This window comes from Lactuca sativa, chromosome 3, assembly GCF_002870075.4.
Source record: "Lactuca sativa cultivar Salinas chromosome 3, Lsat_Salinas_v11, whole genome shotgun sequence".
Lineage (NCBI taxonomy): Eukaryota > Viridiplantae > Streptophyta > Magnoliopsida > Asterales > Asteraceae > Lactuca > Lactuca sativa.
Genome location: NC_056625.2, coordinates 128,620,398 through 128,692,486, shown reverse-complemented (window position 1 = coordinate 128,692,486; position 72,089 = coordinate 128,620,398). Strand labels below are relative to the sequence as shown.

Here is a 72,089-nt window from a genome sequence, read left to right as displayed (position 1 = left end):
ATACTTTACCACCCCGGTAAAGCTAATGTTGTTGCTGATGCTCTCAGTCGGAAAGTCAATCTTGAAAGGAGAAGGCCAAGATCGTTGAGAATTGAAGTTGTCTCAACCATTGTGGAAAGTATAAAGAAAGCTCAAGAGGAAGCTTCTGAGAGAAATGACCGAAAGGAGGAACGTTTGGGTAAAACGTTGGTGTTTGGTACAAACGGTCATGGACTGAAGGTATTCCAAGATCGTATTTGGGTACCTAAGTCAGGAGGAATTAGGGATCTTCTGATGGAAGAAGCTCACAAAACCATGTACTCAATTCATCCTGGTAGCACTAAAATGTATAGGGACCTGAAACCCTACTACTGGTGGCCGACGATGAAGCTTGATGTTGCAAAGTATGTGGCTGAGTGTGTGACTTGTGCGAGAGTAAAGACACAACATCAGAAACCTTACGGGAGTTTAGAACCATTTCCTGTGCCTATGGGTAAGTGGGAAGACATTGCTATGGACTTTGTCACTAAACTGCCCAAAACAAAGAATGGTCACGACATGATTTGGGTGGTCGTTGATCGATTCACTAAGAGTGCGCATTTCATAGCGGCCAAGGAGAAATGGTCTATGGAAAAGCTTGCGAATTCTTACGTGAAGGAAATTGTGAGGCTTCACGGTGTTCCGTTAACGATTGTATCGGATCGTGATAGTCGTTTCACCTCAAGGTTTTGGAAAAGTCTACAAGAGGAAATGGGTACCAAGTTATGTTTAAGTACAGCTTACCATCCGCAGACTGATGGTCAGAGTGAAAGAACGATACAAACACTTGAAGATATGCTGAGAGCATGTACCTTGGAATTCCTAGGTAATTGGGATGAACATTTACCTTTGGTAGAATTTTCCTATAATAATAGTTTCCACTCAAGCATTAAGATGGCACCTTATCAAGCTTTGTATGGAAAAAAGTGTCGTACGCCGTCTTGTTGGCTTGACGCTGGGGAAAAGCAGTTTATGGGACCGGAGATGGTTCATCAAACTGCTGAAAAGTTGAAAATAATTAGAGAAAGAATGTTAGCAGCTCAAGATCGTCAAAAGAGCTATGCTGACAAGAAGCGAAGACCGATGACTTTTGAGGTTGGAGATTCGATTTTGCTTAAAGTCTCGCCATGGAAGGGACTTATAAGATTTGGTAAAAGGGGAAAGTTGAGTCGAAGGTTTATTGGACCGTTTAAAGTTCTTCAGAGGATTGGGAACCAGGCTTACAAGCTCGAATTACCCGAAGAACTGGATGGAATTCACAACACTTTTCATGTGTGTTATTTGAGGAAGTTCACGGGAGAAGTTCCCGATATAATTCCAATTTCTGAATTGAGAATTGATGAGAACAAAAGGTTGATTGAAGAACCAGAGGCAATTGTTGACCGAAAGACTAAGAAGTTGCGACGCAAAATGGTTGGGTTAGTGCTTGTCCGATGGAAACACACGAATGGGCCGAATCTCACCTGGGAGACGGAGAGTGACATGTTGAGTCGCTATCCGCATTTGTTTGTTGATATGTGATTCCGGGGACGGAATCATTCTAAGGTGGAGAGATTTGTAACGCCTGCGTTTCCGGGCATGCCATTTTTAGCAATGTAATAGTCTAGGTTAACCTCTGTAACCCGTTTTGAAATAATAAAGATTTTATTATTTGAGTATTATGTGTTTTATGCTTAATTGCTTAATTATGTGGTTTGATTAATTAAGAATGAAAATAAGCATCAAAATTTAAGTGTAAAATAAACTTAATATCTTTGAATAATGTTGTAGTAGTTGAAACGAGGTTTCCGAATATATATAGAACGCCCAAATCTGACTTCGTATGAGGAAGTTATGATTTATCGAAGTTTCGGCTTAGCGGTGTGCAGCCCGAAATACTCGATTTGAGATCGAGCGCTTTTTAGCCGAAGTAATCTAAACGAGGATCGAAGGTCTCGTTGTTGGTATCGAAGCGATAAAAAGTTAGGCGAGAACGGACGTCAAACGAAGAAGTTATGAATTTATAACGAAGTTTTTCTGTCGCGGCCTATTAAAAATAAATAATAAAAATAAAGTCGAAATTAGCCGACGGAGTCTAAACGAAAGTTGTAGAGCATAGTCTCACCTTCGCGTGGATATAAAGAACGTCGAAAACGGATTTCGTATGAGGAAGATATGAATTTCTGAAGTTTATTAAATAATTTGTATTTATTTTTAATCTTTAATTTGGAAGCATTATCCGAAGGAGTCACCGGTCTGATCCGAGGTACGCCCCGCGTACTCCGAAGGTGTCGACACTCACAGCAAGTGGCTCGGATGATGCATGCAATGACGATTTCGGAAGCAGTACGCGCCGCATACTGCAGTACGCCCCACGTACTCCGAGGCTCCAGCCTCCTATAAATAGGATCCGAAGGCAGCCGAGTCTTTTGTTCATTTTCTCTCTTCTCTCTCCCGTTTTGCATCGTTTTGCATGCCAGAAATATCCCGAAGCTCCGGTATCATACTCAAGCCCCGAGGCAAGTCCCGAGATCCCGAAGATCCCGAGAAGTGCGGTTCCCGAGCCGAAGCTCTGCCCGCGAGAAGTTCGATTTTTGTGAAGATCTTTCAGATCTGCTGTGGATTACTACTTTTGCAAGTCGTAGTGTTGTCCGATCATCTTCTGATCAAGTGAGTGTATACTACCTTTCATAAACACGATAATAATACAAATTTGGTTCGAGTGTATTAAGTATATTGTTGTTTATAAGTGTGAGTGTGTAGTTCCTTTCTTCCATCACATTATTATAAAGTATTTTATATAAAATACGTGCTATGTGTATATATTTTGTTGTTATATGTGTGAATGTATATTCACTCTCCTCTATCTCATAGATATGATTTATTCTCTATGAGATATGTGTTATGTGCGTGTGTGTGCCTCATCTGTTATGTGGATTATGTGTTGATTAAAGCATGCTATACAGGTTTTCAAAACTATGTATAAAAATGTATATTTTATCTACTAATATGTTGGGTAGAACATGGGTAGATAGTTGGTGTGTAATAAACAGATGATAGGCCTCGTTGTTGTTTGATTTAGTCATCTAGCGGAGTTTAGATGACGACCACTGGCTATTCTAGACAGTCTTGTTGAAACATTAGCAGGTTCGCCACCTGTAGGTGTTAATGAACTTGGGTGTTCATTCGCTGTACTCCATCCCCCTCATGGTTTCCCTATTTGACTTATATTGCTGAGGAACCCCCGAAGCATGTGTTGTCGCCCCGATGAAATATTCTTAGACTAGGTCCCTTATGTTAGTTGTTTTAGGGACATAAAGTGAGAATAACGGGAATGGGTAATTGGGTTATTGTTGGTTGGTGGAAGTTAAATATGATTATTTATTGTGGGTTGAAAACCCTATATGCTCACCAGGCTCCCAAGCCTGACCCACTCAGTTTTATTTGTACTACAGGAAGTGGCGCGAGGGCATGAGATGGATGATCCATCAAGTTGTTTTGTTTACAAGTCTGTATATGTATATATTTGTTGAATGACTTGTAATGTTATCGTTTATGCTTATTGGTCTGTATCGGAACATGACACCCCGAGTTTTGATTATATAATGAAAAATACATTTCTTTTATGAAATGCTTTGGTAAACATTGTTTTATCATGTTTTGTTTTTGGGAACAAATTCCGCAACTCTTTCAAATCAAAAGGATTTACTCTGAAAATATTTTAAAAGCATAAATGAAAATCGGTCTTTTCTGGCCGAGATTTTGGGGATGTCACAGTTGGTATCAGAGCATTAGTTGAAGCGAACTAGGAATTTGTAGGATTTCTAGACTTAAACATAGAATGCTAAGTGAAGTTTTGAGATGTGTGTCTGTTATGTTTTAGACACGAGCACTGGTTTATTTTAGGAAAGTTGCCTAAAATGCTTTATGTGCTAAATGTTATATGTTGCCATATATGATATTATTTGTTCGGATCTATGGTCTGTTGCCGACCGGATCTAGAAACCTTATGTGTGTAGGATTCTAAGCGTACGTCTACGATATTAGAACTAGCATGTAAACGTTTCGGAGTGATAAGGAAGATTTGAATATCTATCATGATTGAGGATCTAATTTCACCTTATTCGGTGTGTAGATCAAAATGGTGAGAACAAGAAGTGGAGTTGGAAATGCTGATGAAAACAGGAATCAACCACCAGTGATTGAGCATGTACCTGTCGTAGCAGCAGCACCTGAGCCAATAACCATGGCTGGTGTGCAAATGATGATTCAGACGATGTTGGATCGTCAAATGGATGAAACTAGACGGTTGCTTCAACAGAATCGTGAAGAAATGTCAATTCGTGTGGAAGAGCCTGAATTGAATGAAGGGCACTCGGAAGGGGGAAACTTCAGTGGGTCTATTGGTCAAGCGAACCCACCGATAGTTAGGCAAGATAACCATGATGGAAGGAATGATGGAATGGGATGCAAGTACAAAGACTTTCTAACTTGCAAACCATCGACCTTCAATGGAAAGGAGGATCCGATTGGAGTTATGGATTGGATCTCCGAAATGGAGTTAGCCTTCATGACTTGTGGCTGCAGAGGCAAGTTGCAAACTATCTATGCAGTGCGACAATTCCGAGGTGGAGCCGTTCGTTGGTGGAACACTCTAGGGAAGACGTTGAGCCCTAATGAGCCACTGCAATTGTCATGGGCAGAGTTCTTGGTGCAGTTCAAGCGCAAGTTCTGCTCGGCTCAAAATTTGTTGGAGTTGGAGAACAAGTTCCTGACATTGACGAAAGGCAGCATGTCAGTTGATGAATACACCAATAACTTCACCGATAAGATGGAGTTTGCTTTGCGCATCGTTCCAGATGAGCTGACAAAGGTGGACCGGTATGCGAAAGGACTCCCATGGGAGTACGAGGTGCCAGTACGTCATACACTTACTCTAGAGGCAGCTATCTGGGCTGCCAAGTCTGTTGAGAACATGATAAAGGGAAGAACCACCGTCAAGGTTGAGTTTGGTGAGAAAAGAAAGTTTGAGGGAACATCTGGTTCCGGTAAGAAGGGCAAATTTTCGAAATCTGATTCGAAAAAGTTTGGAGGAAAAGGAGGCGAAGTGAAGTGGTGTGATAAGTGTAAGAAAAAGCACTTTGGGAAATGTAGCGAGGATGTGACCTGCTACAAGTGTGGAAAGTTTGGACATTTTGCCAATGAATGTCCGAACAACAAAAGGATGTGTTTTGGTTGTAATGAAGAGGGGCATATTTTGAAAGACTGTCCGAAGAAGAAGGAGACAGCTAGGCCCAACATTCCACCAAAGCCGAAGGCGAGAGCCTTCCAGATGACACTTGAGGCTGTGAAAGATGAAGCTGATGTCGCTTCAGGTACCTTTCTCGTAAATGAATTACCTGCTCAATTTTTTTTTTGATTCTGGAGCCAACTACTCCTTTATTTCGCATGAGTTTGGTAGAAAGCTAGCTTTTCCTATTGATAGACTAGATGATGCTTTATTAGTCGAAGTAGCTAGTGGCAAGTTTGTACCTGTTAGCCATCGTATGAGAAGCATCTTAATTGATCTGAATGGGAATAAGTTTCACGAGGAATTATTGCCTATCGAGCTTAATGGTTTCGACATAGTGTTGGGAATGGATTGGCTTAGCGCCAATGATGCCGAAATTTTATGCAAGAAGAAGATAGTTAAAGTAAACCTGCTTGGGAAAGATTCATTTATGGTGTATGGGGACAAACGCAGAGTAAATTCTGGAATCATTTGTCTAATGAAAGCTAGAAAGTGTTTGACCAAGGGATGTACATCATATTTAGCATTCGTGATTGATGCTAAGAAAGAAAAGAAGGTGATGCAGGGCATTCCAGTGGTGTGTGATTATCCGAAAGTATTTCCCGAAGATCTTCCTGGATTACCACCTGATAGACAAGTGGAGTTCAGAATAGACTTGTTACCAGGAACCACGCCAATAGCAAAAGCACCTTATCGATTAGCACCGAAGGAGATGAAGGAGCTAATGATGCAACTTCAGGAATTATTGGACAAAGGTTTCATTAGACCTAGTTCATCGCCCTGGGGAGCTCCGGTGTTGTTCGTGAAGAAGAAAGATGGAAGTATGAGAATGTGCATCGATTACAGAGAGCTGAACAAGGCAACAATAAAGAATAGATATCCGTTGCCGAGGATTGATGACCTATTTGATCAATTGCAAGGTTCGAGCTATTTCTCGAAGATCGATCTAAGGTCAGGATATCATCAGCTAAAAGTAAGAGAGAAAGATATCGAGAAGACTGCATTCAGAACTAGATATGGACACTACGAGTTATTGGTTATGTTGTTTGGACTAACCAATGCTCCGGCAGCATTCATGGATTTGATGAATAGGGTTTGTAACCCGTTCCTTGATAAATCCGTGATAGTGTTCATAGACGACATTCTGATTTACTCGAAAAGCCAGGAGGAACATGGCAGAGACTTGCGAGAAGTGTTAGAAGTTTTGAAGAAGGAGAAGCTGTATGCGAAGTTCTCCAAATGTGATTTTTGGATTCGTGAAGTCCAATTCTTGGGTCACGTGGTCAACCAAGAAGGGATAATGGTTGATCCAGCGAAGATTGAAGCTGTGATGAAGTGTGAACAACCGAAAAGTCCCACGGAAATTCGAAGCTTTTTAGGATTAGCCGGATATTACCGCAGGTTTATCCAAGGCTTTTCTTCGATTGCTACTCCATTGACAGCTTTGACCCACAAAGGAGCTACTTATGCTTGGAGTGATAAGCATAAAGAAGCATTCGAGAAGTTAAAGAAGAAGCTATGCGAGGCACCGATACTTTCTCTACCCGATGGAGTTGAAGAATTCGTTGTTTATAGCGATGCGTCTGGGGTTGGATTTAGTTGTGTTTTGACCCAAAGAGAAAAGGTGATAGCATATGCGTCTCGACAGCTGAAAGAGCATGAAAAGAATTACCCGACTCATGATTTGGAGTTGGCAGCGGTAGTTTTCGCTCTGAAAATATGGAGGCATTACCTCTATGGCACGAAGTGCAAACTTTTCACTGATCATAAGAGTCTCCAATATCTCTTTAATCAGAAAGAATTGAATATGAGGCAACGATGCTGGCTAGAATTACTTAAAGACTACGACTGCGAGATACTTTACCACCCCGGTAAAGCTAATGTTGTTGCTGATGCTCTCAGTCGGAAAGTCAATCTTGAAAGGAGAAGGCCAAGATCGTTGAGAATTGAAGTTGTCTCAACCATTGTGGAAAGTATAAAGAAAGCTCAAGAGGAAGCTTCTGAGAGAAATGACCGAAAGGAGGAACGTTTGGGTAAAACGTTGGTGTTTGGTACAAACGGTCATGGACTGAAGGTATTCCAAGATCGTATTTGGGTACCTAAGTCAGGAGGAATTAGGGATCTTCTGATGGAAGAAGCTCACAAAACCATGTACTCAATTCATCCTGGTAGCACTAAAATGTATAGGGACCTGAAACCCTACTACTGGTGGCCGACGATGAAGCTTGATGTTGCAAAGTATGTGGCTGAGTGTGTGACTTGTGCGAGAGTAAAGACACAACATCAGAAACCTTACGGGAGTTTAGAACCATTTCCTGTGCCTATGGGTAAGTGGGAAGACATTGCTATGGACTTTGTCACTAAACTGCCCAAAACAAAGAATGGTCACGACATGATTTGGGTGGTCGTTGATCGATTCACTAAGAGTGCGCATTTCATAGCGGCCAAGGAGAAATGGTCTATGGAAAAGCTTGCGAATTCTTACGTGAAGGAAATTGTGAGGCTTCACGGTGTTCCGTTAACGATTGTATCGGATCGTGATAGCCGTTTCACCTCAAGGTTTTGGAAAAGTCTACAAGAGGAAATGGGTACCAAGTTATGTTTAAGTACAGCTTACCATCCGCAGACTGATGGTCAGAGTGAAAGAACGATACAAACACTTGAAGATATGCTGAGAGCATGTACCTTGGAATTCCTAGGTAATTGGGATGAACATTTACCTTTGGTAGAATTTTCCTATAATAATAGTTTCCACTCGAGCATTAAGATGGCACCTTATCAAGCTTTGTATGGAAAAAAGTGTCGTACGCCGTCTTGTTGGCTTGACGCTGGGGAAAAGCAGTTTATGGGACCGGAGATGGTTCATCAAACTGCTGAAAAGTTGAAAATAATTAGAGAAAGAATGTTAGCAGCTCAAGATCGTCAAAAGAGCTATGCTGACAAGAAGCGAAGACCGATGACTTTTGAGGTTGGAGATTCGGTTTTGCTTAAAGTCTCGCCATGGAAGGGACTTATAAGATTTGGTAAAAGGGGAAAGTTGAGTCGAAGGTTTATTGGACCGTTTAAAGTTCTTCAGAGGATTGGGAACCAGGCTTACAAGCTCGAATTACCCGAAGAACTGGATGGAATTCACAACACTTTTCATGTGTGTTATTTGAGGAAGTTCACGGGAGAAGTTCCCGATATAATTCCAATTTCTGAATTGAGAATTGATGAGAACAAAAGGTTGATTGAAGAACCAGAGGCAATTGTTGACCGAAAGACTAAGAAGTTGCGACGCAAAATGGTTGGGTTAGTGCTTGTCCGATGGAAACACACGAATGGGCCGAATCTCACCTGGGAGACGGAGAGTGACATGTTGAGTCGCTATCCGCATTTGTTTGTTGATATGTGATTCCGGGGACGGAATCATTCTAAGGTGGAGAGATTTGTAACGCCTGCGTTTCCGGGCATGCCATTTTTAGCAATGTAATAGTCTAGGTTAACCTCTGTAACCCGTTTTGAAATAATAAAGATTTTATTATTTGAGTATTATGTGTTTTATGCTTAATTGCTTAATTATGTGGTTTGATTAATTAAGAATGAAAATAAGCATCAAAATTTAAGTGTAAAATAAACTTAATATCTTTGAATAATGTTGTAGTAGTTGAAACGAGGTTTCCGAATATATATAGAACGCCCAAATCTGACTTCGTATGAGGAAGTTATGATTTATCGAAGTTTCGGCTTAGCGGTGTGCAGCCCGAAATACTCGATTTGAGATCGAGCGCTTTTTAGCCGAAGTAATCTAAACGAGGATCGAAGGTCTCGTTGTTGGTATCGAAGCGATAAAAAGTTAGGCGAGAACGGACGTCAAACGAAGAAGTTATGAATTTATAACGAAGTTTTTCTGTCGCGGCCTATTAAAAATAAATAATAAAAATAAAGTCGAAATTAGCCGACGGAGTCTAAACGAAAGTTGTAGAGCGTAGTCTCACCTTCGCGTGGATATAAAGAACGTCGAAAACGGAGTTCGTATGAGGAAGATATGAATTTCCGAAGTTTATTAAATAATTTGTATTTATTTTTAATCTTTAATTCGGAAGAATTATCCGAAGGAGTCACCGGTCTGATCCGAGGTACGCCCCGCGTACTCCGAAGGTGTCGACACTCGCAGCAAGTGGCTCGGATGACGCATGCAATGACGATTTCGGAAGCAGTACGCGCCGCGTACTGCAGTACGCCCCGCGTACTCCGAGGCTCCAGCCTCCTATAAATAGGATCCCAAGGCAGCCTAGTCATTTGTTCATTTTCTCTCTTCTCTCTCCCGTTTTGCATCGTTTTGCGTGCCAGAAATATCCCGAAGCCCCGGTATCATACTCAAGCCCCGAGGCAAGTCCCGAGATCCCGAAGATCCCGAGAAGTGCAGTTCCCGAGCAGAAGCTCTACCTGCGAGAAGTTCGATTTTTGTGAAGATCTTTCAGATCTGCTGTGGATTACTACTTTTGCAAGTCGTAGTGTTGTCCGATCATCTTCTGATCAAGTGAGTGTATACTACCTTTCATAAACACGATAATAATACAAATTTGGTTCGAGTGTATTATGTATATTGTTGTTTATAAGTGTGAGTGTGTAGTTCCCTTCTTCCATCACATTATTATAAAGTATTTTATATAAAATACGTGCTATGTGTATATATTTTGTTGTTATATGTGTGAATGTATATTCACTCTCTTCTATCTCATAGATATGATTTATTCTCTATGAGATATGTGTTATGTGTGTGTGTGTGTGCCTCATCTGTTATGTGGATTATGTGTTGATTAAAGCATGCTATACAGGTTTTCAAAACTATGTGTAAAAATGTATATTTTATCTACTAATATGTTGGGTAGAACATGGGTAGATAGTTGGAGTGTAATAAACAGATGAGAGGCCTCGTTGTTGTTTGATTTAGTCATCTAGCGGAGTTTAGATGACGACCACTGGCTATTCTAGACAGTCTTGTGGAAACATTAGCAGGTTCGCCACCTGTAGGTGTTAATGAACTTGGGTGTTCATTCGCTGTACTCCATCCCCCTCATGGTTGCCTTATTTGACTTATATTGCTGAGGAACCCCCGAAGCATGTATTGTCGCCCCGATGAAATATTCTTAGACTAGGTCCCTTATGTTAGTTGTTTTAGGGACATAAAGTGAGAATAACGGGAATGGGTAATTGGGTTATTGTTGGTTGGTGGAAGTTAAATATGATTATTTATTGTGGGTTGAAAACCCTATATGCTCACCAGGCTCCCAAGCCTGACCCACTCAGTTTTATTAGTATTACAGGAAGTGGCGCGAGGGCATGAGATGGATGATCCATCAAGTTGTTTTGTTTACAAGTTTGTATATGTATATATTTGTTGAATGACTTGTAATGTTATCGTTTATGCTTATTGGTCTGTATCGGAACATGACACCCCGAGTTTTGATTATATAATGAAAAATACATTTCTTTTATGAAATGCTTTGGTAAACATTGTTTTATCATGTTTTGTTTTTGGGAACAAATTCCGTAACTCTTTCAAATCAAAAGGATTTACTCTGAAAATATTTTAAAAGCATAAATGAAAATCGGTCTTTTCTGGCCGAGATTTTGGGGATGTCACATCTATAGAAACTTCAGAAGGATGAGCGTCAAGAGTGTCAACATTGTCATTTGATGTGTCATCGTGAGATTCAACGATCTAGGCCATGAGACACTAACCTTTTGTGCCTTCGTCATCTAAGAGGTTTTCCTTTTCAAAAGTAGACGATAATGTGATCATCATCTCTTGAGTAGTTGAGCAGTTTTGAACCAAACAATAGACTGAATAAGGAAGTAAGTTTCCAATAGCAACTCTTGCCTTTACATCGAGATTCAACACCCTTTTCTCTTCGTTGTTATATCTCGACAGAAATTTCCTTTTTAGCTTACTATCAGATGAACTATCATTGGATGATTGATGCATAATGAAGATGGGTCCTTTGTTGATAATGTCGAGCATGTCAAAGTCCATGATTTCGAGAGTATCCATGGTCTTTGACTTCTAGGAAATGAAGTTGAGTTCATCAAACAGAGGAATCTTGTTGCAAGCAGTTGGCTTTGGATTTTAGTAGGTCGACATAATTATTTGAGTGTATCAAAAACATGCTCTTATACCAATTGAAGGTTTATATCGATCAGTTACACTTCAAGTATGATAAACAAGAACAAACTAAACTAAGAAAATAAAGAACAGAAAAAGTAAAGAACACAAGGAATTCACCAAATTGTCTTTCACTAAGAAACGATTTGTTTTAACCAATAAAACTTGTTGCCAGAAAGACAGTCACCAAGAATTTCTACATTAGGGTTTCACCCTAATGTTTAATATATACTAATCTATACAAGTACATCCCTTGATTGAGGGATTTCTTCTAATCTATACTAAGAAACGATCTTCATCACATAGATACCGGATATGCTATCTATTTTATACATATATCTATCATTACCTAATATACAAAGATTACAAAAGATAACTATCTACACGCTGACGCTGATAAGGCTTGAGGCGTTGCTGATGCTTATAGTTAGCGTGTAGAGTGTTTGACTCATCATATCATAAGGTGTGACCTTACAAATATTAAAAATTTGGTTAGAAATGTTACTTACAATAAAAATCTATTTGGAGAGGTAAAAGTTACTGGGACTTGTTTTCGTTACCCTTTGCAAGATGAGAGAATCACTTTTTTCCCTTGATGTTGTGTATGACTTGAGATAATGTAGAAGACAAGCACTTCACTTTTCTTATTTTTGACTATATAGCCCATGAAGAAAGAACAAGAATAAGAAGAAAAATAAAGGATCAAGGATGTTGAGAAATCTTATGAAAAGTCTTATTATTTTGGAAAAATTAATGATTAAGTCATAAAATTATTTTTTAAATAGATAGCCCGGAAACTAATAAATTGCTTCACTTTAGCCCATTTTAACCTGTTCAGCATGTTATGTGATCAAATCGTTAGTTTTTTGAAAATAGTGAGACTTTTCTACAGACTTCCTCAAAATTTGTATATAATGTATAAACAAATTTTTTTATGTATTTTTTCATATTTTTATATATTTAGTTATATATATATATATATATATATATATATATATATATATATATATATATATATATATATATATAAGTTTTTAGAGTTTTTTAATATATTTTAAATGTATACACATATTTTTTTTACTTATTTATGTGAATCTTTAAGTATTTTTATGTAGTTTTTATGTATTTTGATATATTTTTACATATTTTAATTAGCCATTAATGCTAGAAGGGAATGGAATATGTGGTAAAAACTTGTTCTGGAACACATGTCTCATACTCTTAGATGTTTATAAATTGTGCTAAATGTTTTGGGTCATAAACCCACATGTAACGTGAGACATAAACAGAAAGGAATGTGGAAAAATGTCTTTTGAAATATGTTTTGCTTAATGAAATGTTTTCGAAAGAAATGTGATAAATATTAGGGTCACAAACTTGCATATCTCACGAGACATTATTGTCTTGCATATCTTTTTTTAATGTAATGTATCTCAGGTTACACTCAAGGAGAAAAGATGATAAACGAAAGTTCAAAATTAACAAATAGTAAATGGAATGGAGCTTGCTAAGTTCCTTTTTAATGGTATTAATAGAATTCGTATTTGCATACTATATTTTTGTATGATGATTAAGTATAACACCCAATGTTTTAATTGTAAATGTTTTTGTGGGACCAAGTGTAACATCATCTTTCCAGGTATTCATTTCTTATATTTAGCTATTTTGTTTTTATTATTTTAGCTAGGGCCCTAACATGGAACTCATTAATTGAGAAACACCCATTCGTGAAAGGCCTCAATGTGGCGTTATGTTTGCCACGACGTGGCAACTGTTTTTGGCCTAAAACCCTAATTTTGGGATTGGTTCCCTATTTAAGGGCACTAACTCCTAGGGTTGCTTCATTTGGCAGCCTTTACCCTCTGAGATCGAACCCCATCCAATCCTTAGCTTCCATTTGTGTGTTTTGAGTGCTTGAGCTCCAATATTGTGAAGGTTAAAGGAAGAAGGAGCCCTTGGTGTTGCTTGTGAGTGTGGTTTTATCTTAGATCCAACATCTTCATCTCATTTCCGACTTATTGGAGGTAAAAAGTCTCTACCTTGCTTATTATTTCTCTAGATCTACTTCTAGGTCATTTTATGAGATTTTGGTCCCAAATCTTCTTGTTCTTGGAGTTTGAGTGAAATCCAAAAACCTTAAGTGCATAGTAAGATACTTGACCATGGGATTGGCTAGAAAGATGGCTTGCATGGCTTATAGAGTGGGTCCATGCCTTGGTATTGTAATTAAGAACTTAGAAATTGAGATCTTGTATTAATGGGATGTCTTAATAGATAAAGTTGGAAACTTTATCCATCAAGACCTTGAGGGAAACTAGATTTGAGCTTTAGACCTTTTGGATTGAGGAATAACAGCTTAATCCATTAAGTTGTTAGTGCTCGGTGTCCACGACATGGGTGCCTATTTCCACGACATGGAGACTAGTGTTTTTGTGACCGTTTCGCTTGGACGTTGCCATGGTGTGGCCAATGAGAGGCCATGGAGTGGTCAAATTGGAGTGCCCGCAGCGTGGCCTATGGGTGGCCATGATGTGGAGACCTATAAAAGTTGACTTTGATCAATGATCGTTGACCATTAACTTTTTGACCGTGGTTGACTTTTAGTCAATTTGGGGATATAGAGTGTAGAATGAGTGAGTATCTCCTTATTGAAGAATAGATGTTTCATAGTACCAGTATTCTTCGTGTGAGAGTTGTTGTGTTTTAGATGTTATCATCGAGGTCAATAGCTCATTATACTATAGGACACTAAGTGTCATTTGTGCATATGGTGTCTAAGCCCATAACTATAAGTGGGATGTACTTGACCCGATTGCTGCATGGTCTTTTTGGGTTGCCTTCACTGGTGCAATTTGATAGGATGGACTAAAATAAGGTTATTTATGAGTTATTAATATATTACAAGTATAATATATTAATATGAAATCATATTAGTTAATTAGTATTGATCAAGAATTAATTTGGAATTAATTTTGTGGTCAAAAGAGACTAATTAAATATATGGGGATTGATTATGTAAATCAATCATCCTTATAGTGTGGGCCAATGACCCATGGTTATTTAGGATGGGCTAAACCAATGAGATAATCCATGGATAGTCCATGGAGGTTAAACCCATGGAGCATAAGAATGTGAAAGCTCATGGAGCATTAGGGTTTGCATGGATGTAACCGTATCTTAGCAACACTATAAAAGCATACCCCTAGTCCCAAAACCGGCACCCATTCATTCTAAGATAGTGAAGTTGATTGTGTGCTAAGTAACCTATTCTCTCAAGCCTCATCTTGCATATTGGTATTTGTAAACCATTAGAGGCATCACACTTGGGGTGCTCAAGCTTTCAAAGGTCAAGAACTACAAGTCCTTCAGAGAGGTAAGTTATCTAACTAGTTTTATTGTTCATTTGACAATTTGTATGCTATTTAGGGAGAATGCTTTGGAAAAGTTGAAAATGCATGTATAATTAGAGAAAACATAGATCCAAAGCATTTAGGGTTTCATGTGCACCATAGGAGTGTTATAGTGCTCAAAACCCAACAATTACTCCTCGGAATCCCAGGACATTCCGAAATCATTCAAAACCAAGATTGTTTGTCATAAATGTGGTCTTGGAAACCACTTTGCAAAAGATTGTTTGGCTGAGACTTCTCAAAAACCGATGGTAAAAGACTCTGCCTACTATGCTCGTAAAGCATAAGAACTTGCTGAAAGTGAAAAGGTGTTTGTTGCCACGATGTCGAGAAATCTTGATGGGTACTGGTCTTCTGGTGATGAGGGTGAAGAAACATCTAGAAGGAACATGTGTCTTATGGCAAGACAATCAATTGAGTGTGATGAATACTATTGGTCTTTGGCCTCAGAAGATGACGATGACGATGCTGAGCCAAAATTTTGTTACATGGCAACAAACAATCCAGTTGTGAGAAGCATCATCCAATAGGTAAAATCCATGATCACCAAAAATAGTTTTGATTATCTGCTTATGAACCCTATCTAACTCAAATTTAATCAGATATGACAGTTATTCATGAAGCCTATGAATCTGCCATAGAAGTTAGTGAGAAGCTAGATAGTAAATTGACTCGTCTTAGATTACGCTTTGAAGACTGCAAGCTTAAGATAGAATCACTAGAGAAAGAGCTTGTAAATACTACAGATGAACGTATCATTTTGAAAGACAAATGTGAAATCACTTTTTGTGAAAGGAATATCATACTTATTGATAATAAATGTATTAATACCAAAATTTATGCCTTGCATAATTCTATTGATATTCTTGAAGCAAATGAACAGATGACACATAATTTTCATCTCCCATGGTCCAAAGCACTAGGTCTCGGAAGCGAGTTTCCAAAGCTTATTGTTCGTCCCTTGAAGGAACTTCAGAATCTTACGTTTATGAGAGATATTTCGAACCATACTTGTTCAGATACCCCTGTCTCACATTTTTCGTCCCTTCCTGAGACTTTAGACAAGTTTCAATCCTTGATTCTTGAGTTCAAACCTATCATTGTTAAATGTCCTAATTCCATGCCTCTTCTGCCTCTGATATCCCTGGACCTGAGTCGGTCTTCGAAATCTTTTCCTGACATCAGTTGTACTAGAGTTCAATTTTCGAACTCTAGTCTACCGAACAATTATGTCATTGAGTAAATTATTCCTGAGAAAAATGAAAATCACTCTAACAAATCTGAATTTGTTTGGGTGAAACCTGATAGTGATGTAAACGAGGAAATTTTTTGTGACAAATCATCTAACTCTTGTATCTCTAACTATGTTGTGATATCGAAATCGAATTTAGTGCCAATTAATCCAAGTTTCAACAATCCAAAAACCAGACAAACTTCCAAGTCATCATCCGACTCTCGGAAGGAACCATGACTGAACAAGAAAGACATGGTTCATCCAATGACCGAAGCTAGAAATGCCCCTAAGAAAGAAACTAGGTTTAGGCAAGCCTCTAAATTCCTTGAGAAACTTGAGAGGAAATTATCTCAAAAAGTTAATGCAACTACTAGAAATCACAAAGCTCTCATGCCTATTAATATCCTTCAGAGGCCATATATTCCTGCGAGTTTGGATGTTCATAACAAATATGTTAATGCTTGTTTAAAAAGTCCACTGTTGAGACTTATTTGAAAATTGACTCTCCTCAGACAGTTCCTTTTTCAGTGTTTATTGCTAAATCGGATGGCACGATGTTAAATGTGACTCGAGCATTTGGATCATGTTCATGGAGCATTTGTAGAACTTGGAACTAAATGGATCACTTGGGGTTCATGGTGTTGGGTTTTGAGCATTCTAACACTTCCTAATTGTACATGCAACCCTAATAAACCTTGGATCCATGTTTGTCTATAATACATGCAAAATTGTTTTCCAAGGTTTATAACTTATCTAGCATGGCATGGGGAACTTTTAAACATAAAAGAACTAAATGAATTACATACCTTTTGATGAGTGTTGATTCCTTGGAGTTTGAGAGCAAGGCACCAATAATGTGAATGCCTCAAATGGAAATCAAAAATCACCACAAACTTGGAAAACATATCAAAGTGTATACTTTGCACTAGAAATCGGCCGCTACTTCTCACACACACTAGGGTGTCAATTCATGCACCATAGGCTTGTTTATATAGTGTAGATGATTAGGGTAAACCCTAATAACCCATGTCTTTTCCTCTTCCAAGGATCCATGGGTTAAAAGCTCCATGGATCATCCATGGACTTCCATATAAGCTAAGCCCCATTCCCAAATGAGTGTTAGCCCACACCATATAAATACAATAGCCCATGATTTAATTAGTCTTCATTTTAATCACTAAATCAATTCATAATTAATTTAAAGATTAAAACTTAATTAAATAACATGACTTTATATTAATATATTATAACTCATAATATATTAATAAAACATAAGTATACAATTCTCATAATATTATCCATAAATCGTTTGGGTGAAGTGCAACCCAAATGGACCATGCCGGGTTGGGTGAAGTATATACCAAATAAGTTATGGACTTAGACACCTTATCCAACAGACTCCCACTTGGATAATTCTAATAATTGTATTTGCCTATATTACTTCAGGAACCAACCGACAATTGTAGCTCTCGAAAACTCTGTTGAACTATGAAACGCCATTTTAGATAAGTGATCATATAATCCTCTGTTCTCATGATATCAGCCGGACAAATACATGGATCAATGTCTTACTTATTATCTGACAGTTGTTTCCCGATTTCCGATTTGTTTGACAAAGAACTTAACTGAACACATCAATTTAGTTCTGACCGGGCCCGGTACATGGGTCAACACAAAATCATCGAGGGGCCCAGATATCGCTTCTATTTCTAGAAGGAACAGATAAACTTCGACTCATATGCTTGTTCTACTACTTGTTGAATTGCACACAAAGGCATGTTTTATAACATCAAGTTACTGTTGCATTTTCGTGCAATCAATGCACAACCAACTCATAGGTAACAACTCATATCTCTAGGTTTGAAGACTTATATGATATTATCGTCTCACGATCACTCGAGATAAATTCCATGAAATGATACAAGTGAGCGTGGGTTTATTCCAATACTCATAACTTATGAGCACTCATGAATGTTGTAGCAACCATTGCTATGTCTAAACACCTTTAGCCATCTACAAACCCAATTCATGACAATCTTTATTCACACCTACTTCTGACGTATGACCGATTGTGGAGGTTTGAATAAATTAATTATTCTGGAAGTCAAAACATGCAAAACTGAAACAATAGTAAATAATTGACAATGATAGCAACACTTTACTCATAAATAAATCACAAATTTTATTCATCATCAAATGTCGATTATATTTTACAAGTTTCAGAAAAGGCTATCTAATCTTGTAAAACTAATATCGTCCCTCAACCCGATGCACCTCGCATGCTGCAAATGTTTAACCCTCGTCAGTCCCTTTATAAGGGGATCTGCAGGGTTCTCATCTGACGATACCCTCTTTGCCACGAGGAGTCCTTCTTCTATCTTGTGCCTTATGAAGTGATATTTTCTGTCAATGTGTCGGGATCTGCCATGATCTCTCGGTTCCTTGGCTAAGGCAACCGCACTATTGCTGTCACAGAAAATCTCTATAGGCTCCTTAATAGTTGGTACAAATTCAAGGTCTCCGATGAAGTTCTTCAGCCATATTGCCTCCTTCCCTGCTTCACTCGCTGCTATATACTCTGATTCACAAGTCGAATCATCCACCATTTCCTGCTTGGAACTCTTCAAAGAGACTGCACCTCTATTTAAGGTAAAGACCCAGCCCGACTGAGAGCGGAAGTTATCCCTATTAGTCTGAAAACTAGCATCACTATACCCTAATACTCTCAAGTCATCACTCCCATCAAAGGTAAGGATCCAATCCTTAGTCCTCCGCAGGCACTTGAGAATGTTCTTTACCGCGGTCCAATGAGCCTTGCTAGGGTTCCCCTGATATCTTCTGACCATGCTCAAAGCAAAGGCCACATTAGGGTGGGTACAAGTCATAGCATACATGATCGAGGCTACAGCGGAAGCATATGGTAATCGACTCATCTCTGCTATCTCAGCCCCTGTACTCAGACTCTGAGTCTTACTCAGCTTGGCATTGATTTAGATCGGTAAATCTCCTTTCTTGGAATTCTGCATGTTGAACCTTTTCAACACCTTATCCAAGTAGGTACTCTGACTAAGTCCAATTAATCTTTTACTCCTTTCTCTTAATATCCTTATCCATAGGATATAGGCAGCTTCCCCTAGGTCCTTCATAGCAAAGAACTTCCCAAGCCAATACTTAACCTCCTGCAAGGTTGGGATGTCATTTCCTATAAGTAGTATGTCGTCTACATACAGTACCAAGAAGCTAACTATACTCCCACTAGCTCTAACATACACGCAAGACTCATCTTCACTTCTCGAGAATCCAAACTCTTTGACCTTCTCATCGAAACAAAGATTCCAGCTACGGGATGCTTGTATTAATCCATAAATGGATTTCTCAAGCTTGCACACTCTATTAGGGTATTCTGCACTGACAAAACCCTCTAGCTGATTCATCTACACATCCTCAGCCAACTTTCCATTAAGAAAAGCGGTTTTGACATCCATTTGCCATATTTCATAATCATGGAATGCAGCAATGGCAAGCATAACCCTAATAGACTTAATCTTTGCTACCGGTGAGAAGGTTTCATCATAATCAATACCCTGAGTCTGAGTAAAACCCTTCGCAACCAGTCGAGCCTTATAAGTGTGCACTTTTCCTTCCATGTCGGTCTTCTTTTTGAAGATCCATTTGCACCCGACTGTTTTACGGCATGGTACATTGTCAACCAAGTTCCAAACTTGATTGTCATACATGGACTGTATCTCGCTGTCCATAGCCTCGTTCCATTTAGCAGACTCCGGGCCTGCCATGGCTTCCTTAACACTGCTAGGTTCATCCAAAATGTACTAGTGTACTATTGCTGATAAATGTATCACCTTCCGTAGTAATATGAAAACCTTAATAAAACTCAGGTGTGTTCCTAACCCGTGTGGAACGCCTCGGAGGTACAGACTCGTCAGCTGGCTCAACAGGAGTTTCCTCCTCAGGTTGATTGCTAGTGTCTGAGGTTCCTTCAACAATTGATTCTTGAATTTCTTCAAGGTCAATTTGCCTCCCATTGTCTCATTGGCTTATAAACTCTCTCTCACGAAAGAACCATCTTCTTGCTACAAAGACCACATTCTGACTGGGTCTGTAGAAGAGGTAACCGAAGGATTTCTGTGGGTAGCCGATGAAAATACACCTTTCACTTTAGGGTTCGATCTTGTCATGAGTCTCATGCCTCACGAAAGCCTCGCAACCCCAAATCTTGATGTGGTCCAAATTGGGAACCTTCCCAGTACACATCTCATGAGGTGTTTTGGTAACCTTCTTTGTAGGGACTAGATTAAGGATATGGGCGGCAGTCTCTAAGGCATACCCCCAAAGAGAGATTGGTAGCGAAGCTCGACTCATCATAGAGCGAACCATGTCTAACAAGGTTCGATTATGCCTCTCTGCTACACCATTTACCTATGGTGTCCTGGGAGGAGTCATTTGTGAGACAATCTCACACTCCTTAAGATAGTCAAGGAACTCGGTACTAAGATACTCACCACCTCGATCGGATCGAAGCATCTTAATGTTCCAGCCCAATTGATTTTCTACTTCCTGTTTAAATTCTGTAAACCTTTCAAAGGTTTCTGACTTATGTTTGATTAAGTAGACATAACCATATCTACTAAAATCATCAATAAAATTCACATAATACCGATTAGCATCCCTTGTGGTGGTTTTGAATGGTCTACATACATCAGTATGTATTAGGTCTAACAAACCCTCACCCCGTTCACAAGTACCAGTGAAGGGTGATTTTGTCATCTTTCCAAGTAGACAAGATTCACATGTAACAACGTAAATTTTCAAACAATTTTTTTTTATTTCTTAAAACATGTTTTCATCCAAAACAAACCATAAAATCCAATGTATCATAATCATAATACAATTATGTCAAATCCCGTCTTCCGTCAGTGTGTACAGATCATGCCGACGCCTTCCCACGGTCCTCGCTAGTACCTGAAACACATAACGCAACAACTGTAAGCATAAATGCTTAGTGAGTTCCCCAAAATACTACTTACACACATACGCCTTTCCAGGCCATGACCTTCCGGTCCATGTGTCTCAGGGGACTTCCGTCCCGACCCGGTAAACCTTTCGGTCCTACCCGCGTCGACCTTCCGGTCCACATCACAATGCCTTCAGGCCCATAACATAAATGCCTTCCGGCCCATAACATAATGCCTTCCAGCCCATATCAAGCATAGCATACATAGCACATACAAACGGTTAACTTAATCATATACAATGCATACAACTCATAACATATCCGACCTTCCGGTCACACATAAATACCCTTCCAGGTACAGTATAGTGAGAAGACTCACCTCGTAGGAAGTCTAGAATCTCACGTGCTCGATATCTCCAAATCTCGAAACGACGACCCAACCCCGCCTAATCACAACGAAATATCATTCTAATTAATATAGGCTTCCAAGGCTAGGCTACACCCTTTTCATTATCCCACAGAGGGGTAAAAGACCATTTCACCCCTCCTTGACTCAAAGTCCATATGTTGACCAAAACCCTAAAAGTCAACAAAAGTCAACAGACAATAGTACGCGGGGCGTACCAGCTTCTGTACGCGGGGCGTACGTCGATGAGCTACAATCGGGGGTCTCAACCCCTTACGTTGCACATACTGGGAGTTACGCCCAGCGTAAGTCTCAGTTTCAGCCATACCATAAATTTTGGTCTTAAACGGTTAAGACACTCCTTCAACTTCCAGTTTTGGCTCTCCTTAAGCCTCTTATCGCATAAAGTCAGAACCTTTAAGCCTTGGCATGGCTATAAAGGCTCCTACACCCTCTAACACCTTTCTTTTCTCCTCCAAAGATCTAGATCTCATGCATGGCTTAATATTTACGTCCAAGATTACATTTTTATGAACATACAACTCAAATAGACCTGGAATATGATAGATCTAGGCCAATGGAGACTATTTGCTCATAAAGTCTCCATCTTTGGGACCAAAACCCTAGAAATTGGTCCAATAAGCACACCATAAGAACTACAAGGCAAGATCCGAACTTTTTACCTCAGGAAGAAGCTCCAACCTTTGTTATCCTCGGATCTACACTTGTCCACCAACTTCTAGCCTCCACAATGGAGTCTTCTTCTCTTTTGCTACCTTGAAATGACACCTTGAGGCTTAGAACACTCACACTCCAGCTAAAAACGAAGGAAAAGCTCTCTTAGGGTTTCTTTCTGAAGGATGGTGGCTGAGGAACAAGGCCATCTCATTCCTTTTATAGCCACCAAGCCATATTAGGGTTTTGGGTCAGGACCGGTTACGCCCGGCGTAACCTTAGGTACGCCCAGCGTACCCGGGTGACAACGCGTTCAATTTAAGCGCGCGAGTACGCGCAACATACTCTTTGTACGCCCAACGTACTTGCCCAATACAAAAGGGCCAACATGACATTTTATGAAAAGATGAAGGGCTAAATGGTTGTACCTGAATTTCGGGTTGTTACATCACAACTATCATCCGATTTAAGGTCGAATGATTCCAATACTCCATCCTTTTGGAGTTGGCCTATGTGTTTCTTGTTTACATGTCCAAGACGACAATGCCAAAATGATGCTTTATCTAAGCTAGTAGAAGAATCAATATACAATACATTCTTTCCTAAGTTGTCTACAACCGACATAGTTTCATACACACCATCACAAGGTAATGTTTTAAAATAAAACACATTATTAAAGAAAGCATTAATACCACCACATTCATTATCAAACGAAAAGATAAAACCTTTTTTGTACAAACCATGAAAAGAAATAATATTTCTCGCCATTTCAGACGAGTACACACATTTATTCAAATCTAAATTTAACCCGCGACTTAGCAACAAGGTATAAACTACAATCTTGGAAACAGGTGAAGCCTTCCTATTTCCCATAATCAGGTTTATCTTCCTGTGCTCCACATCCTCACTTCTTCTTAGGCCCTGCAAATCAGAACATATGTGAATACCACATCCTGTATCAAGCACCCAAGAGTTAGAATATGGTGAGTTATTAGACAATATTGTGTAAATACATGCATGGGTGGGTTTCACTTTCCCATCCTTTAGATCCTGCAAGTACTTAGGGCAGTGTCGCTTCCAGTGCCCCTTGCCCTGGCAATAGTAGCAATCAGCATCCTTGGGAATGGCAGAAGGAGTGACAGAACCGCTTTTGGTCCTTGATGAGGAGCCTTAAAGAGACTTTCCCTTGGTACCCTTCGAATGGGCCTTCCTCTTTTTCCCTTTGCCTTGCTCGATATCCAAAACATGGGAAGATGTTGGAGTAGGAGTAGTAGAGGTAACAATCGACTTACCCTTAAGACCGGTTTCAACGGTGTTTAAGAGTCCTTGAAGTTTGCTAAGAGTAACTTCCTCCTTGTTCATATGATATGTCATACGAAATTGGTCATAACAAGAAGGTAAGCAGTGCAAAATGATGTCATTTGCCAACTCCTCAGGGAAGTTCACATTTAGCTTGATCAAACGGTCCACATACCTTTGCATCTTTTTCATGTGTCCCGTGATGGATTCACCATCCTTCATGCGGGTTGTTATCATGGAGGAGATTATTTCATACCGCTCCTGACGAGCACTCTGATGGTACCTTTCCATCAGGTCTTGGTGCACAAAAGGGTAAAAGTCCTCATAGGACTTTTGGAGCTCGGCTGTCATCGTGGCCATCATGATGCATGCCACCTTAGTAGCATCTCTTTCATGCGTCCTGAATTCAGCGATCTCCTCAGGAGTAGCAGTGGACTCATTAAGCTCCTTTAACTCCTTATCGAGGACGTATTCCTTGTCCTCATAACGAGTAACCATCCTGATGTTCCTAATCCAGTCCATGAAGTTGGAACCATCAAAGATGACTCTCCCACAAAGATTCATGAGAGAGAAAGAGCCAGTTGGGTTAGAGCCCGAAGCATTGTTGTTGGAAGACATCTGAAAAGAAGAAAGCAAGTTTAGATTAGATATATAGAGTCCTTAATCAGACACCCAAATGTAATATTAAGGCTAGTATCCAATCACAATATATTATACTTAGAAGAGGGATGTCGTAATCTAAGTAATAACATATTTGAAAGGTAGGTGAATGACGATTCACTAATTCCCACCATGAAAAACAAAATGAATTATTAGGTTTTAATTGGATTCGAAATTCCTAGATTCTTTTCAGATTCATTGAACTTTTCAATGGCATGTTTCAATCTCGATTGTGCCCTTCAAGTTTTGTGACTGGGATGTCGAGGATCACAAAACAAGGTGTGAATAACCATGCTAATTCACTTGGTACCCTTAATATTATCACCTAACCAATGTGCCGGTTAACCAAACATGCTCCATTGATCTATGACAAACATTAAGTCACCCTTCGTTATCCTTATTAGTCAAAGTTAGCGTGCCGGTTAACCAAACACGCTCCACCAACGACTTAGTAAGGTACAAAGTGTGAATTCCATGGACTAGCACGATGTTCACATTTTTCCTAAAGTAACTAAGATTAGGAATTAAAATATTTAGTTACTTTATAATAATCATTATACTTTTAATGAGAATTTAAATTCATTGTCCTACCCGTTTGGCTAACGACCCTCCACCGATCAAGGAAGCGGTGGGTGAGAGTGGACACCCATTAAGCTGCCATTTTATAGGCAACAACCTTATACCCCCCTTATAGACCGGTTTCGTGAATGAGGCCTACTAACGGTAAAACGACTTATTCTTATACATATATATAATAATTAACCATTAATGTTATAAATAGTATAAGTGTTGAATTTTAACTATTAAAACTCTAAGGGTTGGAATTAAAGTTTATTAAAGTGTGTGAAACTTTACAAATTCCAAAACTTAAGGGCAAGTTTTGTAACCATTCACAACTTTTCATTTCATAACTTATGAATTAAAGGTTCATAAAAATGAAGACTCTTCATTTTATGTAACTTATGTGTTTTAAATGTGTGTTTAAAGAAGTGACCTTTGGATATCCATAACCTGAGGACAAATTATGGACTCCATTAAAACACATAAATGATCAAGAATTAATCCTAAACAATTCAGCAAATAATTCATATCATCTTCTAAATTCATAAGAACATGAACATGATCATCAAAGTTTCAAGGTTTATATGAACACATACAAAGCATGAAATTTTGATATAAGCTATTGTAAATGGATTAGAACAACCATTACACCAACTAAAACAAGTTTTAAAACACCAAAACAGTTTACGGTAATGTTTCTAGTCCATTTTCAGCAGCAAAAGTCAAAAATCTGCATTCTGAGGCTTTTACTCGTCGAGTGCATGAACCTACTCGACGAGTAGGGTGAATTTAGTCAAGGACTCGGCGAGTCCCCCCCCCCCCCCCATGTACTCGGCGATTTCATCACGCAGACAGCAAGAAAATCGACTTTTTTCACTATTTTGCATCAAGTATCAAACAAACAAGCCTAGGCTCTGATACCACTGTTGGGTTTTGAGCATTATAACACTTCCTATGTGTACATGCAACCCTAATAAACCTTGGATCTATGTTTTTCTATAATACATGCAAAATTGTTTTCCAAGGTTTATAACTTATCTAGCATGGCATGGGGAACTTTTAAACATAAAAGAACTAGATGAATTACATACCTTTTGATGAGTGTTGATTCCTTGGAGTTTGAGAGCCAAGCACTAATAATGTGAATGCCTCAAATGGAAATCACAAATCACCACAAACTTGGAAAACTTATGAAATTGTATACTTTGCACTAGAAATCGGCCACCACTTCTCACACACACTAGGGTGTCAATTCATGCACCATAGGCTTGTTTATATAGTGTAGATGATTAGGGTAAACCCTAATAACCCATGTCTTTTCCTCTTCCAAGGATCCATGGGTTAAAAGCTCCATGGACTTCCATATAAGCTAAGCCCCATTCCCAAATGAGTGTTAGCCCACACCATATAAATATAATAGCCCATGATTTAATTAGTCTTCCTTTTAATCACTAAATCAATTCATAATTAATTTAAAGATTAAAACTTAGTTAAATAACATGACTTTATATTAATATATTATAACTCATAATATATTAATAAAACATAAGTATACAATTCTCATAATATTATCCATAAATCGTTTGGATGAAGTGCAACCCAAATGGACCATGTCGGGTCGGGTGAAGTATATACCAAATAAGTTATGGACTTAGACACCTTATCCAACACGTGGAACATGTGACAAAGGAACAAATCATCTGAGATGGGAATGGATCGTCTGACAAAGGAACAGATCAACTGTTAAAGGAACGAATCATATAAAAGGGGGTTTGATGCAACTGTAAGGGTTTGGAGCACTTGGGAGTGATACAAAACAACAAAGGAACTTGTTCTGTGAAATGATGAAGTGTTGGTCCAATAGGGATGATGTTGCGCCAAGGGCATTGCTTCTTGTGCCAAGCATATCCCTCTTGCGCCATGGAGAGTCCCTCTTGCACCATGAAGAAGCCTTTTTGCGCCAAGTAGGTTCTTGTTGCACCAAGCATGTCCTTGTTGCGCCAAGGTGATGATGTTGCTCCAACCTAGAAGTTCTTATGCCACTCTTAATACCTGTTGCACCATCCTTGCACATGTTGCACCATCATGGTGCACGATGGGCCATTTTGGTTCCATGATGAGTTATGGTATCCCTGATGAGCCAAGTACTCTATGATGCTCAATATCGTTGAAGGATGGTTAGAAGTTGGCATTGCTCAAGTATTGCACCATGTTGTGCCACCATGTGGATGTTGGGCCATTAGTGTTCAGGATGCGCCACTTGTACATCATGTTTCTCCACTATGACTCATGGTGGTCCATCATGAGTGTTGTTGATGCTCATGGGTTGTATGACACAAAATAATGTTCCAAAAGATGCTGCATGGCGGAATATGATTGGTTGTGTCTATTCATGGGCTTATGGGCCAATAGGCTTGGCCTATTAGGGTTTTAGGTCTGATCTCTCAACTATACATAAGGATGCCTACTTAGTCATTAAAGGTCTTGTGTCTTGTGTCTTGTATCTTGTATGCTTAGTGAGCAGGACAAATCTCTGGTGAATTGTACTTGTAACCTCTGTTTGAGAACTCATATATAAATAATACTCCCCTCCTGCTCGTGGACGTAGGTTGCCTTAACTGAACCACGTAAATATTGTGTCTTTGTGTGCTTATAGTTTTGCTAGTTATCCGTTTTACTTCTTAACAAGGGTCATCAAAACTTGGCAAGTGGCATCAGATTTGTTCTAAGTCTTGACATGTATCACATGTTTTCCATAACAAGTGGTAGCAGAGCTGTGATTGGTATTCTGTTGATTAAAGATGACATTTCACAAGTTCGATTTGGAGAAGTTCAATGGTTCAAATGATTTCTCTTTGTAGAAGGTGAAAATGAAGGCTCTTATGGTTTATTAAGGATGTACAATAGAACTTGAAGGAGAAGCTCAACTGCCTAAATACATGGCGGCTGAAAGGAAGGTGAATATTCTTAAAAGAGCGCATAGCGCTATTCTGTTGATTTTGTCAGACGAAGTACTAAGAGAGGTCGTGGATCAAACGCATGTTGATGGGCTTTGGGAGAGATTGTATGACAAGTATCAAAACAATTCTATAATGAACAGTCTGTACTAGAAGCAACATTTGTATAGTCTTAGGATGTTAGAAAGCACCCAAGTGAAGGGTCATCTGGACAACTTCAATATGATCATCTTGGACCTACAAGTTGTGAATGTAAAGATTGAAGATGAAGATCAAGCACTTATCCTCTTATGTTCACTGTCAAATTCTTATGAGAATTTTGTTGATACCATGTTGTATGGTAGGAAAACTTTAACTGTGAATGATGTGAAGGATTCTTTGATGTCCAAGGAACTAAAAATAAAGGTTTCAGTTGGGGAAGAAGTTTCCAGTTCCGGTTTGTTCGTAGGCAGAGGAAGGACATCAGATAGAGGTAGAGGTAACAGAGGGAGGTCAAGTTTCAAATCGAAGGCCAACATTAAATTTTATAACTGTAAGGAATAGGTTTTGGAAACTTGCTTCCGAGACCAGGTGCTTTGGACCAAGGGTGACAAAATTATGTGTCATCCTTTCATTAGCGTCAAGAACATCAACTGAATTATGCAAAGCATCAATTTTATCATTAAGATGTTTTTTTATCAGTGACCAAAACATTTATTTCACTAATTGAAATTTCACATTTGTCATTTAGAATGACACATTCATCTTTGGTCATTACAATTTCTCTCTCTAATGATTCTATCTTAAGCTTACAGTCTTCAAATCGTAATCTATGACGGGTCAACTTACTATCCATCTTCTCACTAACTTCTATGGCAAACTCATAGGTTTTATAAATATCTGTCATATTTGATTGAATTTGAGTTAGATAAGGTTCACAAACAGATAAATCTAAATTATTATTAGTAATCATGGATTTTACCTGATGGATGATACTACGACTAGGTGGATCGTTAGTTGCCATCTAGCAGTAGTTTGGCTCAACATCTTCATCGTCAGCTTCCGAACCAAAAGACCAGTAACCTTCATCACACTCAATTGACTATCTAGCCATAAGACACAAGTTCATTCTAGATTTTCTGTAACATCCTGTTCCGGATTGTTTTGTGATTTAAGGCCTATGGGCCTTAATCCAAGTATGAGAAGGTTTTGAGGATTTGAAGGATAAAGGTTTAGGCCTTTTGGGATATGGGTAAGGTCGGTTGTGTGATAAAAGGGTTTGATTTGTGCCTTAGAGCCCAAATTTGTTGCTAAAGGCACTAGTGCAGGCTTTTCATGAATTTTGGATTTGAGCTTGAGTGGGCTTCAGGAGTAATAAAGTTCATAGAAGTGTAGGGCTTCTCGTTACCTTTTCGTTGATATAAGGATTGTCGGAAACATATCTATAACGAAGAAGTTATGGCCTTCAGTAGTTTGGTGGTTGCAAGCTTATTCGATTACGATGGGCGTACACAAAGCATACATTGGGCGTACTGGTGCAGAAGGGAGTACGATGGGCATACTTTGGAGTACGTTGGGCGTACTGACCAGGGGTGGTCACGAATGTTCTTCGGAGTACGCTAGGCATACCAAATGTATGTTGGGCGTACGCTGATCAGACCTGAACCCTATTTTAGGGTCTTGGACCCTATTTAAGCTCCTTATCTCATAGCCTAACCCTAATATCTTCAGCCTCCATCCCTCTAAACCCTAGAAATCAACCTTAAGCCTCCATTTGAGTGATTCTTGAGCATTTTGGGTGATTTAGTGAGTTTTTGGTGCATATGGTGGAAGAAGGAGTTCCTTGAGGAAGCATTGCTTGGCTTGGAGCTTGTGGATCCAAGCCCTAATCTTATTGATCTAGCTTCAGAAAGAATAAAGTTTGAATCTTGGTGGCTTTCTCATGTGGATCTAGAGGGGTGAAGACTTGTTATGTTTGTCCTTGGAAGAAGAAAGAGCCTTGGAAGAGAATAGCGTGGGCATCTAGCTTTTGGATCTAAGTTATACACTTGTTGGTGCATCTTCCAGAGGTATCAAGTTCGAAACTTGCTCATTGTTGCGCTAGTTCTTGTTTTGAGTCCATTTCTAGGGTTTTATGTCCCAAGATTGAAACTTTGTGAGTTTGGTGAGCTCCAGAGCAAATCTCCTGTCCTTTTAAGTGTATTGGGTTGCCTTGATTCATAAAAATGAGAAATTGGTCGTTTAGAACTCCTAATGTAGGTGTTAAGATGAGTAAAGAGAGTCTTAATGGTTATTTATGAATGATGGTTCCCATTAAGACATGCAAACCGATAAATCACCAACTTTATCAGTTATGAGCTTGTAGCAAAGCTTCCATGGGATCTGGATGCTTTGGGATGGAGCGGTTACGTCGGAAATGGAGTTTTTGGACATGAGCATTACTCCCCGCGTAAGTCTATTACACCCCGCATACTGGATTGAGTCCCCCGATCGAGATTGGCGTGTACGCTAAGCGTACCAAGGGAGGTACGCCCCGCGTAGTCTCACTGTGAGCCTTTTCCAGGCTAAATCCCATTTTGGGCCTTAACCGTTGGGCCTGGAGTTAGGTTTGTTACAAAAAGGTTTTGGACCAGGGGAATATTTATATATGTGTCTTGGACTTGAGAGTTGGGCCTTGGGAGAGCCCATTTGTTATTGGGCCTTGGTGGGCCCAATGGGTTTTAGGTCGTTAATGGGTTGGATATTGAACAACCTTAGACCTTAAGAGTGAGGGTTGGACTTAGCTCCTAATTAGGTTAATTATGGGCTTTGACACATAGTTAGTGGACAGTGTTTAGTAGCAACATTGCTAAAGGTTGTTCATCATGCGAGATGAGTCTTCTCACTATACTTTACCTAAAGTGGTAATCAGAGTTGTGTGATAGAGTATCCTATATGCTATTTGTATGATGTGATACATTGCATTATTTCTATGTGATTTATGCTATGTATGATTCAGAGTTTACAGAGTTAGGACTGAAAGGTCCACAGAGTTAGGACCAGAGGGTCCACTAGAGTTATGGGACTAGAGGGTCCCACTGAGACACATTGACCAGAGGGTCATACAGAGTTATAGCCTCGAGTGGCTAATTTTTTTGTATGTGGTATTTTTGAGAACTCACTAAGCTTCGTGCTTACCGTGTTATGTGTTATGTGTTTCAGGTTTTTCTCAGGATAACGGGAAGGCGCCGACTTGATTGTACACACCAGTGAAAGAGTTATGTTTCGAAGATCCTGGATTTGTAATCAAACAAACATGGAGTTGCATTTGTAAATTAAATAACTAAGATTTTTATAAACGTGTTATGAGAATTATATGATTTTAAATGAAAGTTTTGTTTTAAAAATTTACGTTGTTACATTTTCCTTCACCCTCATCACCAGATAACCAATACCCATCAACATTCCTTGAAATCGTAGTGACAAAATCCTTTTCACTTTCAACAAGTTCTTGTGCTCTACGAGCATAGTAGGCAGAGTCTTTCACCTTTGGTTTTTGAGGAACTTCATCCAAACAGTCCTTAGCATATTCTAACAGGAACATGAGGACCTTCTTTCACTAACGTCCATATTTCTTCACCTTTTTCTTTACCAGGAAAAAATCTCTCCATTCTAACCTTCCAGTGATCATACACTTCAACAACTAGAATGGGGCACGCGATGGGCAATCCACGCTATTTGCTATATGCATTGAGTACACCTGTTGAGATTGATTAGAAGAAGCCATTGAAGTTAAGATATTAGAGCTGAAGTGGCATATAAAAGAACTTTGATCCTGAATACATAAATGATTTAGATACCTAGGTAATCAACAATAAACTATAATTTGTTCTTATTGATTCAAATGACAACCACTTAGTCTCTGATACCAATTGTGAATGAAAGGATTTGCGCGGTCAATGTTTGAGAACTCAAACCTTGAATGAACTTAAGATCAATGTTTGCTTGTAATGAAGATACAATCAAATTTGGTAAACCAGTCCTATATTAGAATAGAGATAATCAACAAAGTGCTCAAATATAGAAAAGTAATACGTATGAACAATGTAACGTAATTTAAGAACAAGAAGAATGTAAGATATGATGATTAACTGAATGATTCTTGATTAAAGTGAAAATGGTGCACACTTCTCTTCTTGATACAAAGGAAGATACCTCCTTAAATAGTTAAGGGGTAACTCAAAGACAAATCTGATAAAGTACGCATGAACTGAGAGACTTCTGAAGATCAACGGAATGACACAGTCGTTGCTGCTGATCTTGTCTCTTGTACGATACTAGAAAACAATAAGAACATTACAACATAGTACTTTCAACAACAAAATGCATTACAGACACAAAATGTTTCAAAAAAACACTCTATCTCGGAATAGTCTTCACTTCGGAACGATCTTCACGTCGAAAATCTTCATTTCAGAACTCCTTCATCTTGGATTTCATAAGGATCAGCTCTTCATGTTCTAACAGGCATGCCGCGTCCTACAATTAGCATGCTTCTTTCGATTCTCTTAGTTTTTTCAAGTAGTTCTTATAACTAAAACCTAATGGCTCTAAAACGAATAAATGGTTTTCTGTGCATCTATACACAAAATTTAGGCAACAGAAGAAATTAATAATAATCTTAGGTATACATGCACCCTAAATCTAGGTTTTACTATTATATCAACCTACTTTCAAAACTATGAATTTGAACTACCAAGAGAGATATGATTACTAACCCTTGAACTAAAATCGTATTTACTTTTGATTTCCTTAAATATCTTGAATTCTTGATTGCTTCTGGAAGGATGTAGTACCTAAAATAAGGATGTCTCTAAAGGCTCACACCTAAAAGACTAAACACCAAAAAATATGAGGAGATGGGAGAGGGATTGTTTCATTGCAGAAAATCTAGTTTTTCACATTGATAATATTGTATGCTACATTTGTTTCAAAAAATAATTTCACCACACCAGGTCTCCTTTGCTTCATTGCTTAGGGTTTCTTTCCAAACAATGGTTCGTGTAATTTTTTTTGGTATAAATATTCCTCAATTTTCATTCTCCGGAATCTCAAATCATGACCTTCAAATTTGTCAATCTTAACTTTCTTATATTCAACCATAATTTTGATACCAATTTGTTGGGTAATTCAACAAAACAAATTAATCACTTTAGACAAATAATAAATGAACTTTGGTAAAACTTGCTGAATAAAACTTCTGAAAACGGAAATAAAAAATGGACACATTTTTTAACATGGTGTGGTCAAATAACCTACTTCCACAAGCGAACAAAAGAGAGAGCGCGCGCGGGGGGGGGGGGGGGGGGGAGAGAGAGAGAGAGAGAGAGAGAGAGATGATTTTATTAACTTTCAAGAACAATTACAATCACTCACAATGTTGCACCTCACTTGAGCTCTCAAAACAAAACAATCTCCCTTGCTTACAAACTGCTCCATATGATGTGCTATTACAATGACTTCTCTCTTGAATATGTCCACATAAACTAACAAAGAATAATGATGGAGATATGTGATTATTTATAGGTACTCATGGAAAACCCTAATTATGATGGGTCGGGCTCACCCGTAATTAGCTCATGAAGGAGATGTCCTAATTTTCAACCAATCAAGTGACACAATGCATGTACATCTAGAATCTCCAGTCTTGAGGATGCATGGTCATATACCATGCACATAGGATTGCATCTTCCTCCGAGGGGTGCATCCTACTTCCAAGGTTGTTTATCAAGCTCCAAGTGAAGCATCTTGATTCCAAGATGACGCTCCAACGTGTCACATCTAGATGCCTGGAGTGCATCCCCGACGAGCGCAGACACTTAGGACTTAGCATTATCTTGTCAGTAAATCTTTTCTTCCTAAGAGCACCTTCTCTACCGAGAGCACACTTCGGTCAAGACTTCACACCCCAACGTGGAGGTGGGCCCAAAATCATTTAATTTATATATATATATATATATATATATATATATATATATATATATATATATATATATATATATATATATATATATATATAATAAAATTCTTACTTATCATTTAATTGTAATTTACAATTGATTTGAACACCAAATCTTAATATAAAAATATGAGAAAGGTATTTTAAGTATTTTATATCAGCCACCTCAACGATAAGGATCACTAACGCAAAGAAAATTAAATATAAGATTAAAATTGTAAAAAAAAAATATCAATGAGTGTGAATATAATTTTTGAACAACCAATAATCATTGTGTAAGTATTCTTATAATTATAAAACGAGTTGGTGATGTGATGTCCGCTAATGTAGGGGTGGGGTTCTACTGAAGTTGATAATTGTACAAAGAATAAAAATAAAAGTAAAATATTAAAAGTTAAATAAAAGGAAATAATTAATTTATAGCGATTAACAATCAAAACTGATTCAAAATGAACAGTCCGAATAAAAAATTTGTTGTCAAAGGCAACATGTTTTTGCTTAAGTATTAGTATAAATCATGAAAAACAAATTGTTGAAAATTGTTTTATTTATTAGTTTGTATATAATATTATTATATTCCTTAATATTTATCTAAAAATAGAAAAATGATGCGAAATGCACGTGTATTTGATTGGTCTGAGATGTGAAATGTATGCATGATTGTAGAAAACCAACCCGTGACACCCTTTCCATAATTAACCTTCCTTTTTTCTTTTCTTTTCTTTTCTTTCCACCACTCTATTCTTTTCCCAAATTGCACCCCTTATATTATTGAGTCTTCACCAATTGCACTTGATAGTAATAGATCGATTTATAAAGACATTCATAATCTATTTTATTCATTATCTAAATTTACAAAGTGTTAAATCTACTAGAAACATTACATAATACACTAAAAACACGAGTTATAAATTTAAGAATGAAGTTTGTCTAGTAAAACTCGTGTGGAGAAAGTTACTATGGCGATGAATATGTCCTTAATTGCATCGAAGTATGTTGTAATTCATAAAAATAAAACTAAAGTTTGAATATAAATATCATATCATAGTGATTTCACAATTCAATTGAGATTGATGTTTTCCGGAAATCATGAATATTATAATTAAATAGGTTGGACATTATGATTTACATGCATTATAGTGTCTTTAAAAGCAACTAATAAACTATCACATAAGTTTGTATGAAATTGATCACATATTTAAACATATTTCAAATTAAAATAATATGAGTAGACTATAGTTATTACTGATTACATATGGTTGCTTCTTATTTTCATCAAACTATAACGTTTATATTTACCTAATCCTTAACCACCACATATATAAAGCTCAATAATATGACAAAACTAGGAACCATCTTGATTTTGCCTACTATTTGCAAGGTAAAAAAAAAAAAAGAGGGGTTTTCATCAAGTTATATAAAATCTTGGGGTGTAAATGCAAAATAAAACAGTAAAATTGGGGATTCCTAGTTGGTGTTTACTGTTTTACTTACCCAGGGAACCCCACACATGAGTAGATGAGAGATGAAGGGGGTAGAAAATGGGTACAATGATGGAACCCATATTTACTTTTGAAACCCTCCGATTTTCTTCTGATTGTACTTTGGCCTACTTTTTTTTGACAATGTATTAATGAAAGAGAAAAGTTAAAGTTAGGGAAAATATCATTTCCGAACGTCCCATGTGTTTCCTATCAACTTTGTTAGATTCTTACTGTTTTTCAATCACAAAAGGTGACATTCTTTATAAAACTTGTCTCCTCTTGTTTGGCTTAAATTATTTTATAGATTATTATTATTATTTTTAATTTTGAATAGTACCTTGAAGCCTAATTATTACATTCTTGATGTGATAAAAAAACCATCACAAGAATACCAAAATAGGAAATCAATTTAAACAAACATTTGCCTTTTATAGGACAAAATGATTACTCATTTTTCTAAAGAGTAAATTACAAACATTGTCTTTATAATTTGGTGAGATTCATAAATTTGATCTAAGTTTTTATAAGATAATAGACCGTATTTTTGGCTTTCAAATCTCGCATTTTTAGTCTTGATCCAAATAAAAAGAAATTCTAACATCGTGTCTCACAAATCAAATGAAAAGAGTTTGAATTCAAATCAAGGTTCTAAAAAGCTTGTTATTGTTTCATCATGACTCCAAAACTTGTATTTACTGTTAAGATTTAACAAAATGTCGTCTTAAGTCATATATATATATATATATATATATATATATATATATATATATATATATATATATATATATATATATATATATATAGTAGAAAATATATAAAATTATGAATTATATACAAAATTGCCGCCTTAAGACTTGACATTGTCGCCACGTCACGCCTTACATTATTTAGAACCTTGAATCAAATACATATTTTGATATATGTGATGCTTTTGTTGTAAGCCATGAAGCCTCTTCAACAAGCATTGAGTGAAAAGAGCTTCAGGTGTAGTCTTAGTCTTTTTCTGTTCCAACCTTTTTATGATCTCTGGAAATGCATTGAGTCTATGTTGCATATAAAGAGGGATGAGTGTGATATTCAGGGTATCCACAATCCATTGAATTCTATAGAGTTCAATGGATTGTCACATCATCCATTAAACATCTATAAAATATCACCCACAACCCATTAAATACATATTCAATCCTAATCACCACGTTATTCATTCTATTGAACCATTCAATGATCATTCAACTCTTTCATCCAACTCTACTCCATGTCATCACCCACACTCCTTTCAACTCTTATTCAATCATATTCAACTCTTATACTATTTGCATTGTGGATTCTCTCAGTGTGGAGTAAAATATTGTCTTTGCAGCTAAACGATCAAGAAATATGTTTAGTTATGCATACTCATTCTATGGAATATTGATCACATTCGTTTCTCTTTGTAGTTATGCATATTTAAAGAATATAAGAAGGAGACAAGATATAAAATCTTATGAAAACTACTGTTTTATGAAACAATTTGCAAATAAATAAATATTATGAATATGCTTGTCATAATTTCTAATAGACAAATAAAAAGAGAAAGACTTATAGTCTAACTACGAAGGAATGCCATAATTTTTAAACATCATTGTTTACTAAAAAAAACTGAAAAAGTTATATGTAGATATTTAATTTTGAAAATCAGGCATCAGATTTTGAAAGGGGTTAAGAAAGTCGCAGAGATTTAGAATTAATATGTAAATAGACATAATTGCCCTCATCATCCTCATTGTTTGTAAATGTATATTACACATGCTATCACTTGAAATTAAGGAAGCAAGTCATTCAGGTTTTGGATTTTATATGCGTTATCTATTTGCAACTATGCTAAAATTTAATAGTTTGTCTATACTAAGGATGAGCAAAAGGACCGGACCGGTCGGAACCGGCCCGAACCAGACTGGAACCGGCTTCAGCCAAAGTTTAGAACCGAACTGACCTGACGGTTCTACCGGTTCCGATGTCGGGTCCGGTTTTTGCCGGTTTTTCGATTTCGGAACCGGTATATTATGAACATTCCAAATTTTTTATTCTAATAATGTTTTTGAAAATCATGGGTGAGGATTTTTCTCCTTACATGGTTGCATGCAATTGGAAAAATTGTTACCTGTTATATATAAAATTATCGTTAAATACATAAAATATTGAATATTCTTTAATCGTCGCAAACTATATATTGTTATCTACTATATTACATATTTACATGTTATGACACATTAGGAAGATAACTGTGTAGTTTCTTTACAATAGATTTCTAATTGTTTTTGCTAGTAAGCCTCAAATTAGATATCGTAATGTTCTTCTATACTTTTTCCTTTTAAGACAAATAAACAACAATGTATTAAATTTGATTGTGAAGTTGGGGTTGCTTTAATCTTTTCTTTTAAGACAATAATGTTTAAGACCTCTTAAACTTGATTTCTATTTAGTAAAATTATTTTAACATTTTAACCCTCAAAACCGGTCATACTAAAAAAAATCAAAAACCAAAAAAGTCAAAAACCGGTCTTACTTACGTCCAAAGACCAAAAGAAGTTCAAGCAACATGAGTTTTTTTGTATCCGGTCCGGTTCTCGGTTTTGGGCCGGTTCCAACAGCCGGTTCTTACTGGGTCCCGGTTTCAAATATTCACGAAATTGTAGTATATGTCCCGGTTCGACCGATTCTATCGGGTGCCGGTTCTGGGACCGGTTTCAGCCGGTTACCTGGTCCTTTTGCTCATCCCTAGTCTAGATCGTGTTTTGTTCGGAAAAAAAACTTAGCAATACTTTTCAGATGGAATTCTCTACATTCAACAACTCCGATTAAAGTCACATGATATTTATCATTATTTAAATTAATGTTTTACTTAATATTTCTTACATAATACATTATACTTATTCAATAAAAATTACTATATTTTTTATATATTTAATAAAATATTGTTACACTTATTATTATTTGTAACGCCCGTAGATCAGGGCTAGTCAATTTAGAGACGATAAACATCAAAAATGACTTTTTGACGGAAGATTATTTAGAAGGATTAATCTTAACCAAGTTTTAGTATATGTCACAAGGTTTCCGTGCATATAAAGAACGCCAAAATCCGAGTTATAACGAAGAAGTTATGACCTGTCGAAGTTTCGCGACAGAACCGGCACGACCTAGCGCGACCCAGCGTGACGTAAATAGTGAATTTAAGGTTGATAGATATCTATCCTTAGTGATCTAAATGAGAATTGAAGATCTCATCGATAGTAGTGCAACGAAGGAAAGACAGACGAAAACGGACGTCAGACGAAGAAGTTATGAGTTTATAACGGAGTTTTCCTGTCCCGGCCTACTAAAAATAATATATAAGTAATATAATTATAATATATTAAAAATAAAGTCAAAAATAGCCAATGGAGTCTAAGTGAGAGTTGTAGAGCATAATCTCACCTTCGCGGCGATATAAAGAACGTCGAAAACAGAGTTCGTATGCGAAAGTTATGAATTTCTGAAGTTCGGGGCGCGAAACCCCAAAACTGTCAGAGACCACGACGTGGAAAGCAGTGCCACGACGTGGCAAGTCTCCTGACACCTCCGGGAGTCCCCCAGATGCAACTTGTAATGACGTATGCAATGACGACCAAGCCCACGACGTGGAAAAAGGATCCCACGACGTGGCAAGGGCCAAATTTGCCCTATAAATAGATTTGAAGGGCCAGCCGACTATGGTTGCTCCATCCCTTCTCTCCCACTCCCGATACACCCTCTAAGACCTATTTTAACCCCCCGAAGCCCCGGTATCAACCCCGAGACCCGAAGCGAGTCCCGAAGCCCCGAAGATCCCAAGAAGAAAAGAGTTTCCGAGCCGAAGCTCTGCCCGCGAGAAACCCGGTGTGTGAAGATATCCCGGTTTCACCGAAGGATACTACTTCTACAAGCCGTAGTGTTGTCCGATCATCTTCTGATCAAGTGAGTGTATAGTCCCTTTCATAAACACGATAATAATACAAGTATTTTTTGAATATATTAAGTATATTGTTGTTTATATGTGTGAGTGTGTGGTAACTTTCTTCTACCACATAGATATGGAGTATTTGCTATGAAATACGTGCTATGCGTTTATATGTTGTTGATTTACTTGAGATGGTGGTTGAATGATTGTTTTATACAGGTTTTTAAATGATCTAAACTGTATATGTATGTTATATCTACAAATATGTTGGGTAGAACGTGGGTAGACGAATTAGTTGGTGTGTGATGACGGATGAGTTTGAGGATGAGACGAAAGACAAACCTTGGTAGCTATGGATTTAGTACCGTATAGACAAACCTTGGTAGCTATGGATTTAGTACCGTATAGACAAACCCTGGTAGCTATGGATTTAGTACCGTATAGACAAACCCTGGTAGCTATGGATTTAGTACCGTATAGACAAACCCTGGTAGCTATGGATTTAGTACCGTAGAGACGAACGCTGGTAACTATGGATTTAGTACCTGATAGATAAACTTTGGCAGCAATGGACTTCGTGCCAATTCCTTAGGTCAATCCTTAGGAGTGAATGAATAAATGATAGTTGATTCTTAGGGTAAAACCTTAAGAGTAAAGGATATAATGGGGATGGGTAATTGGGTTGTTTGTTTAATGATTGAATATAATAATTGTATTATTATGGGTTGAAAACCCTATATGCTCACCAGGCTCCCAAGCCTGACCCACTCAGTTTTCTTTGCATTATAGGTAATGACACAAGAGTATAAGTTGGTGGACTTGACGAGAGGTTTTGGATTATAGATCAGTAGTTATAAATAACTATTGTAAGGTCTATTTTATATTGTTTATGCTTTTGGTCTGTATCGGAACATGACATCCCGAGGTTTTATTATTTAATGAAAATACATTCTCTTTGAGAAATGTTTTGATAAATGGTTATCATATTTTATTTTGGGAACAAATTCCACAACCGTTTTCTTTAAACGATCACTCTGATTTTAAAATAAATCATAAACAAATCGGTCTTTTCTGGCCGTGAAATTGGGGATGTCACATTATTAGTACGTTTTACCTTTAGATAGTTATCTTGAAGAAAGTAACTTATAATTTCTACAAGTTTATGCTTTTCTGAGGATCAAGTTAAGAACGTAAGACTTTATGAAATTAATTTTTTTTACTCGAGAAAAACTCAAGCCTTAAAAGTTTTGATGGAATGCCTTACCCTGATCACGAGTTTGTATCTTCTTCAAATAACCGCTTAATTAGCGAGGAGGTAGATTTTGACAGGACGACAATATAGAACGAGTTTCATCAGCTACTTGATTCATTAACAATTGAACAAAGAAGTGTTTTTGATGATATTATGACAAATAGTCAACAAAAGAAAAGAGACGTCTTTTTTGTTTACGGTTATGGAGGTACTAGGAAAACGTTTCTTTGGAAAACATTATTTGCTGCCATATGATCAGAAGGTGAAATTGTGTTAAATGTTGCTTCAAGTGATATTGCTTCATTATTATTGACAGGAGGTAGGAAAACACACTCTCGCTTTATAATCCCTTTAAATCTTATCGATGATTCTTTTTTTTTCTATAACGCTCGATAGTGATGTTGCCGAATTGTTAAAAAAACATTATTGATTATATGGGATGAGCCACCTATGAATCACAAGCATCCATTTGAAGAATTAGATAGATTTTTGAATAACTCAATACTGTCATTTGGAGGAAAACCAATTGTTTTTGGAGGTGATTTTAGATAGATTCTACATGTTGTTCCTAACGGAAGTGGACAAGACATCGTGAATGCTTCATTAAGCTCCTCCTATATTTGGTCAAATTGAAAAGTATTAAGATTAACAAAAAAAATATGAGGTTAAGTATTCAAACATATGATATTGAAGAAACAACGACATTCAAAACTAGATTTTAGATATAGTAGAAGGAAAGCTTGGTGGTTTAAACGATGGTGAGACAATTATTGATATCTCGAATGATCTTCTCATTATTAATTCATCAGATTCTATTGGTTAAATAACTACATTTTTTTGTCCTTGTATTATTGAAAATTCCAAGAATCCGATGTTTTTTCAATAAAGAACAATCCTTGCACCAAAAAATGAAGTCGTTCAAGAAATAAACAATTGTTTGTTATCATTATTTCTAGGATAAAAAAGAGTACTTATGTTCGGATAGTCTTTGTCATTCAGATTTTGTACATGATTTTTGACGAAACTTTATACTCACCTGATGTTCTAAATGACCTTAAACCTTCAAGTTTGTTGATTCAAAAATTTGTATTAAAAGTCCTTGTTTTGGTTATGTTATTGATGAATATTGATAATAAATGTGGTTTGTTGAGGTTACGAGTTATAATATTAGGTAAGCATGTTATAGAAGTAGAGATAATTTCTGGAAGTAATATATGAAACCGTATGTTTATTCCAAAAATGTCATTAACCCATTCGGATAAAAGGATTCCTTTCACATTTCAAAGAAGATAATTTCCACTTGATGTATGTTTTTCCATGACAATAAATAAAAGTCAAGGACAATCGCTATCAAATGTTGGTTTGTTTTTTAGACAACTAATATTTACTCATGGGCAGTTTTACGTTGTATTTTCCAGAGCTAAAAGCAAAGACAAATTGAAAATATTAATTTTAGACAATAATAGTAACCTTACCAATAAAACTTCTAATATTATGTTCAAAGAAGTATTTGGAAATTTGTGATTTATAATAATAAATTAGAATACCTAATTACTAATTTTAGTACGTTGAGTTCAATTACATACTTATTCAACAAAGTCTTTTTAATTATTTAAAAGTATTACTTTAATAATTGTTTAATATTCACAAGTTGATATTAATTTTTTTATAAACCCGTATAATACACGGGTCTCACACCTAATATATATATATATATATATATATATATATATATATATATATATATATATATATATATATATATATATATATATATGTATATATTTAAGAAAAATGAATATACCCTAGAAGGTATATAGGCTTAGGTATCCAAACCGATTATACTACGTTACTTTTGTATCATATATGCATGATAATCATCTAAAATTTCTAAAATTCAAATTCTAACTTGATTTATTTCCAATATTTTTAGAAATTTCACCATCATTTTCTCTTATATAATTTTCATTTGCAACTATAATATATATAGCATGATAGGTGTTCGACATAAATATTTGATGTAAGAGAAAGATAATAGTGAAAAATCTGAAAATCATAGAAAGCTATCTAAATGAATATGGTTCAAAATAAGTCTAATTTTTGCACAATATTCACAATATTTCACCTTTCAAGTAATTAATGGTTACCATTAATTACAATGTCCATAATACGAGTTAAATACAAATACGACTAACATAAACAGAAATAAAACATAGAAATGTTTTTGGCTATATAATAACCTTACTTCCCTGCTTTTCTACTCATATTTCTTTTTCTTCTCTTAAAGTTATGGCTTTATAGAGTGTTATTAGCACCCAAGAATACCTTGAACTCCATTGGGGATTGCGTCATTTCTTATAATATTTTTCACTTTGGTTGAACCTTTCTTCATGATCACCAATGTGATATTGGTTATGATTCTCACATTGTAATGGTAAATTTTTAAGCGACTAGGATGTTACATTTTTTCTCTTCTCTTTTAATATTTGTTATGTAAATTTCATGAAATCCGAAAAGAATGCATATGTAGGAGGGTTGGTTCAACTTTAGATACTACGATCGATAACACTAAAGAGGCAGATGATCGTTAACCGGTGTTGAGAAGATCTAACTACCTTTTTAATTATTTTGATTCATGCTTTGTATAATCTATTTTTATATTCCTATTCATTTTAGTTTTTCAGGTACAAAGTACGGAAGGGGGTTCTCAGTGTACTAACAAAATCAAATGTAGGTTTTCCAAAAATGTATTTGAAAATTAATATCATATTTACTAATCGATATACTAAAACCCTTGATGATATTTATGTTTAATGAAATATTTTATATAATTTTACTCATAATTTCAATGTTCAATACTTGAAAGGTCATATCTAAAACTTTGGATGTTTTTGTCTAATATAAGTAGTATAATACAAAGTCTATCTGGTTATTTATCAATATTTCATTCAAAAAAACTTTATTTTTTGTCTAAAAAATATTACTAGATAATAGAAAGAAAATGTTAATTAGTATTTTAATTATATCAATGTTATTAAAAATTATAATATGTATTGGTATAAAAATATAAAAGTAATGTTTAAAAAACGTCCGACTATATTAGATAGTATTAAAATACCAATTAATGATTTTTTTATTGTTTGTTAATTCAGTTAACGCCCAAAAAGATGAATAAAATGTTAAATTTCAACATATTTTAAAATTTTACCCACAATTATTTTAACCGGTTAACGACATTCTTGCGCAACGCGCGAGGTTTTGCCTAGCGTGTGTGTGTGTGTGTGTGTATATATATATATATATATATATATATATATATATATATATATATATATATATATATCCTCCCTAGTAAATAAAGAACTTTTTTGCCACGTGTCATGTTCTTATTGATTTTGCCACATGTCATTTTGTGGTGATTTTCAAATAATTTTTTTCCATATGACATTTTATGGTTTTTTTTTTCATTTTATTAATTTCCACATAATATGTAAATGTACTAATTGCAATAAATTTAATAAAATTATGTTTTTTTTTTCATTTTTTTTGGTTTTTTTTTTTCATTTTTTTTGGAAAACGGCAAATATATAAGAAAACCACATCAAGGAGATGTGGAGAACAAACAAACAGTACAAAAGAAAAATGAGAAAACAAACGAAGAACAACAGGGAAATTGAAAACAATTACAAACTGAGAAAAAGACTAATATTCCAAACTCTCCAATCCATTTTTTTGAATAAACCTCTATGCTTGCACCATATGAATGTTGTTGCTTTTATTCTTTCCACGTGTTCGCCGAAACTATTGGAATTTTTTCAAAAATCCTTTTGTTCCTATCCATCCATATGAACCATAAAGCTCCACATAATATTGCATTGAGCAGTCTTCTTTTATATTTACACTTCGACCACCGTGAGATGAACAAGAGCATATTATCCACCGAAAGAAATCTGTCACATCTAATCTCGCACCACACCAGTATCGAATCCATTATTTCCTTCGCCACAGGACAAGTTAACAAAATATGTTCGCATGTCTCCTCCTCTGAATTGCATACACCACACATAGTATTTGGAATTATGATACCCCTGTTTTTTAATTCCACAGCAGATGGAATTCTACCGAGTTTTGCTCTCCAGATGAAACATAGAATCTTAAAGGGAGTCAACTTATCCCAAGCAAATGGTCCGTCGTTGACGATATATCCCGCCAATTCTATTCTCTCCCGTAACAGACAGACCATAAACCTTCCATCTCTCACAATGTCAGATTCCCAACACCGATCTATTGAATTCCAGGACACAATTTCCTTTGGATCAATGTTATATTGCATATAACGATTTCGTGTTTTTATAATATTTTTCCACACGCCGGTGTTGGATCTATTAGCGAAAACACACCAATGCCTCCCTTCTAGATTATGGATACTTCGAATTACTTTGGACCACATAGAGGATTCATCCGCTTTCAAGCGCCACATCCATTTGGCTAACAAAGAAATATTCGTAGCTTTAATGGACCCAAGCCCAATGCCTCCAACCTTCTTTGGTGCTATAATTTTATCCCATTTGACCCAATAAATACTCTTTTTGTTATACTCTCTACACCAAATGAATTTCCTCCTAATTTTTTCAAGTGTGTCTAGAACGCCATTTGGGATTACAAATATAGACATAAAATATGTTGGGAGATTACCCAACACCGCATTTGCAAGTGTTACTCTACCACCAAAGCTTAATGCTTTCACTTTCCACGTAGACAACTTGGAGTGGAACTTTTCAATGATCAGCCTCCATGCATTCTTTTTATTCATATTCTCACCATCAGGGATACCCAAGTAAGTAAATGGAATCGATGATGGCTCACATCCAAAAGGGGCAGACCAATTCGAGATTTCCATGAGGGGAGCACCCACACCAAACAATTTTGACTTTTAGAAGTTCACTTTTAATCCAGATGAGATGTGAAAGCATCGTAAGATCCTAGCCAAATTAGCTATGTTTCGCCTAGAACATTCTCCAATGAACAATGCATCATCTGCATAAAATAAGTGTGACACACACAAATTAGAATTTGGGAATTTTATCCCGTCGAACACACCTTTCTCCACTGCCATCTTCATGGCCAAGTTTAATCCTTCCATCGCAATAATAAAAAGGAAGGGGGATAATGGGTCCCCCTGCCTAACACCCTTAGACATTGAGAATTCCTTTGTAGGGCTTCCATTGATGATCACCGAAGCTCTTCCGGATTCTAAGCAGTTACGAATCCAAAGCCGCCATCTCACCCCAAAATTCTTTTGCTCCATGATAGAATCCAGGAAAGCCCAATTAACCGAGTCAAAGGATTTGTTAAAATCCACCTTAAATAGGAGCATCTTTCTTCCTCTAGCCTTTGCCCAGGAGCACAATTCATTTACAATCATTGGGCCTTCGAGAATATTCCTTCCTTCAACGTATGCAGATTGAATTTCATCAGTGACGTGCCCAATGACCAATTTGAGTCTAAGAGCCAGCAACTTAGCAATTATTTTATATATTAATCCTATCAGACTTATTGGTCTAAAATCACAAAAGTGAATCGGATCCTTAGACTTAACTGCAAGAGAAATAAATGAAGAGTTGCATCCTCTTGATAGTTTACCACCACCTTCAAAGAACTTTACTAACGCCAATACATCATCTTTCAGCAGCTCCCAATATTTTTTAAAAAACTTAAAAGTGAAACCATCCGGCCCTGGGGATTTTTCCCCACCACACGACCATACTGCCGCTTTTATTTTTTCCAAGGTAAATTCTTGTTCGAGGATACGAGCATCCAAGTCCGAAAGTTTACGAAAACCAGTGTTCCAGAATACTGGTCTATTTGGCCATTTTTCCGAGAATTTATCTTCAAAGAATTTTTTCGCCTCCTGTTTGATTTCGATCGGATTACTCGTCCAGATCCCACCAGCCATGATACCGTGTATATGATTTTTTCTGTTTCTGTTGTTGACATAACCATGGAAGAATCGAGTATTTTCATCTCCTTCCATCTCCCATTTAAGTTTTGAACTTTGTTTTAGATTTAAAGCCATTACTGTTGCATGCTCCACGATCTTAACCCCCCCCCCCCCCCGTTAGTTCTTTCCTCCACTTCTATTGTCGTTAAGGGTCTATATTCCGCTGCCATTTCAATTTCAACCATTCTTTTTTTCAATGTCTCAATTTCAGCATTCTCCATTTTTACTGTGTTTGCCTTCCAGCGTCTAACTGCAATTTTTAATTGTTTTAATTTGTTCAGCAAGCGCATATATGGTGTGCCCATGGTTGTAGAACTCGTTACTCGGTACCTGCTCGGCCGACTACCGAGTAGCGAGTACTCAGGAGTACTCGGGAGTACTCAGATTCGATAATTCATGTATAAATATTTTTAGGGAACTTATATATGTCAAAATCATAAGTTAAAATCTTAAGTTGATTGAAATATATAACGAAATTAGATACATGTGAATACACAAAACCAGAAAAACACATAATGGTCTCACATCGTGAATAGATACTGAAAATTTAAGATATATATGTAGTAATAATCGCATGTGCATGTGTGTTAAATAATAAATCGTTAAGTATATTATACATATTAATCACCGAGTTGACAAGGTTTGACAACACTAATCAGTTCAGTAAGGGCTGATCGGGGAGTACTCGGGATTCTGTAACTCGCCTCGGTAAGGGGCCGAGTAGCGTGTACTCGGAGGAGTAATCGGCCAACTCGATGAGTTTTACAACACTAGGTGTGCCATAGCCCCTAAATTCTGATCACTCTTTCATAATTATCTCGTCAAAACCGTCTTTTAACATCCAAGAATTAAGCAACTTGAAAGGAGGGGGGCCAAAGTCATCACATCGAGCTCTAAGAATAACTGGAGAGTGGTCTGACATATCTCTATCCAATGCAAAACAGGAGGCCTGGGGAAAGATGGACAGGAAGTTATTACAGACTAAGAAACGATCTAACTTACTTAACTTTGCACCATGAAGTTTGAAATATGTGAATCTTTGACCAACCATCTTTAAATCAGTGAATTCTCCGTTTCGAATAAATTGATTAAAAGCAGTTGCACTACGGTGACAGAAAGTTGAGTTGATACGTTCTTCAGGACGGCGCACAACATTAAAGTCTCCCATAACAATCCACGTAGCTAGTCTAGAACGCTTAATTGCTAACAGTTCCTCCCACACTTTTGATTTCTCACTAACCAATTGTGGCCCGCAAACATTTATAAAGCCAGTGAGACCATTTATACCCACCAAATTTCCCAGAGTCACAATGTAGAATCTAGATTTTATTGACTCTACCTTCGAAAATACTCTGTTATCCCAAATAGTTATAATCCCTCCAGACCTCCCCGTAGTGAATACCTAATCGAACCCGCAATCAACGTCCCCCCAACAGCTGACATCGTTGAACGGCAACAAAGACTCCCCCAATTTAGTTTCCTGAATTCCAACCCAATTGACTTCCTTCTAATTTTAAATTTTCTAAATTAAAGTTTCATTAGTTTCCTTTATTTATTTATCTAAATTATTTATTTAATTTAAAAGAAAAACAAACAATTTAATTTTAATAATTCAATATTTTTCTATTTTTTTCTTATAAATGCAAACTTCTCAAATGTTTAGAATTTCATATTTATTTTTTTTAAAATGAACTCATGTAATACATGGGTCTTACACCTAGTGTATATATATATATATATATATATATATATATATATATATATATATATATATATATATATATATATATATATATATATATATATATATATATATAGTGCAGATGATATATATTGTATGGATGTAAGGATGAATATAAACCAATAATTTGAGTTATTTTAAGAAATTGATTTACCAATATTTTTAAATTAATTAAAAGAAATTTAATATTTTACATTTGCATTACCTTCAAATTAAGAAACACAAGTTTAAAAAAGGAAATTTTTGGATTTTATGGGATATTTTATTATCTTAATTTTGAATTCTGATTTTTTTATTTAATTCAGTTTTTAATCGTATATGATTTTATTTTGCCAGAATGCAAGTCATGCACTAATAAAGAGTCTTACTTCTAGAAGAATAACAAAATTTTGGATACAAGTTAATTTTTTCATCACATTTTAAGAAATAAAAAACTTTATTCACTATTCTATGATAATGAAACATTCAATAATAAAAAAGAAACACAATTTATATATTATTCAACCAGAATATACTATCATATATATATATATATATATATATATATATATATATATATATATATATATATATATATTTCATTCTATTATATATTATTCTGTTAGAATATAACGATAAATAATGTTTTCTTTGGTGACCGCTGTTCATCTCCATTCCACACACTATCATCCAACCTTCAGGTCCTTGATCACCGTGTTCCGTTCATACACAATTTGTAATAATAACTTTCTGTGAGAATGCTTTTATATTACAAATAATAAAACAAAATTTAGTAATTCTAATAGAATGCATACCATATGGTCAAATATAATACTTTCTACCGGAATAGAATACTGTTTTATTTTATTCTAATAGAAGAATGCATTAGCAACATAATATTCTTAAAGAATAAAACACTTGAAGAATATGAGAATAACACCCGATAATGAGAAACAAATGTTACTGTCACATAATTAGCTTAATTAGCTTAAGGGGAAAACAAAATAACTTACTTGTTAAGTATAAAATAAAATCATATAAATGCTCAAGAATACTACATTAAGAATAAAACATGTCATGCATGCTTTATTCTTTTGTAGATGGTATATATAGGGAACCAAAAAAACCTTATTAGATGAAATACATGATCAATCATCTAGAAGACTATAACTACAAAGAAAAACAATAGTTAATACAAATAAATTTATTCAAGACAATTATAGAGACACGATATATAAACCTGAAAACATAATATATCAGTCGACCGTAATCCCAAGTCAAACATAATATTTGTTGTAATCAACAAGGATATTATAAGAAAAGACTCCAATAAAAACTCTTACCAGTGTGGCAGTGGTTGTCATTTTTGTCTACTACCTACAAAAATCAATACAAAGAAGAGAAAACTACATAAGAATCTAACCAACATGTGGTGCTCACCTCTTTAACTTTGATGATTGTCTAGACTCGAAAAAGGAGAGGAATCGATATTTAGGTTTTAGAGAGCTTGAGTTGGATGCATTGCTAGACAAGAAGCATCGACAGAGAGTTGTTGTCTCCAAAGGAGAGGAGTCGGGAAGGGAAGGATTTGAACAATAACACTGGAGTTCATCGATAACAGAATATAAAATTGATTTTTGATTCAAAAAATGCAACAGTACAAGCATTGACAACAAAAAAATGATTCTTGATTTTGATTCACTTCCAATGAGTGATTAAAAAAATGCATAATCTACATCATAATGTTCAAAGATAGTAAATTTGAATTACCATGTGAAGTTCATCAATCACTATGATCCCAACTTTTGATAAAAGCCTCTCTTCAAGCAATATATTGAGTATATAATTTATCTTCTCAATTGTGCAAACAAAAACAAATGTATCTGTAACGCCCTGATTTCACTTTCCAGTAGAATTTCATATAATCATTTGTTTATAATATTCAAAATATAAATATATTATATTTCAGCCAAAATAATTATCATAAACATGTAGTAGATGTCAACACGATTTTGTAGATATAAAGAACACCCAAATCTGACTTCGTATGAGGAAGTTATGATTTATCTAAGTTTTGTATTCAGCCAGACACAACTAGGTGTGTCATAAAAAGTGTATTTGAGATTGGTTGCTTTTTAGTCATAGAAACGTAAACAAGAGTTTAAGATATCATAAAAACGAACTCATAGATATGGAGAACATCGAGAACAAAGTTCGTATGAAGAAGTTATAAATTTAATAAGAATTCTAACAATCTAAACTAGTCTAAATCTAAATTTAAAATAGAGTGGGAATTATCTGTTGAGACCTATAGGAAAGTTGTAGTGCTTATCGAGGCAATTCCAGAGATATAAAGAACGTCGAACATGTAGCTTGTATGTGAAAGTTATGGCCCTTTAAAGATTCACGAAAAATACCTGACTTGATGATGTGGCGGCCTGAGAGCATGCCACGTGGCGAGGCGGCAACCTCTTCCTCTACCTGACACGTCGACGTGGCACCACGAGATTAGGACACATCACTGCATGAGTTGTTGACACGTGGTATTGCCAGAGGAGGCATCGACAGGATGACGTGGACCAAGGAAATAGTAACACATGTCAGCAACCCAATCCGGACACATCAGCCAAACATGTGACACGTCTGGGGCTTAAGGTGCGACACCCCCCCTAAACCCTATAAATAGATGAAGAGTTCTCCTCATTTCTTACACAAAAAATCCCACATCTCTCTAGATATTTAAAGCCTTTAAGTACGATCTTTCTAAATCTTTGGAGTACCTTAGCGAGGCTTTGAGTTATCTAGGAGCCCACCGAAAAGGAGCTTTCAGGTCGAGATTCTGCCCGCGACTTTCCGGTTTTTGGTAAAAAATTCTTGTAAGTTAAGCTGCAATTACTAAGCTTTAAGTGCAACTTATATTTATATTCATGGTCGTTATTAGGAATCTTTAAATAAGATTTATTAGTGATTACAGTCAAAATGTTGATTGATCTACTTACAAGAATGATGTTTAGGCTAGATTTAATGAGGAGTTTAAAGTGAATTTTCCAAATAGTATATATATATATATATATATATATATATATATATATATATATATATATATATATGGTATTGTTTGTATGCATGTATATGTATTATGATATATGGTATTTTGGGAAACTCACTAAGCTTTGTGTTTACCCAGTTGTTTACAAATTATTCAGTTATTTCTTCGGATCGTTAGAAGGGAAAGGCTTGACTGTACATACACACACGCATTGAAAATCAGGATGTAACAGTATCTGTATGAAGTGTCCCAAAATTATACAAGAAAAACAAGCAATGGTTATAAAAAGGGGATTAACAAAACCAGTTTTACAATTTTGCAAATACCAACATTGATTACTTGTTGAAAAAATGAATTACCTGAAGATTTTGTTGGAGTAAAAGAGGCGAAGGAGAGAGTTTAAAAAAATCTATTTTTCCAGAAAACTTGGTGATCTAATTACATTAATGAAGGAGGTGGATATAAATTGGGAATTCAGGTTTTAGAGAGTGGTAGTTGGAATTGTGACTAAAGAGAAAGCATTGATGGACGGTTGCTGTCACCGAGAGGGAGAAGTCGATGGAGGGAAGGTGTTTTCGGAGGAAGAGTCAATGTAGGAGGGTTAAAACCCATTGATGCTTCACCCTAATCCTTCTTCTCCATAGCCGCTTCCGACCTTTTACTATGAATAGTACTAACAATAGCCACCACCAACTACCACACGCCACCACTAACCACCTGTGCCACCGTCGTAATTATCATTCTTTCCAAAGCAGATATTGAAGGTTTTTGAGCATTCTAACACTCCCATGGTGTACATGCAACCCTATAAACCTTGGATCTATGTTTTCTCTATTATACATGTAAATATTCAATATTCCAATGTTTTATCCTAACTAGCATAATATGAAGCAACTATACTACAAAAGCCTAGTTAGATAACATACCTTTTTATGTAGCTTGAAGTCTTGAACTTTAAGAGCTTAGCTCCAATAGTGTGGAAGCCTCAAGTGGAATCAAAAACCACCAAAAACACCTTGGAAATCTTGAGAGAATAGTAAGCACACTAGAAATTGGCCCACTCTTGTTTACTCACACACTAGTGCCATTTAATGTGCCAGGGACCTCTTTATATAGTATGGAGGATTAGGGTTACATTCATGTAAACTCTAATACCCATGACCTTTCATTTCCATAGGATCCATTGGTTAAAAACTCCATGGACTATCCATGCAAGATTAGCCCAACCTAAATGAACTTGGCCCATCATATATATAAGAGTCCACATTTAATTAGTTCCTTTTGATCACTAACTTAATTCTAAATTAATTCATGATCAATACTAATTAAATAATATGATTCCATATTAATATATTAGAACTTATAATATATTAATAGAAATCATAAACATACTATTCTCAAAAGACTATCCATATAAATTGTTCCGGTGAAGTGCAACCCAAATGGACCATGCTAAATCGGGTCAAGTACATACCAATTATAGTTATGGACTTATACACTAATCCAACATATATGTACATGAAATCATTGATTGACAACTAAAATATTATATTCATAATTTAATAAACCAATTAATTCACTATTTAGAGTTTAATGCATAATACTTATAAAAACTAATACATTCTTACATATTAATATAACACAAAAAATAAATATATTCACAAGAAACTTAATACATACATGCATACATAAATCATTCAAACTTTAACATAAAATTCATTAAATATTCGTAGTTGAATGCAATCAGTTCACATTTCAATACCCAAAACTCACATCTTAATATAGTAAATTTACAATTTAATGCTAAAAAATTATATATTCAAAGTCACAATCTCAACTTAAAACCTACATGTATAACTTTAGAGCTATATGTTAATTCTTCTTTCAAATTTTATTTACACAAATATTCATATTTTAAATTTTACATACTTTCTTCAAAATTAGATAAAATCATTTATGTGTATACTGCTTCTTTAATCTTATATTTCATAAGAAAACAAAAATTTTATAAAAAAACACACTTTAATATAGTTAATTCATAATTTATTACACAAAATTCACAGCTTAATATAGTAAGTTCATCATTTAAACAAAAATTCACAACTTAAAGTTGTCAATTCACAGTTTAAAATAAAAAAAATCACAGTTAATAAACAAAAGTTCATAACTTAATATAATCAATTCATAGTTTAATACACAAAAGTATACAGTCACAACCATATTATCAACTTAAAACTCTTAATATAGTAAATTGATAGTTTAATATACAAAATTCACTTTTTAATACAACAAATTCGTAGTTTTATACACAAAATTCATAGCTTAATATAGTTGATTCACAGTTTAAACAGAAAATTTGTAACGCCCGCAAATTCAGGCTAGTCAATTTAGAGACAACGAGCATCAAAAACGATTTTTTTGATAGAAGAATATTTTGAATAAATAATTTTAACTAAGTTATAGTATATGTCACAAGGGTTCCGTACATATAAAGAACGTTGAAATCGAGTTATAACGAAGAAGTTATAACATGTCGAAGTTTTACTGCTAAACCGACATGGCACCGCGTTACGTAAAAAGTAAATTTTTGATAAATTAATTTTTGACCTTAGCAATCTAAAAGAAAGTCGTATTATACGTTAAACGGAGAATGTACATAAAAAGAATATCCAAATCTGACTTCATATGAGGGAGTGATGATTTTTCTAAGATTTGGCATATCAATATACTACTCAGAAATCGAATTTTAGATCTGTCAATTTTTAGCCAAAATGATCTAATTGAGAATTGAAGATCTCACTAATAGGATTTAAACGATAAAAAGACAGTCAAAAATGGAGTCCGTACGGGGAAGTTATGAATTTTACATGGTCGTTAACAATATAATCTTCGTAGACTATTAAATTTAAAATCGGTCAAGAATTAGCCAATGGGTCAAAAGGAAAGTTGTAGATCTTGTCAATACCTGCGTATGGATATAAAGAACGTCAAAAACGGTGCTCATATGCGATAGTTATGATTTTTTAAAAAATTGTTGTTTTGCCTGCGTACAGTGCCACGTGTCAGCACCACGCGAAGCCTTAGTGCCTACGCAAGTTCATGACGTGAATGTAAGTTTCACAACATGAATCGCCCCCAGACAACCTATAAATAGAGGCACAAATCATCAATTTCTTCACACCTCAACCCTTCTTTCTCTCTCAATACTCAAAGCCTATCCTTCCCTACCCTAACACTTCCTAAGTGTTAGAGGCGAGTCCCTGAATGCTAGAAGGCTCTGAGAAGAAGAGCTTTTGGCTCAGAAGTTATACCCCCGCAGAGTCCAGTTCCTAGCCAAACCCCCTTGTAAGTAAGTTATGCTTATCCTTCTTTAAGTATAACTTATATTTAAGTTCATTATCATTATTATGAACCTATAAGCAATATATGAGCCAAGTATAAATTATAAAAAGTGTTATAATAATACCTTTTAACTGCTCGCGGTACGGGGAACCTAGTTTGAAGGGCCGCATAGGGTTGTTGGATTTTAGAACAACTTAAATGCTAAAATGGTCCTGTACTCCGGTGCTTCATGTCTGACCCCTGTGTGTACATAGTAGTTGAAAAATATTGTTTAACACTTATAAAACAATATCGCTCGTAAGTCTAGACTAATAATTAGTCACAATAAATATTAGACTAAAATCTAGTGGTAATAATACTAGGTTTCTTCGAAGGAAAAGACGATTGTTAGAAGTGAAGCGCTCTCCGAATTTCGAGTCATCACTTTAACAAATGAGTTCATAGTTACTTTCATCTTACACATAAATATGAAGTATTTAATATACATTACGTGTTATGCATGCATATTATCTATGTTCTTGATATCTATGCTGGATGAACAAAATATACATGTTTTATTTGATTTAAACTGTATATGTATTTCATACCTATAATTATGATGGGTAAAGATGGGTAGATTAAAGATGAGATGAGATGAGAGAGGAAAGATGAGATGAATGATGAGAGATGAAAGATGATATAGATGATGAAAGGTGAAAGATTATGAGAAGCCTTGACCCAAGTGATGGCCCAATCATCTAGCAAAGTCTAGATGACACCCACAGACTATTCTAGACAGTCCAGTAGAACACTAGCAGACTCGCAACCTGTAGGCGTTGTGAACGATATGTTCATCAGATGTACTCTAAAAACCCATTGAAATATATTATGGGTAGACTCACTAAAATTATATTGTTCAGAAAAGAGATAAACCTTAGAAGCTATGGACTTAGTACCTCACAAATAACATCGACAACTATGGATTTAGTGCCTGTTATATAAACTCTGGTAGCGATGATTTCGTGCCTATTCCTTTGGAAAATCCATAGGAATAAATATTTAGGAATAGATGATTCTTAGGAAAGATACTAAAGAATAAAGAAGATAATGGGGATTGGTACTTGGATTAATTGTTTGATGATGAAACATAATAACTTTATTATTGTGGGTTGAAAACCCTATGAACTCCCCAGGTTTCCCAACCTAACCCACTCAGCTTATTTGTATTACAGGTGTCGATACAAAGCTACATTACACTGAGAGAGTAAAGGAGATGTAGATCATTAGTGTAAATGAATGTAAGGTCTGTTTTTTGCTTATGTTTCGGTATTGACAATGACATCCCAAAGTTTTATTATAAACAAAATACGTTTCTTCGGAAATGCTTTGATAATATTAGAGTAAATTAAACAAATAGTCCCTATGGTTTGGGGTAATTTGCACGTTTGGTCCCTAACTTGTTTTTTTAACTTGGAAGGTCCATACTATTTGTTTTTTGTGACAACCCGATATTTCGAGACAATGTAATGTAAAACCAATCAAATCTAGGTCAAAATATAATTTTCCTAAAAACTTATTTGGGTTAAATAAAGTAGTAGGAATCGTATCAAGGTTTTTGTACATAAAAAGAACGTCCAAATCTGACTTCGGATGAGGAAGTTATGAATTTTTGAAGAAATTCCTTAATCACGTCATTTTAATAAATAAATAATAAAAATAATTTCGGAATTTGCCAACGGAGTCTAAACGAAAGTTGTAGATCTTGGTCTCACCTTCGCGTGGATATAAAGAACGTGAAAAACGGAGTTCGTATGAAGGAGATATGAATTTTAGAAGTTTATTTAAAATAAATATAAATTTAATTATAAACTCCCGATATTATCCGAAGGGGAGTCATCGGATAGGACCGGAGTACGCCCTGCGTACCTTCGTTCGCCCCGCGTACTCAGATGAAGGGCCTCGGATCGTCCATGTCGCCCTATGCGAAGCTTCCGACCCGCCCGTCCGACCCGCCGTCCCATCCGAAGTGCGTAAGCGATGACGTCTCGTACGCGCTGCGTACCCTCGTACGCCCTGCGTACCGAGGCAGTTCAGCACCCCTATAAAAGGGATGCGAGGCTTTCCAGAAATTTTGCTCATTTCTCTCCTTTCTTTCACGATCTTGCCTCGATTTCCGTGCCCGTTCAAACCCGAAGCTCTGGTCTTTTTGCTCAAGTCCCGAGGGTCGATTTTACTCCCGAGATTCCCGAGAATCCCGAGAAAAATCCGTTTCCCGAGACGAAACTCTGCCCGGTTTTCCATCTCGCTTTCTTCAATCAGTCAAGTGAGTTCTTACCCCTTTAATCAACCTTTGAAATGATTTTAAATGTTTTAAATATTTATGGAGGGGGGGAATGCAAGTTAAATACTTATAGTTATTGCTTCAATCACATGTGATTGCATTAACCACATGTGATTAATAACTAGGGAAACCAGTGAATTTATCACTGTTCAAACTGTCTATCAAACTGTTTTACTTCGAAATGTTTTACAAACCCATTTACTTTTCAAAATTTATATTACAACTGTGATTTAAACAAATGTTCCTTATACTTAAACTGTTTTAATCAAGCCTATGCCTTCAAATTGTTTTATAGATCGACATCAAGTCGATCTTTCTTTAAAATAATACTTATGTTTCAAATGTCTTATAAAAACTTATTTATGCTTTTATATTATAAATTGCATGCCCATATATGTATAGATGTATAAATAATGTTTAAAGGGCTTAGGAAGGCCATCCACCCTATTTCCTTTTTCTCGATTTGGATGTGGTCTGGTGGGATTCCGGGTGACCATCCGAAGGTCGTTTCAATATTAATTATATATCAAATATACATATATAGACATAAAAGTACTTCCATATTCATACGTACTAGACACATCATTAGTGAGTTACCATCGGGGTAACACAGGATCATACTATTACCACTGTTAGATCAATGAGTCAGTTCATTCATGAGTCTATACAACTATACTATGAGAACATATACAACTATACTAGAACGAGAAACATTACCCTTACATTAATACGTTGACAATTGTGATCCACTGTATTGGAGCATGCCTTAAATGTCATGGCCCGAGTTGCAGCCAGAATTCTCTTAGAGGGAGAGCGTTGAGTTTGCGTATAGATCTATACTGGATTGACTATCCTACACCTTGCTGCTAGCTACAGCCGGACCTGCAGGTCTGCGGGTGCCAAACGTCATTCCGTTATTACGACCATTCTTTATGTCGTTGTTATCAGTTGATAGTATGGTGCAATTATCACATTATACCTTAATATAAATCCGGTTTAAGGTAGTTAGTACAACAGTAGTTACTATAAAACTAAACTACAGTACTACAATGATTTACCCATTACATATTTTTAGTGATAACCTCACTTGAACTTTAATGTACAAACTATATTTTGTTAAAAGATAGTTGCACTTGGGAAATTACACCCTTTTACAACAAACGAACATACAAAACAGTTAAAGCCTTGGTAGAAGGCTACTTTATTAGAAAATATAGGTTTTTCTGAGAGATTCAAACTTTTACAAACACTTACATACATTTCACGAACTTATACTTGAGACATGTTCAAACGTTTTTGATAACAGACACCGACACTAAAATACTTATGAACTCACCGGCTTAATGCTGATAAACTCTTTCAAAATAACTTGTATTCTTAGGTCATCAGTAGACAGGTACCGATGCCAGCTTTTGAGATGATGGAGCGCATTCAAGACTCATCATATTATTATTTTGATTTACCTTATATTTTTGGTGTCTAAAAACTGTACAGAACACGCTTCTATTAAAATTATATATTTAATGCAATGGATGATGTTGTTTGCTATTTTCATTTACTGTGTTGTGATACTTTACATGACGTCCTCCGCCCCAGAACGTTTCCGCCGTTCTTGGTTTTGGGGTGTGACAGATTGGTATCAGAGCATTGTTTATAGTGAATCAAGTATATCAACCCATAAAAGATATACTAAACTATAAACCCATTAGGGATTAAAGCACTCTGACCAAGAGTCTATACTTTAAATATTAAAATATTTAATTAAGTATACTAGTCTGCATTCATACTAAAATCAGTGTCACAATGACAAGAACAAAAGTATTACGATTGTTAAATATCACAAGTGAGCTCGGGGATGTATGGTCAGTCCTGGGAATGGCATAGCCTGATCAACTATGCTGGTCCTAGGAGTGATTAGCATATGCCCTAGAATGGTTGTGATAGGTTAACAAGTCTAAAAACTTACCAACAATACCACAAGAAGATCAGTAAAACTTAAACTTAAAATACTATAGGTGTATATTGTACTACTAGTTACACGTATACTATATTCTTATACCTCTCTTCTCGCGTAGATTTAAATGGCTGGATTCCATCACGGCGACCCGTACTTTCCAAATGAAGGCAATGCCGGGTGGATCGATGAAGAGCCCGATGATGAGCATCCAATCCCTTTGGATGATCACCTCGCAGAAGGCTTTTCTGATGGATCCGACTCCGAGCCTGAAGTCAACAACCTACCGCTAGTAGGTCAAGCCCCGAACAACAACCCTCGACCAACGTTTCCAGGTCCTACTCCCTTGTGGGCAAACAACTTGAATCGCTGGAGTGATGAACAGGGTTAACCCTTACCATACTTGGGGACCGAAGCTTTTACAACGTCAGCGATGGTGCTCTGCTGACCGAGCTCCGCCTGTCATTATCCGCAGAATAGCTCGTAATGTCGAGCAAGGTCGAGCAGCCATCGACCGGGTAATGGAGTTTGATGCCAACTCAGGTGTCAACACAGTCCGCATCCGCCGTCTTGAAGAAGACATGGAACGGACCCGGAGAACCAATGAAGCCCTGCAGCAGCAGCTGGCTGCCTCACGAGCTGAAATCTTAGAACTTCGAGCTCGTCAGAGGGCTCAGGATCGACACCTTCAAGAGGTGTTTCGTCAAGTGTCCGACCTCAGGGCTCGCCCGGGGAATTCCCATCGCCGTTAGACGATGTCTAGTGCATCTCTGTCTTTTGATTAAAGAATAGCCTTTAACATCTGTGCTCTAAATAGCACTTGTCTGTAAAATATTCCTAACTTTCAGTACTCAAATTAGGAATCTAAGAACTGTCAAACTTTTCTATATGGTATGATGTAAGACCTACTGTTAGGTCGATTTTTCCCTAAACTTATTACATCAGTAATACCAGTATTATTGAGATCTATCTATCTGTGGTAAAATCTATACACTTGTGCTTTCCTACTAATACTTCTTATTGTGATTTCAAACACTCATTCAACTGTTTGGCTATGGTTAGTTAGTCCATGTGTCACTCTCACGTTGCTTACAAATTGATTCTTACCATTTTTCTTATCTTTATAAACTTATAGATGAAAGATGCCTCCTCGCAAATCTCCCAGGAATAATCCTGCACCACCACCTCCTCCGCCTCCGGTCATCGATACTGTAGACCTGAATGCTGCCGTAGCTGCAGCAGTGGCAACTGCGATGGCTCAGTATCACTCTTCTGATGCCAGCAGAGGTGGAACCCCTGTGGAATCAACCCCGGTTGAAACCCCTGTGCGCTCGAGAGAGTGCTCATACAAAGATTTCACAAATTGCAAACCGAAGCCTTTTTATGGCACCGGCGGAGTCATTGCCCTCTCGCAATGGCTCGAGAAGACTGAATCAGTCTTCGAAATCTGTTCATGCCCTGCGGCGAGTAAAGTCAAGTACGCCGCATGCACCTTTGAAGGAAAGGCCCTGACATGGTGGAACGGCCATGTTAAGGCACTAACTCTCGTTGTAGCCAACGACATAGGCTGGGAAGCAATGAAAGACCTCACGGCTGAGGAATACTGCCCGAGGGGCGAGATCCAGAAACTGGAGCAGGAACTCTGGAACCTGACGATGAAGGGCACCAACGTGGTCGCTTATAACGCCCGATTCAGCGAGCTAGTGGTCCTCTGCCCCAATATGGTTCCCACCGAGGGGAAGAAGATCGAGAGGTACATATGGGGGCTAGTGCCTCCGTATCAGGGAAATGTTCTAGCATCAAACCCCGCTACCTTCGACAGTGCCAAACGATTGGCACAACGACTCATTGACCATGGAGTCAAAACCCCTGCAACCACAACCACCCTAGCCATCCCGGAACCCTCCAAACCCGCTGATACTAAGCGGAAATTCTGGGATGAAAAGAAAAAGCAGCAGGCTGCCAAAAAGCAGCAAATGGTGGCAATTCATGCCGCAATAACCCCTACTGCTGCTACTACTCCTCCGACGTGTCGGTATGCTGGAAGTTCGCCCAAGTGCAACAAATGCAACTACCACCACAACGGCCCCTGCCGTGAAATGCAGTGCTCTAACTGCAACAGGAAAGGACACACCGTCCGTTTCTGTAAGTTCCCGGCACAACCTATCAACCAAGTCCCTGGCTCTGGCGCGAGCCCAACCTGCTATGGATGTGGCGAAGCAGGCCACTTTAAGAGGGACTGCCCAAAGCGAGGAATGCTGGAGGAGTAGGGAGGGTACTAGCTATAGGCCACGGGGAAGCAGTTGCTGACCCGACAGTGGTGACTGGTACGTTCCTCCTCGATAACTCTTATGCATGCATTCTATTCGATAGTGGAGCGGAGCGAAGCTTCGTAAACCATAAATTTGCTCGCATGCTTAATCAACCACCGCACGCACTCAAAGATCTATTCACAGTAGAAGTGGCTAATGGAAAAACTGAAAGTACGAGTAGCATATACTTAGGTTGTACCCTAACTCTAGATAACCATTCATTCCCAATCGACCTCATGCCAGTCTCAATAAAAAGTTTCGACGTTATCATTGGCATGGATTGGTTAAGCCTTCTTCGCGCCGACATCATGTGCTACGAGAAAGCAGTCCGTCTAAACCTTCCGTCTAACGAAACCCTTATAGTCTACGGCGACAAACCCGGTGCAAGTCTTCGCATCATATCAAGTATTCAAGCACATAAATATCTGCGTAAGGAATACCATGCATTCCTTGCTCACGTCGTCGACACGAGCCTCGAAACGAAAGAACTAAAGAACATCCCTGTAGTGAGCGACTTCCCCGACATTTTCCCAGAAGAACTACCCGGGTTACCTCCGCAACGACATGTCGAGTTCAGAATCGACTTAGTCCCAGGAGCTACCCCAGTAGCCAAGTCGCCCTACCGCTTAGCACCAGCTGAGATGCAGGAACTCTCTGGTCAACTTAACGAACTGCTCAGCAAGGGCTTTATAAGACCGAGTTTCTCACCTTGGGGAGCACCGGTCTTGTTCGTTAAGAAGAAAGACGGATCATTTCGTATGTGTATTGACTACAGAGAACTCAACAAACTGACGGTCAAAAATCGTTACCCTCTGCCTCGCATAGATGATCTATTCGACCAACTGCAAGGGGCAAACTATTTTTCTAAGATTGATCTGAGATCCGGATATCACTAGTTACGAGTGCTAGAGGAGGATGTGCCGAAGACAGCCTTCCGAACTCGTTACGGACATTACGAGTTCGTGGTGATGCCATTCGGATTGACCAATGCGGCCGCAGTCTTCATGGATCTGATGAATAGAGTATGCTGACCTTACTTGGATCAGTTCGTCATCGTTTTCATTGACGACATCCTGATCTACTCCCGAAGTAAGAAAGAGAATGGCGATCACCTACGACAAGTTCTAGAGACATTACGAAAAGAGAAGCTTTATGCGAAGTTCTCGAAATGTGAATTTTGGATCCGGAGAGTCGAATTCTTAGGACACGTAGTAAGCGAAGAGGGAATCCATGGGGACCCATCCAAAATTAAAGCCATTGAGAACTGGTCAGCACCTAAGACGCCTACAGAAATTCGTCAATTTCTAGGTCTCGCTGGCTACTACCGCAGATTCATTCAGACCTTCTCTCGAATAGCGAAACCTCTTACAACCCTAACCCAGAAAGGCGTGGCCTTTGACTGGGAAGAGAAACAAGAGAGAGCGTTCCAAACGCTCAAGAGAGCCTTGTGCACTTCGCCAATACTATCCCTTCCCGAAGGAATAGAAGACTTCGTAGTCTATTGCGATGCATCAAATCAAGGGCTCGGATGTGTTCTGATGCAGCAAGGTAAGGTCATCGCCTACGCCTCGAGGCAGTTGAAGACACACGAGGTTAACTACACGACCCACGATCTTGAACTAGGAGCAGTAGTGTTTGCTCTGAAGATCTGGAGACATTACTTGTATGGAACGAAGAGCACTATCTTTACCGACCACAAGAATTTACAACACATTTTCGATCAAAAGGAGCTTAACATGAGACAACGACGGTGGGTCGAGCTACTCAGTGATTACGAATGCGATATTCGTTATCATCCGGGTAAAGCCAACGTAGTAGCAGACGCCCTAAGTCGGAAGGAATATTCTGGTCGCAAAGTCAAGTCATTGTCAATAACCATCCATTCACACTTGTCTAGGCAAATTCATGAGGATCAACTTGAATCCATGAAATCTGAAAATGTGACGAATGAATCCCTTAGAGGAATGGACAAGAATTTAGAAGCCAAGGGTGACAAAGCCTTATATTTCATGAACCGGATCTGGACACCGAAACATGGTGGTTTCCGAGACTTGGTCATGACCGAGGCGCACAACACTCGGTATTCCGTCCACCCAGGTTCAGATAAGATGTATCTGGATCTTAAAAAGCTATACTAGTGGCCTAATATGAAAGCAGAGATTGCTACCTTCGTAAGTAAATGCCTTACTTGCGCAAAGGTTAAGGTCGAGTACCAGAAGCCCTCTGGTTTATTGCAACAACCAGAGATCCCGGAATGGAAGTGGGAGCGGATCACTATGGATTTCATAACCAAGTTGCCCAAGACAACGGGTGGACTTGACACCATATGGGTCATCGTTGATAGATTGACCAAGTCTGCACACTTCCTTCCTATCAAAGAAACCGACAAGATGGAGAAACTTACGAGAACATACATTAGGGAAATCGTACGGCTACATGGTGTACCTATGTCCGTTATCTCCGATAGAGATAGGTTCACCTCAAGATTTTGGCAATCATTACAACATTCCCTAGGAACAAGGCTGGACATGAGCACAGCCTACCATCCTCAGACCGACGGACAGTGTGAGAGGACCATCCAAACACTGGAAGATATGTTGCGAGCCTGCGTGATTGACTTTGGGAAGGCATGGGATACTCATTTACCCCTTGTCGAGTTTTCCTATAATAACAGTTATCACACGAGCATCAAGGTTGCTCCATTTGAAGCTCTCTACGGCCGAAAGTGCAGATCCCCTCTGTGCTGGGCTGAGGTGGGTGATACCCAATTAGCCAGGGGGCAAGCTTCCAATAGTACTCTCACCGGTCCGGAGATCATTCGGGAAACAACAGAGAAAATCGTTCGGATCCGTGAACGATTGAAAGCCTCTAGAGACCGACAGAAGAGCTACGCTGATAAACGAAGAAAACCTTTGGAATTTCAGGTGGGAGACCGAGTCCTTCTCAAAGTCTCACCCTAGAAGGGTTTGATACGCTTCGGCAAGCGTGGGAAGCTTAATCCGAGGTACATAAGGCCTTTCGAGATTCTTGCAAGAGTCGGCCCCGTAGCTTACAAACTTGACCTACCAGACGCGCTTCGTAACGTACATTCTACGTTCCACGTATCTAACTTGAAAAAGTGTCTATCCGACGAGACTCTTGTAATCCCACTCGACGAGATCGAGATCAACGAGAGCCTCAACTTCGTGGAAGAACCTGTGGAGATCATGGACCGTGAGGTCAAGCAGGCAAAGCAAAGCCGTATCCCTATCGTGAAGGTTCGCTGGAACGCCAAGCGAGGACCGGAATTCACTTGGGAACGTGAGGATCAGATGAAACTGAAATACCCTCACCTTTTTGCTTAGTTATTTGTAATTTCTTACTTGCTTAAATTCTAATTTCGGGACGAAATTCCTTCTAACGGGGGGATGATGTGACAACCCGATATTTCGAGACAATGTAATGTAAAACCAATCAAATCTAGGTCAAAATATAATTTTCCTAAAAACTTATTTGGGTTAAATAAAGTAGTAGGAATCGTATCATGGTTTTCGTACATAAAAAGAACGTCCAAATCTGACTTCGGATGAGGAAGTTATGAATTTTTGAAGAAATTCCTTAATCACGTCATTTTAATAAATAAATAATAAAAATAATTTCGGAATTTGCCAACGGAGTCTAAACGAAAGTTGTAGATCGTGGTCTCACCTTCGCGTGAATATAAAGAACGTCAAAAATGGAGTTCGTATGAAGGTGATATGAATTTTAGAAGTTTATTTAAAATAAATATAAATTTAATTATAAACTCCCGGTATTATCCGAAGGGGAGTCATTGGATAGGACCGGAGTACGCCCTGCGTACCTTCGTACTTCCCGCGTACTCAGATCAAGGGCCTCAGATCGTCCATGTCGCCCTATGCGAAGCTTCCGACCCGCCCGTCCGACCCGCCGTCCCATCCGAAGTGCGTAAGCGATGACGTCTCGTACGCGCTGCGTACCCTCGTACGCCCAGCGTACCGAGGCGGTTCAGCACCCCTATAAAAGGGATGCGAGGCTTTCCGGAAATTTTGCTCATTTCTCTCCTTTCTCTCACGATCTTGCCTCGATTTCCGTGCCCGTTCAAACCCGAAGCTCTGGTCTTTTTGCTCAAGTACCGAGGGTCGATTTTACTCCCGAGATTCCCGAGAATCCCGAGAAAAATCCGTTTCCCGAGACGAAACTCTGCCCGGTTTTCCATCTCGCTTTCTTCAATCAGTCAAGTGAGTTCTTACCCCTTTAATCAACCTTTGAAATGATTTTAAATGTTTTAAATATTTATGGAGGGGGGGAATGCAAGTTAAATACTTATAGTTATTGCTTCAATCACATGTGATTGCATTAACCACATGTGATTAATAACTAGGGAAACCAGTGAATTTATCACTGTTCAAACTGTCTATCAAACTGTTTTACTTCGAAATGTTTTACAAACCCATTTACTTTTCAAAATTTATATTACAACTGTGATTTAAACAAATGTTCCTTATACTTAAACTGTTTTAATCAAGCCTATGCCTTCAAATTGTTTTATAGATCGACATCAAGTCGATCTTTCTTTAAAATAATACTTATGTTTCAAATGTCTTATAAAAACTTATTTATGCTTTTATATTATAAATTGCATGCCCATATATGTATAGATGTATAAATAATGTTTAAAGGGCTTAGGAAGGCCATCCACCCTATTTCCTTTTTCTCGATTTGGATGTGGTCTGGTGGGATTCCGGGTGACCATCCGAAGGTCGTTTCAATATTAATTATATATCAAATATACATATATAGACATAAAAGTACTTCCATATTCATACGTACTAGACACATCATTAGTGAGTTACCATCGGGGTAACACAGGATCATACTATTACCACTGTTAGATCAATGAGTCAGTTCATTCATGAGTCTATACAACTATACTATGAGAACATATACAACTATACTAGAACGAGAAACATTACCCTTACATTAATACGTTGACAATTGTGATCCACTGTATTGGAGCATGCCTTAAATGTCATGGCCCGAGTTGCAGCCAGAATTCTCTTGGAGGGAGAGCGTTGAGTTTGTGTATAGATCTATACTGGATTGACTATCCTACACCTTGCTGCTAGCTACAGCCGGACCTGCAGGTCTGCGGGTGCCAAACGTCATTCCGTTATTACGACCGTTCTTTATGTCGTTGTTATCAGTCGATAGTATGGAGCAATTATCACATTATACCTTAATATAAATCCGGTTTAAGGTAGTTAGTACAGCAGTTGTTACTATAAAACTAAACTACAGTACTACAATGATTTACCCATTACATATTTTTAGTGATAACCTCACTTGAACTTTAATGTACAAACTATATTTTGTTAAAAGATAGTTGCACTTGGGAAATTACACCCTTTTACAACAAACAAACATACAAAACTGTTAAAGCCTTGGTAGAAGGCTACTTTATTAGAAAATATAGGTTTTTCTGAGAGATTCAAACTTTTACAAACACTTACATACATTTCACGAACTTATACTTGAGACATGTTCAAACGTTTTTGATAACAGACACCGACACTAAAATACTTATGAACTCACCAGCTTAATGCTGATAAACTCTTTCAAAATAATTTGTATTCTCAGGTCATCAGTAGACAGGTACCGATGCTAGCTTTTGAGATGATGGAGCGCATTCAAGACTCATCATATTATTATTTTGATTTACCTTATATTTTTGGTGTCTAAAAACTGTACAGAACACGCTTCTATTAAAATTATATATTTAATGCAATGGATGATGTTGTTTGCTATTTTCATTTACTGTGTTGTGATACTTTACATGACGTCCTCCGCCCCAGAACGTTTCCGCCGTTCTTGGTTTTGGGGTGTGACATTTTTGTTGCGTGCTTGATCCCTGTCTTACCTAAAAATACTATTTTACCGTTGATTTTTTAATTTATTTAAATAAACACACCTAACCCCATTTCCACCTCACCTTACCTAACACACTTTATTTAACAAAATTAAAAAAATCAAGGGCAAAATAGTCTTTTTAGGTAAGACATAGACAAAACACGTAACAAAAAAACAAACTGTAGGGAACTTCTTAGTTAGAAAAATAAATTAGTGATCAAACGTGCAAATTACCCCAGACAATAGTGACCATTCGTGCAATTTACACATAATATTATTATCATGTCTTTCTGGGAACAATTTCCACAATACTACTTTTTAAAATGGATACTCTGATTTTTAAATAAGCATAAATAAAATTTTTAAAATGACCATGAATTTGGGGATGTCACAGTTGGTATGAGAGCAGTAGTTTCAGCGAACTAGGAATTTTAGGAAATTTCTAGAGTTAAACTTAGAATGTTAAGCAATGATTTTTAGATGAGTGTCTGCTATATTTAGGAAGTATGCCTGCATAGACACGAGCACTAGATTATTTTAGGAAAGATTCCTAAATTGGTTTTATGTGCAAAATGATTTATGCTATAAGATGCCCTATATGCTCTATGATGCTATCGTTTGATCGGATCCATGGTTGACCGGATCTAAAAATTTTATGTGTTCAGATTTCTAATTGTTTAATTACGATATTAGAACTGGCATGTAACTATTCGGGGTAATAAGGAGGATTACACGTCTAAACCTTCCATATCTATATTCTCGTCCCGATACACTAAACACATGCTTCCGTGAACATAACGTCATGGTGAAAACTCATAGTGAACTCAGTAAATAGAGGAAATTAGAAGGCTTACGATAGTAAATGATACCTATAAGAAGATATCGTAAGAATGGTATCTTGCATTTAGAATACATATGATAAAATAACAATATGTCTATTGGAGTACGGTACATACGAATGTACACATTTGATTAGCGGGATGATAGAACGATTGGTGTAATTCCTAAAGTTGTCATATCGTTTGGTGTTTCCATCACCAACCGAGTTGATGTAGAATTGTTGTTGAAGATATGCATGGAAGAAGTCCTAGTAGATTCTAGAAAAAAAATGTGATTATTTACACACATTCGTATGTGTTAAATCGTTTTGTGATTTTAAGAAATAAGAACTTGGAGACTGCGATACAATACTTGGGACGACTAGGAGTATGTGTGAAAGGTAGTAGAGGCATATACTACCAGAAGCACATGACTCGCACTTGGATCAGGGAAAGTCACAAGGTTACAAAGGCGCTAGTAATTGATTATGTTTTCTTCATTTCTATCGTTACCATCGTTTCGATAATGACTAAGCAGATGATAATTATTATTCTGACCCTAGTGGTCATATCATATCGAGTCTGACTAAGATATGTATTCTACGTGGTTTAGAGAACCAAGATTGATGTAGCATCTGACTTAAGCCAGACAATTGAAGTGAAATATAGTCGAAGTAATTGATAGAAGCATCGCAACCATTGTTAAGGTAAGAAGGCCTCTACTACCATTCTATAATGTAGCTAGAAATGCTACATGCTAGAATGTAATTATATCAAATTAGAACATGAAGGAAGGTATATTCCATTCTGGAATTTGACTCTAAAAGACCTAAGTCTAAGTGTTGCATCATACGACATGAGGTAATTAGAACATGACCCATCGGTCTGTCATGATAATTAAAGTAAAGAACTTGTCTTAAGTTAATTATGTTTAATAAGAAGTAGGAGTCACCAATAAGGATCGATTTTGTAACTCGAAGGTTACGATTGAAATTCCAGCATAGGATAAAGAGCGGGTGCAAGATTGAGCACCGCCTGCAGTCAAGAAGTCCAAGAGTTAGATAATCATTTGAAGGAAAATAGAAGTTATGGTTATTTACTAGGATGAAGAGATAACGTACGAATTAATTATATAAAGCCCTAATTTATTGATGATTCCGGGACGTAAACATCCTAAGGGGGAGATAATTATAACGCCCGCAGATTCGGGCTAGTCAATTTAAAGACAATGAGTGTCAAAAACAACTTTTTGATAGAAGATTATTTAGAATAAATAATCTTAACTAAGTTATAGTATATGTCATAAGGGTTTTGTACATATAAAGAACGTTGAAATCCGAGTTATAAAGAATAAGTTATGACAGGTCGAAGTTTTACAGCTAAACCGCCATGGCACCGCGTTACATAAAAAATGAATTTTTGATAAATTAATTTTTAGCCTTAGAAATCTAAAAGAAAGTCTTATTCTATGTTAAACTGAGAACGTACATAAAAAGAACATCCAAATCTGACTTCTTATGAGGAAGTGATGATTTTTCTAAGATTTGACATAACAATATACTACTCAGAAATCGAATTTTAGATCTGTCAATATTTAGCCAAAATGATCTAAATTAGAATTGAATATCTCACTAAAAGGAGTTAAATGATAAAAATACAGTCGAAAACGAAGTCCGCATGTGTAATCTTCTCATGCTATTAATTTTAAAATCGATCAAGAATTAGCCAACGGGGTCAAAAGGAAAGTTGTATATCTTGTCAATACCTACACGTGGATATAAAGAACGTAAAATTGTTTGTTTTACATGCGTCTGGCGCCACGTGTCAGCACCAAGCAAAGCCTTGCTGCTTACGCAAGTTCACGACGTGAATCGCCCCCATGCAGCTTATAAATAGAGGTGTAAATCATCCATTTTCTTCATATCTCAACCCTTCTTTCTCTCACAATACTCCAAACCTATCATTCCCCTTCCTTAGCACTTCTTAAGTGTTAGAGGTGAGTCCCGGAGCGCCAGAAGGCTCCGAGAAGAAGAGTTTTGGCTTAGAAGTTTTGTCGCCGCAGACCTCGGTTCCTAGCCAAACCCCCTTGTAAGTGAGTTATGGTTACCCTTCTTTAAGTATAACTTATGTTTAAGTTCATTATCGTTCTTATGAACCTATAAGCAATATATGTGTTAAGTATAAATTATAAAAAGTGTTATTATAATAAATTTTAACTGCTCGCGGTACGGGGAATCTGGTTTGAAGGTCTGCATAGGGTTGTTGGATTTCTGAACAGCTTAAATGCAAAAATGGTCATGCCCTCTGGTGTTTCATGTCTAGCCCCTGTCTGTACATAGTAGTTGAAAGGTATTCCTTAACACTTATAAAACAATATTCTTGGGCATCAGCGCTACTTGTTGATCTAAAACCAATTGGTTTTAGAAAGGGCACAACCTTACCCATATAGCGCATTCAGCCGTCCAGGACCAGACATTCGATTTCGGCACTCCAGGTCATCGTGAGAGGACTTGGTCGATCCCATTTCTGTCCCCCAAAAATCCCCACCTCTCAGAAATTGCTCCCTGATAAAATTGAACCCACACAATTGGCTCTGATACCACTTGTTGAGCATCAACGCTACTGGTTGATCTAAAACCAATTGGTGTTAGAAAGGTGCAACCTTACCCATATAGCACATTCAACCATCCATGACCAGGCATTTGATTGTGGCACTCCAGGCCATCGTGCGTGGACTTGGTCGATGCCATTTATAAACCCCAACAAATATCGCTCGTAAGTCTAGAGTAATGATTAGTCGCAATAAATATTAGAAAAAATCTAGTGGCAATAATACAAGGTTTCGTCAAAGGAAAAGATGATAGTTAGAAACGAAACACTATCCAAATTTCGAGTCATCACTTTAATAAGTGAGTGATATCTATGCTGGATGAACAAAATATAAATGTTTTATACGTTTTAAAATGTATACATATTTTATACATATAATTATGATGGGTAAAGATGGGTAGATTAAAAATGAGATGAGATGAGAGATGAATGATGGGAGATGAAAGATGATATAGATGACGAGAGGTGAAAGATAATGAGAAGCCTTGACCCAAGCGGTTGCCCAGTCATCTAACAAAGTATGACAACAACGGACTATTTTAGACAGTCCAGTGGAATACTAGCAGGCTCGCGACCTGTAGGTGTTGTGAACGATATGGTCATCAGATGTACTCTAAAAACCCATTGACATGTATTGTGGGTGGACTCCCTAAAATAATATTGTCAATAAAAGAGATAAACCCTGGAAGCTATGGACTTAGTGCCTAACAAATAACATTGGCAGCTATGGACTTAGTGACTGTTATATAAACCCTAGCAGTGATGGACTTCGTGCCTATTCCTTAGGATAATCCTTAAGAATAAATATTGAGGAATAGATGATTCTTAGGGAAGATACTTAAGAATAAAGAGATAATGGGGATGGGTAATTGGGTTGATTGTTTGATGATGAAACATAATAACTTTATTATGGTGGGTTGAAAACCCTATGTACTCACCAGGTTTCCCAAGCAGACCCACTCAATTTATTTGTATCGTAGGTGTCGATACAAAGCTACATTACACTGAGAGATTAAGGAGATGTAGATCATTAGTGTAAATGAATATAAGGTCTGTTTATGCTTATGTTTCTATATTGACAATGACATCCGAAAGTTTTAATATAAACTAAATACATTTCTTCGGAAATTCTTTGATAATATTATTATCATGTTTTTCTGGGAACAAATTCCGCAACACTACTTTTTAAAATGGTACTCTGATTTTTAAAATAAGCATAAACAAATTTTTTAAAATGGCCGTGAATTTGGGGATGTGACAAAATTCACAACTTAATGCAATCAATTCATAGTTTAAAAGGCAACTATCACAGTTTAAAACCAACATTAACATAACTAAATAATTAGTGAAATATTAAAACATCACAATTCACAACTTAAAATACCTAGATTCACATTATTATGAGAAAACTTTAACATAATAACACACATTCTAAATTCAATTCACAACATCACAGCCAATAAACCTGAGCTATGAATAACAGTTATATGCAAAGATGAAAACAAACTTAGATTCACAACTTAATAGCAATTAAAACAAAGATTAACAAAAGAAAACATAAAAATGAGAGATTAAAACATTAAAATCGCAGCTTCACAAAGAAAAACAATAAAAAAAATCCACATACCTGATACACATATCTAGTGGTGTTTCATCGGATATCAGTGAGAAAAACATGGAGGCAAGTTTGTGGATTTTCACCAGAGAGGTGAGGCAACATCGATGGTGGTGGTTGATGGTTGTCTTAGTTCTAGTCATCAATCTCATAAGTACTCG

General features: G+C 36.9%; 1 protein-coding gene across 1 annotated transcript; it reads right to left on the bottom strand.

The window, feature by feature from the left end:
• Positions 1 to 44,055: 44,055 nt before the first annotated feature.
• LOC128132828 (uncharacterized) lies at positions 44,056 to 45,180 on the bottom strand. The gene has a single exon (XM_052769817.1). It carries the CDS (start codon positions 45,178 to 45,180, stop codon positions 44,056 to 44,058), a length of 1,125 nt encoding a protein of 374 aa, XP_052625777.1.
• Between the last annotated feature and the right edge of the window lie 26,909 nt (positions 45,181 to 72,089).

Coding starts and splice junctions, on each gene's coding strand:
- LOC128132828 (XM_052769817.1), bottom strand. CDS start 45,180: ATGGAAATCTCGAATTGGTCTGCCCCTTTTGGATGTGAGCCATCATCG.